Genomic DNA, 72,089 nt, shown 5'->3' on the forward strand with positions numbered 1-72,089 from the left:
TACAGAGCCACTGCTAGAAAAAGTTAGTCCTAACAATGTAATATAAATAAACTATTCATATTACAAACAGTGTAGACTTGATATGTCTATATTTTCAAAAAACATTTGACAAGGTGTCACATAAAAGACTTGTAAAGAAACTTATCTCTATTGGTGTGAGAGATAAGTTAACTATTTGGATAGAAGAGTGGCTTGATGGAAGAAAACAGAGGGTTATTATAAATGGAGTTTAGTCGAATTAGATTAATGTTACAAATGGTTCAGTCTTAGGGCCTTTGAACTTTTTTATTTACATCAGTGACATATGGAAGGAATGGTCAATAAATTATTTAAATATACTGATGATATTAAGATGTTGGTGACTGTGAACAGGATGTTACTGATTTATAAAATGATTTAGATCATTTAGTTAATTGGATAAATAAATGGTTTTAATTATAATAAATGTAACATAATGTATGTAGGTTATCATAATTTGAATTATAGGTATAATATAGATGTGAATAACCTTAACAGTGTTATGAAGGAAAGAGATCTTGGTGTAATGGTTGATCAGTCTCTAAAGTCATCCAATCAGTGTTGTTGTTGGTAGTAGTAGGACAAATAGGTTTTTAGGTTGTATTTACAGAAATGTTGAATACAAGTCTAAAGAGGTTATAGTTTTACTATACAGGTCACTGGTTAGCCACATGTGGAATGTTATGTTCAATCTTGGGTTCCTTACCTTAGGATAAACATTGAACTGTTTGAAAGTGTTCAGAGAAGGGTTACTAGAATGGTACCCAGGATGAAAGGGTTGTTATATGAGGAGAGGCTAAAATCTCTCAAACTGTTTACTCTTGAAAAAGTAGAGTAAGGAGCAATCTGACAGAAGTGTTTCAGATTGTAAAGGGAAGTGATAGTGTTGATGTATCATCTTTTGTTATATTCAACAGTGAGAACAGTAGAATACTAGGACTAGGGGACACAAATATAAATTTTGGAAAGGTAGGAGTTGTACTCATCTGAGACAGTTTCATTTTTCTAACAGGATGGTTGGCCAGTGGAAGGGGCTGTTTTTGGACGCTGTAGATGCAATAAATGTGAGTTTAAGAAAAAGCCTGATAAATATAAATGATAATGGCTGGCTTTAAGTTTTTGTGTTTTTTTTTTATTTAGATTAGTTTAATTTAATTTAAAGGATGATACAGCTGACATGGACCAGAACATTATAAGTAATATCTTACACGTAGCTTGTTAACTCACTTTCTAATGAAACTTTGACTCAAAGTTACATATGGTAAGACCGTTAAGCCTATTTTATAAAACGCGCAACTATTTAAATGCAAGTTAGTGACTAATTTAGTTATCCACTTACAGTGTGTTAAATACAACACTCATTTAACTTAAATTCTCAATATACAAATACTTATAATTTAAAAGGTCTAGGTGAATCTGATATCTTCTCCACTTTCTTCATATTTTGTGCAAGCATTAATAAACTAAGGTTTTAAACTTTAGTAACATTATAAACCATTTATCTTTATATTGACAACACTTCCTATTTATAAACAACAGTTACTGTATTCGACCATCTTTATCCTCAGTTTTATTTGTCATTACTAGGGGGCAAGTTAAGCGGAGAAATTCTGAAAAACAATTATTTTAATTTAAAAACATTATATTCTTGTAATGTTTAGTAACTTGTTTTTTAAGTGCTATTATTTTCACTATTTTAATATAATGTAGAATTTATTATTTAAAATTTGATTCACGTCTTCTTTTTTCAAAATACATGTATTTTTACTATATACTATATTATTAGATTTTGTAATTCTTTATTACTTCCTATGTAATTTAGCCCTGCAAGGCCACGTGGGTTAAGGTGTTCGACTCGTTATCTGAGGGTCGTGGGCTCGAATCCCCATCGCACCAAACATGCTTGCTCTTTCAGCCATGGGGACGTTATAATCTGACAGTCAATCCCATTGTAACGCCAAGAGTTGGCAGCGGTGGTGATGACTAGCTGCCTACCTTCTAGCCCTACATTGCTAAATTAGGGACGGCTATCGCAGATAGCCCTCGAGTAGCTTTGCGCGAAATAGAAAAACAAACAAACAAAACATCCTATGTAATTGTGTTTACAGTAAACACTTTTACCACTTCTCCGAATTAAAGTATACAGGAATAATGGATCTTAAAATTCGTATTCATATTCATATAGAAAATGCCAGGTGAGGAAGAATAACACATGGGGATTTCTACAGAAGAAAATAATACAAGGCATAGTGAAGCTTACTTTCAAAAGAAAGGGTTGCTCATCTTGTGTCTGGATAAATAGATAACCCTAAGTATTTCAGGCAGTACTTAATTTAGCTTCATGTTACCTTAGTCGAGAGTACATAAAACTACTTTAGAAATATTTACTAAAATCTACCGTGACATAAATGGGGGATTTAAAATTTTTCAAACTGTGAAACTTTTTTCTAAAACATAAAATGTCAGAGCATGACATTTTGTATTTAGAAAGTTAATATTAACTAAAGTGTGCCCCCATATAAAGTCTATTGCCTGTTTGTTTTGTGATATTTTGGGAAGCCATATAAAATGCTAGATCGTGATTCTGTTGGATAAAACGCATGTGCTTCAGTGGTCAAGACACTGCTCATCTTATTTTCAGATCTCCTCACAACTTCACGTGTGTGTGTTTCTTATAGCAAAGCCACATCGGGCTATCTGCTGAGCCCACCGAGAAGAATCTCTCTCTTGATTTTAGCGTTTTAAATCCGTAGACGTACCGCTGTACTAGCGGGGGGCCACAACTTCGCCTGATATCTTAATAGCTAGAATAATATAAAAAGCATTTTCACTCACAACAGTCTAATATTCTCAAAGTTAGTCACCACTTAGTTATAAATCACGCACTGGGTTAAAGAAAAATATAAGTTTCTGACCGCTCCTGGTTATATTTTAACCTAAATTTCCGCCATATTTTAGACAGAATGCTGAAAACAACGTATTTTAAACACTCTATAATGTTATCTTTTTCGTTTTATACCTCTCAGAGTTTTCTGTGTTACTTCTTCATGCTAGATCGTGAAAGATAATGGATCTATGTTCAATATTTTAAATATTTTATCGTCATCTGGAATATCACTAGTTTTTTTAGATTGTTAGTTTTGTTTTGAAAACAACGTATTTTAAACACTCTATAATGTTATCTTTTTCGTTTTATACCTCTCAGAGTTTTCTGTGTTACTTCTTCATGCTAGATCGTGAAAGATAATGGATCTATGTTCAATATTTTAAATATTTCATCGTCATCTGGAATATCACTAGTTTTTTTTAGATTGTTAGTTTTGTTTCGAATAACAACAGACTAGCCTTTTCTTTCCAACAGCATATTCTATAAACTAATAGATGGCGCGGCGACAACTGAATTATTATTCTGTCACTACGAGCACAGATAAGAGTTCCTACTTTTCATTCAATTTGTTTTATACAGAACATACTAATGTTCTAACATAACATACCGAAGATGATAATTCCTTCTTCAGTATTTCAGTTGAATGTGGTTAAAAGATAAAAACTGAGATGAATTCACGTGGTTAGTTTCAATGGAGGGAAATTAGTTCTTTCTTTGTATTAGAGCACAACGCTTATGTCCAAATTTTGTAAGCTGTGAGACAACAGGGAAGAATAAAGTGGACAAAGCGATAATTAGATTTGTTTTCAATTGAAAACAAAAAGTTTTATTTTTAAACTGCTGGATAAATAATCTAACTATCGATTCTCAAAGATGCCACTACATTGAGTATCTTTTTTCTTTTTTGAATTTAATTATTTCTGTAATCCAATAAGGAACATCTATTTTTAATTTCAAAGGACATGACTGCTTATCAAGTTACTCAACTCGCTGTAAGTGACCTTCTGAAGGATAAGTTCAATGTCTTAATGAATTTAGTTGTAATTTACTTATTACATTGAACCTACACATACAGAAAGGCACGACACGGTCAAGTGGGTTGAGGCTTTCGACTCGTAATCTGAGGGTCGCAGGTTCGAATCCTAGTCGCACCAAACATATTCGCCTTTTCAGCCGTGGGAATGTTCTAATGTGACGGTAAAAGAATAGCCCCAAAAGTGGGTGGTGATGACTAGCTGCCTTCCCTCTAGTCTTACAATGCTAAATTAGGGACGGCTAGTGCAGATATCCCTCGTGTAGCTTTGTGCGAAATTACAAAAAAACTTATACAGAATATGTATAATTCACATTTTAATTTTAGACCTAACATGGCCTAATGGTTAAGACGTTCAGTCTGCGCTCTGAAACAATCCTGCTATTTGTTCATAAAAGAGCAGCCCGAGAGTTGGCATTGGGTGGTGATGACTAGCTGCCTTGCCTCTAGTCTTTCCTTGTTGAATTATGGATGGCTAACGCAGACAGTCCTCACGTAGTTTTGCGCGACATTCAAAAACACAAAATCACTGTTTACATTTATATCTGTAACTTATATGTTAGTTACGGGTCCTGTAACCAAAATTTCATGTACCGGCAAACACTGTGAAGCATAAACTGTTTTAATTTTTTAATCGGATGTGACGTAACCAATTATTGATTACTTCCGTTCTTCTATTAGCTCAGCAATAAGTCTTTGGGCTTATAATTGTAAAACCACAGATAGCTCACTGTGTAGCTAAAACAACAACAATAAAAAATATATATCGGTAATTTTAGGACTAAAAATGGTTTGCAACTGTCTCAATTTCATTTGAAAATACATCTAGAACATTCAGCTTTGAGGCTATGCAGTAAGTTTGCATCTAAAACTTTCCTTTTAATAACTGAAAGTAATTATACTTTTAAAAATAGTTTTGTTTTCGTAGAGATAAAATTAAAGATTCTCGGCGCAATCTCTTTTTTTAGTAATTAATGATGTTATATGTCACTGGGAGATGAACTTTTTCAAATAAAATGTTTGTAAGTGTTAAAATTTTAGAATTCTTCTAGAAAGTAGGAAGCATTTCTCTGTTTCAGTTTAGCCTCCTAGTGGCTCAACGGTATGTCAGCGGACTTACAAAGCTAAAAACCGCGTTTCGATACCCGTGGTGGACAGAGCACAGATAGCCCATTGTGTAACTTTGTGCTTAATTCAAAACAACAACAGCAGTTTCAGTTTAATGACACTGTTTAATTAAACTTTCTTATAAGTCGCTTATTGCATTTGCTTATCTTAGATTATTCTTAAACAAGCTATAAAAAGGTTCCAAATATAACCATTCTTACCAACGAGTCTTGAATTATTTAATAATAGGTTATATTTTCCCAAACTGATCTGGCGATTACGAAAGTAGGTTACTAAGTTACTTTATATTTTACCCAAATACGTCCACGTATAAGAAGGCTGTGCTAAAAACTTTATAGATTATAATGTGTTGCAGTCATACAAGATACAGAACTGAGAATGTGAGGTTTACAGATATTCTAAAGATATACATTATGTGTTATCTTCTCCGTCTCATGTATTAGTTGGGTAAGAATTAATGTCACTATAATGTACAACATAAATACACAATAAACACTGCAGTATGTTTAAAGACCGCCCCCGCTAATACAGCGGTAATGTTACGCATTTTACAACGCTAAGATTAAGGGTTCGATTCCCCTCGTTGAGCTCAGCAATAGCCTGGTGTGGCTTTGTTATAAGAAAAACAAACACACATTTATTAAAGTTTTTGTACTTTTATTTACAAGAGAGCTGTATACAGTTTAAAATACTTAATAATAAAATATAACATATAACACGTTTGTCAAAACACAAATATTATTCTTTTTTTCGTATATAAAGAATGATAAGTCACTTATATAGGACTTAACTTTAAAAATATCGTAATACAATATCCTAAGACTGATTTACCGTACAATTTAAATACATGTATAATGTTTTAAGCCTAAAATACACAGCAGAAACTTAGGCACAAAGATTCCCTGCGGAAAGAAAAATTAAAGTTTCTCCATAATTCGTAACACAATCGTAAGTTCATTAAGGTTTACTTGTTGACTTGGTATGGTCAATAAAGTTTGGTTGCTGACTTATTATGGTCAGTAGATTTCAATTAACGACTGGATATGAGCAGTGTAGTTACGTTGCTGATTGTATGCGGTCAGTAGGGCTTCACTACCAAGTGGATATGGCCCGTTTGATGACTGGATGTTATCTGTGTGACCCAAATGCTGACTGGACGTTGTCATTGAGGTTTAATTACTGAGAAGTTGTGGTCAGTAGGGCTGAGTTGTTTACTGAATGTCTTAAGTTGAATGTTTTTATTGTAATATTTTAAACGTCGAATCTTCTTTCTGATGCACAATATAGAGAAATAATTATTCATTTTCTTGTCATTCATAAATGGGTCAGTTTATATTTTAGCCTTTTAGCAAGAGCTATATATTTTTCATATTATTTTTTAAAATACGGTGCTCAGTGTATGTGAAACTCGCGACGCCTATAAAACTGAGACAGGAATAAAAGTGCGAAACTTATCTATGTATGTGTACATTTTAATACGTACATAGTTTTTGTTTTGTTTCGAAATCAATACTATGCAGCTACTGGAGTTTGATTTGTTTTGAATTTCGCACAAAGCTACTCGAGGGCTGTTTGCGCTAGCCGTCCGTAATTTAGCATTGTAAAACTAGAGGGAAGGCAGCTAGTCATCACTACCCACAGCCAACTCTTGGGCTACTCTTTTACCAACGAATAGTTGGATTGACGTAATATTATAACGCCCCCACGGCTGAAAGAGCGAGCATGTTTTGTGTAACGGAGATTCGAACCCGCGACCCTCAGATTACGAGTCGAGTGCCTTAACCATCTGGCCATGCCGGGTCCTGAAGTGTCATACAGGGGAATGCAAGTAATTTGGTTTTGTTCCTTCTGGCATGAAAAAAAAAAGCATATTTTAATCATGATGAAACTTTATAGAATGGATGGCAACTCCCTGTTGTGGAGGAACAAGTGTAGAGGACGACGTTTCAAAAGTCTTCCACCTTTCGTCTTCAAATAATACTGTTCCAGGTTTCCTTCATGGGTGAATAAAACCAGAAATCACCGGTTTCTTGTTTGTTTGTTGTTTTTTGTGTGTGTTTTTTTTGCCTACTTATGTAGTTAAATGTGACTTTGATAAATGACACCAGAATATGAAACTCACGTATTCTGATTTTATGAGAGATGCTAGAGGAAAATATTTTTAAGCATATACCGAAAACTGAAATTTGCTTTTAACTGAATGTCGTGTTAAAACCTTACTTTACTGAGTGGTCGTCAAATGAACGCAAACAATAAACATTAAAAAACATATCTATCATTTTCCTTTGCTCAATACATTAAATTGTGGAGTAACAACACAGTATTGTTCACTATAGGTTACTACTTATCAATTTTATTTTTTTAGCCTTCTCTCCTTGCTGCGAAATCTAACAATATTTAAATTTCCTTGTGGTGATTCATTTAGTGATCTCATAAATTAAACGACATTGTTGAATCGCTTCTTCCATAAGCAAGTTGCATCTCGTTGAATACGTTATTGCTATAGTTACAGTTAGTTAAATTCACATCTATACATTCAGATGTAATCTGTCGATAATCTAAAGGTATGTCGTACGAGAGTGACGAAGCTGCGACTTTTTGCATGCAAGTCTCTTGAGATGACGGAGAAGTTCGACTGTTGAAAGAAAACGGCCACGTCTGCTGGAATAAAAGAAAAGGAACATAACGTGAAGATTTGTACCATCATTATAACCTTCAACACTAATTCGTTGTTGTACCTGTCTCACCATCATTATTACAATTGTATCATTAACACGTAAATTTCGTTGTCAAAATAACTTTATAGTAATAACTAAAACACCAACTTCTAAAGTACTATTATCTCAACAATTCTTCCAATCATTTGATACAAACACCTTCACGTCAACATTAACCCTAACAAGCATACTACCATCAGTCATTCTCCTTAACGTCACCAGATCCATCTTTTCTATCTGAGATGAAACAACAGGTATAATAAAATAATACAATGCTCTACCTAAACAACTTATCAAAGCATACAAAGTAAATTTAATGATACTTTTACCACCGCCAAAATGTGTTATTAGAGATATTATAAGAATTCTTTATTCGTTTTTTTACTAATTCATCCTCTACGAAACAAATAGGCCTAGCGTTATTAGCGCTTTTTTTTTAATGCGGCACGTGACCTGTTCGTGTATGGAGTCAAATGATTCGTTCGCGTGGCATCCGACAGGTGTAGTTTAGTAGTTGCATCTTGGAGACTTGACTGGCTCCAGCTGCTACAGCGGAAAGCCTGCCATGGAAAGTGGTGTGATACAGCTGTTTTGGAGTATGTTACAGATGAAATCATAAGTCTTGGCTAAGGCAAACAAACATTAATTGAAAAGTAAGACACCATGATATACTCTCAAAAGAAAAAAAAGATAAACAGTACTTATTTAAGAAAAAAAAAACCTCACGCTCACATTTGTTTATAAACTCTCGAGTCTTGAAGTTTGGAATATCCACACCATACAACAAACATGCTTTCAGTTTTATTAATAATAACTACAGCAATTTCTCTTGTTAATATTAATTTACCAAGGAAAAGCACGAAAAATCGAGTCTGGCATAAATTAATAAGAAAACACAATCTTGACTACCTAAATAAGGATTTTTTTCTGTTGGGTTTCTTTTTTGTTTTTTGAATTTCGCGCAAAGCTACTCGAGGGCTATCTGCGCTAGCCGTCCTTAATTTAGCAGTGCAAGACTAGAGGGAAGGCAACAAGTCATCACCACCCACCGCCAACTCGTGGGCTACTCTTTTATCAACGAATAGTGGGATTGACCGTAATATTATAACGCCCCCACGGCTGAAAGAGCGAGCATGTTTGGTACGACGGGGATTCGAACCCACGACCCTCAGATTACGAGTCGAGTGTCTTAACCCAGCTTGCCATACCGGGCCTTTCTGTTGGAAAAAGATCAAACATTCGCGAATTTTTTAATTACGTTCATCGACGTATTGAAATAACAGCCATCGCTACTGTATATTATTATATAATGAAGGTGTTTCCTATAATTACTCGTTGGGTAAGGAAGGTTTTTCTCTAAACTGACTTATATAAGAAAAGTTTAATTACACTGACTCAGAAATGTTTCGATGCTAAAAGAGAGAAATTATTTGTCTCAAACTGATTTTTTTAATTCTCTGTTTTTGGAAATTAAACAGATATTAACAGATGAGTTTATTACTGTATTATTAAGATGGCTTTAAAGACGACTCGTGTCCACAGAAAGAAACGTTACAGTATTAATACTTCTAAAGAATCCTTTTCAGTGTACACGATATTACATGTGCTACATAAACATTTCTGCGTGATAGTTGTAATTAATATGTTCATAGGTATGCAGCTATACCCTCGTTATTAAAGGGCACTAGCGGGGAAAGCAGTCTACTGTTTTGTTATTACACAGCGTCTTAATATAGAGTACGTGTCAGTTGTTAGTTTTCAAGAAATACAAAGTAATGAAGAATAATATAACAATTTATGTGTAAAAACGGCTGGTTTGAGTTGAGAAAATTTTATGTGAAAAAGCGAACAACGTTTCGATCTTCTTCGGTCATCGTCAGGTTCACAAAAAAAGAAAGAGGTAACTGACCGATAGCTGACCACATGTTTGAAGGGGGTTGTGTAATTGAGTGTAGGAATGTAGAGGGCGTGCTTAGATATTTGATTATATTTATTAATATAAGTATCAAGTTGTTCCTTTGTATTGGTTTATTTTGGGTTTGAGTTGTTGTATAAGTAAGGCTTCTTTAATTTTATGTTTGTTTATGGTTGTTTCTTTATTAAGTATTTGGGTGTTTTCTATGGTTATGTTATGTTTATTTGATTTGTAGTATTCGAAAACGTGTGAAGGTGACTTTTTGTGTTCTTTGAACACAAAATTAAAGAAGCCTTACTTATACAACAACTCAAGCCCAAAATAAACCAATACAAAGAAACACCTTTATACCTATGTTAATCAATATAATCAAACATCTAAACACGCCTTCTACATTCCTACATATATATTTTTCTCTACCAGTGGGTTTTCTCGTCATCATTGAATATAACAATTTACAATTACAGACAAGAATAACAAGATGAAATAAACTTGTTTCAAACTTTTGGTTTGATGATTTTCACTTGGACAGATAATGCTTTTTTGAACCAAATTTCTGTTTTCTTTGTTCTGTAAATATTCATTAGAACCCTTGGGGCTCCCCGCTAGTACAGCGGTATGTCTTCGGACTTACAACGCAAAATCAGGGGTTCGATTCCCCTCGGTGGGCTCAGCAGATAGCCCGACGTGGCTTTGCTATACGAAAACACACAGAACCCTTGGGACTAAGGTGGCGCTTTGAGGAACAAAGACGTCAAAGGTGAAATAGTAAAAACACTGTTTTAGCTCTGGGTTAACTAAATGAGTACACTTAACCTTTATTATAGTTACGTATTTGTACCAGGTCATCCCTTAAGTAATGTCCGATTTCAGGTTCAGAGAAAGAATTTCAAACGTTTTTAATGTTATTTAATCAATAATGTGTGTTTTATTATTATTAATTACTTCCTGTCAACGATTCACAAGTTTCTGAATGTCACTTCTGTAAAATTCTTGGGGTTTGGAGAAAAAGATTATAGAGAGGGTAGTTTTGAAATCTTCAAGTCTTCCAAGTTCTTTTCCCTCAAGATAGTTCTGTAAACTTCTGAATAGATTATAATCAGATGGAACAAGATCTGGAGAATAAGGTGGATGTGGAAGGTTCACCAAGTCTAGCTCTTCAATCTTTACAGATGTAATCCTTGCTGTATGGGACCGTGCATTATCCTGGTGTAACACAACACCTTTACGATTGATCAAAGCAGGCCTCTGTTCCTTCAGTGCAACATTCAAACGCTCTAACTGTTGACAATAGAAGTCTGATGTCATCGTTACATTGAGTGGCAGCAACTCAAAGTAGATCACATCAACAATATCCCACTAGACACTTAACAAGACTTTCCTAGGGTGGAGGTTCATCTGGGGCCGTGCTTTAACTAGTTTGTCTGTGGCGCTAAACATTTTTATAATATATCCATTTTTCATCTCCAGATACTAACCTGTCCAAAAAAACAAAGCAAGTTATGTTCATGGAGAGAATTGCAAATGTCCACTTTTGCTCTTAGGTTGGCTACTGTCAAATCTTGGGGAACCTATTTTCCAAGTTTTGACATCTTTCCAAGATGTTGCAGATGATGGTGAACTATCAAATGGTTTGAATTAAACTTCTGTTCTAGTTCTTCAACTGTTACAGACAATCTTCATCAGTTGCTGCCAGCAGTAAGTCATCATTAAACTCAACAGGATGACTTGAACGTGGAGCATCACTTAATTCACCTGATCTGATCTTCTAAAACCACCTTCGACATTTTCTTTCATTGGGAGACTCCACACCATAAACACCTTGAACGTTTCGAGTAGTTTCTGCTACACTATTTCCTTTTTTAAACTCATAAAACATTATATGCCTAATGTGCTCCTCAGACACATCCATCTTCATAAGGATTTATTTGATTAATGATCTGAAAAAGTGGAGTTGAGTTAGTTTCTTTTATTTGTCTGAACATTTTTATACACGTCCTACTGCATATTTTAGTCACTAAAGCATTTTACAAAGACAGAAATGATGATGCACTTTCTGCATTAAATTTTCGGACATTGCTTATGAGATGACCTGATACAAATGGGAAAGGTGCTGAAGTTTTCTGATATATATGGAAAAGGTGCTGAGGTTTTCTGATATATATGGAAAAGGTGCTGAGGTTTTCTGATATATATGGAAAAAGTGCTGAGGTTTTCTGATATATATGGAAAAGGTACTGAGGTTTTCTGATATATATGGAAAAAGTGCTGAGGTTTTCTGCTGCAGTCTCTGTTTTGAACGGCTAACCAGAAGAAAAAAACCAGTAATAGGTATCACCACCTATTATTCATGTAAAGGTACTGAGTGTCACTCTTATAAAGCATTCACAATTCAAAGTGAAATTATATATTGTGTATCTGAGCCTGCCCGATAGTTCCAGAGCTATTTCTCAGGACCAACCGCCCCTGAAGAGTGCATTACAACTTAACACACGTCTGCTTTGGAATGTTCGGATGCTCAAAAAAAAAAAAGTGTTATCTACGCCCATTCGTTTCAACCTCACGTCCTAGTTGGGCGTGAAGTCACATCTCAATGAAACGTGTTGGTTTATGTATTTCAATATTATCATCACGGTTCAATTGAGGAAAAAATTAGTTGGTTTTAACTAATCAAACTTCACGTGATGTACATCGCACCAGTTGGTTTTAAGTTATCAAATTTCACGTGATGTACATCACACCAGTTGATTTTAAGTTATCAAACTTCACACTTCCAGTCATGTACATCACACCAGTTGGTTTTAAGTTATCAAACTTCACGTCATGTACATCACACCAGTTGGTTTTAAGTTATCAAACTTCACGTGATGTACATCACACCAGTTGGTTTTAAGTTATCAAACTTCACGTGATGTACATCACACCAGTTGGTTTTAAGTTATCACATTTCCAGTCATGTACATCACACCAGTTGGTTTTAAGTTATCAAACTTCACGTCATGTACATCACACCAGTTGGTTTTCAGTTATCAAACTACACGTCATGTACATCACACCAGTTGGTTTTAAGTTATCAAACTACACGTCATGTACATCGCACCAGTTGGTTTTAAGTTATCAAACTACACGTCATGCACATCACATCAGTTGGTTTTAAGTTATCAAACTACACGTCATGTACATCACACCAGTTGGTTTTAAGTTATCAAACTTCACGTCATGTACATCACACCAGTTGGTTTTAAGTTATCAAACTACACGTCATGTACATCGCACCAGTTGGTTTTAAGTTGTCAAACTTCACGTGATGTACATCACACCAGTTGGTTTTAAGTTATCAAACTACACGTCATGCACATCACACCAGTTGGTTTTAAGTTGTCAAACTTCACGTGATGTACATCACACCAGTTGGTTTTAAGTTATCAAACTACACGTCATGTACATCACACCAGTTGGTTTTAAGTTATCAAACTTCCAGTCATGTACATCACACCAGTTGGTTTTAAGTTATCAAACTTCCAGTCATGTACATCACATCAGTTGGTTTTCAGTTATCAAACTACACGTCATGTACATCGCACCAGTTGGTTTTAAGTTGTCACATTTCCAGTCATGTACATCACACCAGTTGGTTTTAAGTTATCAAACTACACGTCATGCACATCACACCAGTTGGTTTTAAGTTATCAAACTACACGTCATGTACATCACACCAGTTGGTTTTAAGTTATCAAACTTCACGTCATGCACATCACACCAGTTGGTTTTAAGTTATCAAACTTCACGTCATGTACATCACACCAGTTGGTTTTAAGTTATCAAACTACACGTCATGCACATCACACCAGTTGGTTTTAAGTTATCAAACTACACGTCATGTACATCACACCAGTTGGTTTTAAGTTATCAAACTACACGTCATGCACATCACACCAGTTGGTTTTAAGTTATCAAACTTCCAGTCATGTACATCACACCAGTTGGTTTTAAGTTATCAAACTACACGTCATGTACATCACACCAGTTGGTTTTAAGTTATCAAACTACACGTCATGTACATCGCACCAGTTGGTTTTAAGTTATCACACTTCCAGTCATGTACATCACACCACTTTGTTTTAAGTTATCAAACTACACGTCATGTACATCACACCAGTTGGTTTTAAGTTATCAAACTACACGTCATGTACATCACACCAGTTGGTTTTCAGTTATCAAACTACACGTCATGCACATCACACCAGTTGGTTTTAAGTTATCAAACTACACGTCATGTACATCACACCAGTTGGTTTTAAGTTATCAAACTACACGTCATGTACATCGCACCAGTTGGTTTTAAGTTATCACACTTCCAGTCATGTACATCACACCAGTTGGTTTTAAGTTATCAAACTTCACGTGATGTACATCACACCAGTTGGTTTTAAGTTGTCAAACTTCATGTGATGTACATCACACCAGTTGGTTTTAAGTTATCAAACTACACGTCATGTACATCGCACCAGTTGGTTTTAAGTTATCAAACTACACGTCATGTACATCACACCAGTTGGTTTTCAGTTATCAAACTACACGTCATGTACATCGCACCAGTTGGTTTTAAGTTATCACATTTCCAGTCATGTACATCACACCAGTTGGTTTTAAGTTATCAAACTACACGTCATGTACATCACACCAGTTGGTTTTAAGTTATCAAACTTTACGTCATGCACATCGCACCAGTTGGTTTAAGTTATCAAACTACACGTCATGTACATCACATCAGTTGGTTTTAAGTTATCAAACTTCACGTCATGCACATCGCACCAGTTGGTTTAAGTTATCAAACTACACGTCATGTACATCGCACCAGTTGGTTTTAAGTTGTCACATTTCCAGTCATGTACATCACACCAGTTGGTTTTAAGTTATCAAACTACACGTCATGTACATCACACCAGTTGGTTTTAAGTTATCAAACTACACGTCATGCACATCACACCAGTTGGTTTTAAGTTATCAAACTTCCAGTCATGTACATCACATCAGTTGGTTTTCAGTTATCAAACTACACGTCATGTACATCGCACCAGTTGGTTTTAAGTTGTCACATTTCCAGTCATGTACATCACACCACTTTGTTTTAAGTTATCAAACTTCACGTCATGCACATCACACCAGTTGGTTTTAAGTTATCAAACTTCCAGTCATGTACATCACATCAGTTGGTTTTCAGTTATCAAACTACACGTCATGTACATCGCACCAGTTGGTTTTAAGTTGTCACATTTCCAGTCATGTACATCACACCAGTTGGTTTTAAGTTATCAAACTACACGTCATGCACATCACACCAGTTGGTTTTCAGTTATCAAACTACACGTCATGTACATCACACCAGTTGGTTTTAAGTTATCAAACTTCCAGTCATGTCATGTTGGTTTTCACATCACACCAGTTTTAAGTTATCAAACTACAGTTATCATCACACTTGGTTTTCAGTTATCAAACTACACGTCATGTACATCACACCAGTTGGTTTTAAGTTATCAAACTTCCAGTCATGTACATCACATCAGTTGGTTTTCAGTTATCAAACTACACGTCATGTACATCGCACCAGTTGGTTTTAAGTTGTCACATTTCCAGTCATGTACATCACACCAGTTGGTTTTCAGTTATCAAACTACACGTCATGCACATCACACCAGTTGGTTTTAAGTTATCAAACTACACGTCATGTACATCACACCACTTTGTTTTAAGTTATCAAACTTCACGTCATGCACATCACACCAGTTGGTTTTAAGTTATCAAACTACACGTCATGTACATCACACAGCTTTGTTTTAAGTTATCAAACTTCCAGTCATGTACATCACACCAGTTGGTTTTAAGTTATCAAACTTCCAGTCATGTACATCACATCAGTTGGTTTTCAGTTATCAAACTACACGTCATGTACATCGCACCAGTTGGTTTTAAGTTGTCAAACTTCACGTGATGTACATCACACCAGTTGGTTTTAAGTTATCAAACTACACGTCATGCACATCACACCAGTTGGTTTTAAGTTATCAAACTACACGTCATGTACATCACACCAGTTGGTTTTAAGTTATCAAACTACACGTCATGTACATCACACCAGTTGGTTTTAAGTTATCACACTTCCAGTCATGTACATCACACCTGGTGTAGTTGGTTTTAAGTTATCAAACTACACGTCATGTACATCACACCAGTTGGTTTTAAGTTATCAAACTACACGTCATGCACATCACACCAGTTGGTTTTAAGTTATCAAACTACACGTGATGTACATCACACCAGTTGTCTTTCAGTTTTCTCATCTCATCCATAACTTTATAGCAAGAGTATGAACTTTTATTTCTTCTACGTTTACATTTTTATGAATTTCAATCCTTTCAACAATGGCGGAGCGTGATTTCAAACAAAATCGTGAGATTATTTGTTGTATTACATTAAAAAATTATTTTTTCGGTAACTAAAATCCTCACAAAACTGATAGAAAATAAACTTAACCAATGTAACTTATTTAGTACCACAGCAGTTGTTGTTCTTGTAATTTCGAAAGTTTCTAGCGTCAGAAACACCACTCTGCCTTTTGTGACCTGGCCAACCTGGTGAGATCAAGTTTTAGTCGAAAGGCCTTATCGCCACTTGATAGAACAGATATAGAGTGTATAACGATTGTTAAACTTAACTTGTATTCTTTGAATCTGTAAATATTCAATTGGATATCGCTGTTAACAGAATAATTGCAAATAATAATTCAATACTGATCTGTTTGCATATTTCAAAACCTAATATCTCAATGCCATTTATCTAGTGAGGTCTGGATATATTAGCTTAAGGATAAAATGCATTTAGTGAGGACATACTTACCAAAGTAATTGGGTGGACGACAGCATGAGGTCCTGTGTCTTCCGTCAGGATCTGCCTAAGATGGGCAATGTAGCTGGATGCCAAACGAAGCGTATCTAGTTTGGAAAGTTTGGTGTCTTCTGGAACCCAAGGAAGAGATGTTTTCAACTTAGAAAAGGCCTTGCTAAGAACTCTCATTCGCGCCCTTTCGCGAGCATTGGCAGCATTTCTTTGAATAGGTTTATTCCTTTTAGATATTCCCATGTTTCCAACGGAGCCTTTACGGTCCCTAGCCATCCTAGGGTTATCTGTGCGAAGCCCTAGTTTGGAAAAATACGTATTAATAAGTTTATTATATATATATTAATGTTTCGAGAAATGCGTAAACTTCATTTAATTTTGTTTGTTTATAATCAAGCCCAACTGGGTTATCTGCTGTGTTCACCGTAGGAATCGTGTCCCGGATTTTAGCGTTACAGTTCCGTAGACTTAACGTTGTTCCAGTGAGGGACATATAGACTTAATCACTTGTTTCTATTCCGTAGAGAGCTAATCCTTCAGCAAGGTAATTATGATGGAACCATTGCAGTCAAATGTTTAATATGAGGTACAGCAAATACAGTGACAAACATAACTTAGTGTTTAACCTGTACAGTGACAAACTTAATTGTGCGTCCTATTTCTATTTGGGCTTCTTTTTGGACAAGCAGTTTGAAACAATTCCTTAAGAACGTATTCGGTAATGAAAGGTTTAATTTTATCTTAATGATCGAATATTTTTTCTTCAGAGTAAACACTTCGTCTGATTCTCGGGTGCTAAATCTGCTAGTGAGTGTCTAACTTAAACATTATCCACAGGCAGAACTATTATGGAATACGGTTCACTTTCTGCACTCTAAGGGTCAGTATTAAAGATCCATGTTATGTAGACTGACCGCCTCCGATCTTTAAACTATAGACAAAATAAAAAAAAAAAAACAGTTAGTCAACAGAACGCAGACAATATTAAAATTCCTTTAAACTTAGACTAACCGTCTCTAATCTTAAACTACAGACTAGATAAGAAACACATAGTCAATAGAACCAATTACCTGAACTGTCACTCTTATTACACATCCACAAAAACAAGACCCTCAGCCTGACACGCTAATCGTAAGATAAGTTAGTAAACAAAGTCTAAGCATGGACTACACTTTATGATCCACGCTTCCATTAGTTCCAAAAGAACCCTTTCGATATTTTGTATCGAAAAGTTCTTGTTCACTGGATTTCATCACAAGTTCACGAGCATGTCACAGGTCGTCCTCTTCTAAAGTTGTTTCTAATGTGTTTTATCTCGGCTGGGTCCTACCGGTTTTGTCTCCTTGCTTGTCTTCATATTTTCTTGATGAGTGACATTTTTTTTCTTCTTCTCAATATGTGGTTTTTTCTTCATAAAAATGTTTTGTTCATATTGACCTTTGACCTCAGTTGGGGGGGTTAATCCTACTTATTCTTTTAGTTTGTGTACACTACAAATCGGTGTAATTCTACACCTAGTAACCTACGGGCGTTTCGGGCCGTTGAACCTCATGGTCATACAAACACGTGCAAGATCTCGTGCTCTCGACACGTGGAGGAAGATTATGCCGTCAATGTTTGGATGACACTTCGCATGAGTTTAAAAAAAACAACAACCTTATAACACTTTGTCTGTTATATTTGTATAATACCCGTGGAAACAAAGATCTTTAACAAGACCTCACTGCTGGAAAGCACGAACTTTATTTATAAAATTAAATAATAAAAAATATCTATCTCTCTATTCGTAGAAGATGCATTCTCTCTTTCTCTTCTTAAAGAAACACGTAGAGAGAAACAAAATGGTTTATCACACACCAAGGTCTCGTGCTTGTGGATGATCTTTCATCAGGATCATCAAATAAAGGCCCTGTTACCATGGAGAGTCGTTGGTGCATTATAAGTGTGACAGTGAGGGTCATTGGCTAGTTGTCTTCTTTCTTGTCTATCATTTCATAATTAGGAGCGACTAACCCTTAAATAAACTTATGATAGTATAAGAAAAATTGTCTTAGACTTACGTTCTCGAAGGTATCTTTCTTGTGTCTCTCCGTATCTGATCTTGACCAGAACTTTGTATGGAAGCGACCACTATATCTTTCCTTTCCTCTTTGTGTCGGTTAACTTGACCAGAACCCCGTTTGGAAAGAACCGGTTGAACACTAGTATTGGTTATGATCGGCAACAATTTACCAAAGCAGCGACTTAGTCTTCTAAATTGTCACATTTCGAAGGAAAACAAAGCTGATGATAACCAAAGTGTCGTGTTTACAGGAGAGAGTTTGTCTCTAGCTGATGCTAACCAAAGTGTCGTGTTTACAGGAGAGAATTTGTCTCTGTTTGTCATCCATTACGTTCCGTTTATGTTCACTACAAAACTCAAAATTTTAAACAAATGCGAAACTTTAACTAAACAAGCAAAAGAAAAGTACGAGTTCTGTTGGTGACAAGAATTTTGTATAATTTAAAATAGTTTACAAGTCTTAGAATCCACGCCTACTGCAGTTGTTAGCCAATCACAAAAGGCAGACTATTAAAAGTGAAACAAGTAGACCAATAGAGAAAGAGAAGAAGGGTGTTGAAAACTAAATGTCCAATATTGTTTTTATCGTGTTTATAGGATTCACAGGTAAACCCAATAACATTGAAACTAAATAGTTTTCCAGAAATGTCAGTTTGAACATACAGTTACTTATATGTTGTGTAATCTGTCTAAAAATACTGGTGCAACAGCTTGGGTAAAACTATAATTATTATGTAAGATTTTTTATTACAGTGCTCACCTTTACTGAAAGAAGTTCATAAGCCATGCGACTCTATACATAAATCATTATCGAGCTGTTAAGCATTACAACTGTATTATTAACGTTCGTTCCGTTGTTGACTTTCGTTCTATTATTAATTTTCTCGTCTCCTAGTGGCAGAATGTGGACTTACAACGCTAGAAACAAGATTCTGATACCTGTGATGGGCAGAACACAGATAATATACTGTGTAGCTTTCTTTGTGTTTAGCTGTAAACAAACAAACAATTGATGTTGGTTCCTGATGTCTTCTTAGTTTGAAAAACTATAGTCTAAGAACGAGTCGAATCCTTTCACATTCACGTGCTATCTTATCCAACAATATAAATAAAACATTGAAAATTTAAAAACCTGAAGATAGGGACAGTAAAAAAAAAACAAAGCTGTGTGTGTGTTTCTGAATTTCGCGCAAAGCTACACGAGGGCTATCTGCGCTATCCGTCCCCAATTTAACAGTGTAAGACTAGAGGGAAGGCAGCTAGTCATCACCACCCACCGCCAACGCTTGGGCTACTCTTTTACCAACGAATAGTGGGATTGGACATAACATTATAACGTCCCCACGCCTGAAAGGGCGAGCATGTTTGGTGTGACGGGGATTCGAACCCGCGACCCTCAGATTACGAGTCGAACGCCTTAACCCACCTGACCATGTCGGGGCCCGAACAAGGATGTAGATACTTTCGATGTTATTTATTCAAACTACAAACTTTTATTTCCGTTCCATCCTGTTACCTAGAATTACATTTGATAGAGTCAAAACAGAAATCTGTAGTTTGAATAAATAATGTCTACAGTATCTACAACCTTGTTTGTTTTTTACTATCTCCATTTGCAGGTTTTTAAATTCCAGCTTTTTATTTATCTGGTTAGCTGGCTTTTTAATGTCAACTGTGGGCAAAGGATTGCTTGATATGGTAGTTACCATTATACATTGTAATGATAATAAACGTAGCTGATACAGTTCGTAATGATTTACTGTAGCTATTGACTAATTGTTCGCATTACTTTAAAGTGTAAAATTTTAGGTTGCAGCTGGGAATTGTCGTGGATACATGTTTGAGAATATGATGATCATTCATAGTTTCTATGTAGCTAAATTCTATACATGTATATAAAATACATAAAAATGGGGCAATACATGTTTGATGTACATAAAATACATAATAATGGGACAATACATGTTTAGACCAAAACACTTACCACACTGAGAGAAAACTATCAGTAGAAAATCGAAATTGATAATTATAACTGACAATAATATAATTATATGGAAATTCATAATTTACAATAATATAATTATATTGGATTAATAACTCATAATTATGTCATATTATTGGAGTTGATAACTAACCATAATGTATTTGTACTGGAGTTGTTAACTAACCATAATGTAGTTGTATTGAAGTTGATAACTAATAATAATGTAATACTATTGGAATTGATAACTAACCATAATGTAGTTGTATTGGAGTTGTTAACTAACCATAATGTAGTTGTATTGGAGTTGATTAATAATAATGTAATACTATTGGAATTGATAACTAACCATAGTGTAGTTGTATTGGAGTTGATTAATAATAATGTAATACTATTGGAATTGATAACTAACCATAGTGTAGTTGTATTGGAGTTGATAGCTAACCATAATGCAGTTATATTGGAGTTGATTAATAATAATTTCATACTATTGGAGTTGATAACTAACCATAATGTAGTTGTATTGGAGTTGATAACTAATAATAATGTAATACTATTGGAGTTGATAACTAATAATAATGTAATACTATTGGAGTTGATAACTAACCATAATGTAGTTGTATTGGAGTTGATAGCTAACCATAATGTAATACTATTGGAGTTGATAACTGATAATAATGTAGTGGTATTGGAGTTGATAACTAATAACAATGTAATACTATTGGAGTTGTTAACTAACAATAATATAATTATATTGGAGTTGTTAACTAACCATAATGTAGTTGTATTGGAGTTGATGACTAATAATAATGTAATACTATTGGAGTTGATAACTAAAAATAATGTAATTATATTGGAGTTGATAACTAACAATAATATAATACTATTGGAGTTGATAACTAACAATAATATAATACTATTGGAGTTGATAACTAACAATAATATAATACTATTGGAGTTGATAACTAACAATAATATAATACTATTGGAGTTGATAACTAACAATAATATAATACTATTGGAGTTGATAACTAACAATAATATAATACTATTGGAGTTGATAACTAACAATAATATAATACAATTGGAGTTGATAACTAACAATAATATAATTATATTGGAGTTGATAACTAATAATAATTTAATATTGCTGTTTATGCTCTTTTTCAGGTTTAATGTATCTAAACTGTTTTTTAAATTAACCAAAATCATCCATGATTTGATATATTTAAGTTAACCAAAATCATCCATAATCTAATATATTTTCCTTGATCACATAATGTTTTATATTTACAACTATAACTTTTGTGTGTTATGTAAACAAGATTTAACCAACTTCTCCATTCTGATCTTGTGTTGACATTTACATTTTGTTGAAATGCATTAAAATGTCACAAGTTTTTATAATAATTAATCAGGTTACTGATTTCAGTATATATTTTTAATTATTAATACTTATATCACCAAGATATGCTAAATATTTACAGTTTATCAAATCATTGTAATTTTTCCAAATTTGAAACATAAAGATTAGAACTGTAATTTGGATGTCTAAAAATTGAAATTATCAACATTTTATAATTTGAACAGTAAATTATAATATTTCTGTATCTTCCAAACTTACTTTCACCAATTCTATAGATGAATGTTTGAACAAAAATTAAAATTCCTCCTGCTTTGTTATTACTTGTATATTTATCGATTCTTCTAAACCTTCTAGTTATAATTTTGGATTTCATATTCTGTTAGAGATATCTCTGTGATAAGTAATATATCTAACAATATCAAATCTTCACCTGCAATTACACAAAAATAGTCCCACTTACAATGAATATTATTAATTTTAATACGTAACAAATTTAAAACATCATCTTTAAATACTTCTAATTTGTAAATAACATCATCTATAGTTTTTACATTTTTACAATTTATAATAGTATATTCACTATTTCTCAGACTAACATTCACAAATTACAACAAATTAAATTACAATTCAGCTGTAATTTTACTACATTCTTAGTTTCTGATTTCCTTACAAACATTGCCATTGTTATCCAAATAAATTTATATTGTTTTTCTGTTTTTAATATTCCTGCTTTCCAAAACAGTTTCTTATTAACAGCTGTTTGAGTTTCATTTATATAAACTCTACACTTTGCCACGTTCTTCTTTCTTCATCTTCAGCTAGTTCTCAATTACTAAAACACTTTTGAATTTAACCATTAAACTAATGTTGGAGTTATACTTCTACTGTTATTGGACAGACATTCGAGGAGCTGTTTGTAGTTTGCATTTTAATAATCTAGTTTATTAAACTCTTTGGCCATCCTGACCAATAATAAGAAAATAATATAGAAGTTTATGACTAATAAAATGTTAATAATATCAAAGTTGATAACTAATAATAAGATAATAATATCAAAGTTGATAACTAACAACAATATAATAATATCAAAGTTGATAACTAATAATAAGATAATAATATCAAAGTTGATAACTAATAACAAGATAATAATATCAAAGTTGATAACTAACAACAATATAATAATATCAAAGTTGATAACTAAAAATAAGATAATAATATCAAAGTTGATAACTAATAATAAGATAATAATATCAGAGTTAATAACTAATAATAAGATAATAATATCAAAGTTGATAACTAACAACAATATAATAATATCAAAGTTGATAACTAATAATAAGATAATAATATCAAAGTTGATAACTAATAATAAGATAATAATATCAAAGTTGATAACTAATAATAAGATAATAATATCAAAGTTGATAACTAACAACAATATAATAATATCAAAGTTGATAACTAATAATAAGATAATAATATCAAAGTTGATAACTAACAACAATATAATAATATCAAAATTGATAACTAATAATAAGATAATAATATCAAAGTTGATAACTAATAATAAGATAATAATATCAAAGTTGATAACTAACAACAATATAATAATATCAAAGTTGATAACTAATAATAAGATAATAATATCAAAGTTGATAACTAACAACAATATAATAATATCAAAGTTGATAACTAACAACAATATAATAATATCAAAGTTGATAACTAATAATAAGATAATAATATCAAAGTTGATAACTAATAATAAAATAATAATATCAAAGTTGATAACTAACAACAATATAATAATACCAAAGTTGATAACTAATAATAAGATAATAATATCAAAGTTGATAACTAATAATAAAATAATAATATCAAAGTTGATAACTAACAACAATATAATAATACCAAAGTTGATAACTAATAATAAGATAATAATATCAAAGTTGATAACTAATAATAAGATAGTAATATCAAAGTTGATAACTAATAATAAAATAATAATATCAAAGTTGATAACTAACAACAATATAATAATACCAAAGTTGATAACTAATAATAAGATAATAATATCAAAGTTGATAACTAACAACAATATAATAATATCAAAGTTGATAACTAATAATAAGATAATAATATCAAAGTTGATAACTAATAATAAGATAATAATATCAAAGTTGATAACTAACAACAATATAATAATATCAAAGTTGATAACTAACAACAATATAATAATATCAAAGTTGATAACTAATAATAAGATATTAATATCAAAGTTGATAACTTACAACAATATAATAATATCAAAGTTGATAACTAACAACAATATAATAATATCAAAGTTGATAACTAATAATAAGATATTAATATCAAAGTTGATAACTTACAACAATATAATAATATCAAAGTTGATAACTAACAAAGAGATAATAATATAAAAGTTGATAACTGACAACAATATAATGGTATTGTTTTGATCTTAACCAAAGCTAGTGTGGTGAATGCTACAATGACGTTTTCTGGTTCTCACACCGTTTCGTTTGGGGGAACGTGTTTTTCTGTCTCGTAGAAACGCGAACGAAGGGTTTGTGTGCGCTACTGCCACTTAATGCGGTGATAATTGGTTACGTCGTCACAGAAATGAGCGTTGTCACATACTCCCCCCACATGAGGTCAGTTCAGTGACAGGGTGTGTCTCTGTGTGTTGTGGAGATGACAGGTCGTTTTCGGGGGCAGCTGCTGCGAGCAGTTGTAGTGTTAAATGCCCGCCTGTCTTGCCTTCGTACACAGATGATTTTATATAGACACGCAACAGAAGGCAGAGATATCCGGAACTTGAGAATTATAATACCGTTTTGAAACTCCTAGATACAAACCATCTCTTTCTAATCAGATACAATGAAGTGCTATATTACGAGAGATAAATTAAAAGAACGTTTTTTTAGCACAATGAAAGATAAAATGTTTATTATATGTTTCAACCAACTAGTCTGTTGATCATTGATGCTGTGGACGGTAACAAAACGTAGTTGGTTTAAATATATAATAAACATGTTATCTTTCATTGTGCTAGAGAAACGTCATTTTAATTTATCTCTTTTGATAAGCTTTAAATTACAAAAACAAAAGATATTAACATCACCAAACCAGAGAAGTATTGTAGCTGAATAAAACGTCAGTAATGTAAGACACTTCCACATCTTTCTACAATACCTGTTGTCACTGAGAGTTTGAATCTTTCAACAGTCACGTGACCAGATTACATGAATCTCTCCAAAACACAAAACCTTATGGTTTTTTTTTTTTGTTTTCGTCATTTGTTTTGATAAAATGTTTTTAAAACTCATTTGTGCAAGCTTCATAAACATCTTTTAACTAGGCTGCTTACGTAATGTGACCTGACTGTGAAACCTTTGTCAATTATCCGGGGCTGTGCGGGCACTGTTAGGGTGATTGTAAATTCCAACAACTTGGTTAGTCATAAGTAGTCCTGGACTTGATGGTGGGTGCTGTTGAAAACTTGCCATTTCTCAAGTTTTCAATACGCTTAGCCATAAGTAGTCCTGGACGTGATGGTGGGTGCTGTTCAACACTTGCCATTTCTCAAGTCTTCAATACGCTTAGTCATAAGTAGTCCTGGACTTGATGGTAGGTGCTGTTGAACACTTGCCATTTATCAAGTCTTCAATACGCCGGTGAGACAACAATAAATTACGGACTTACGACAATAAAATTTAGAGTTCGATTCTCCGTGGTGGATATAGCAGATAGCTCAATGTGGCTTTGTTCTAAGCTCAAAATTAAGAATGGATCTCTGTAACTAACCCATGTGTAGTTTTGCGAAAATATTCTAAAACAAAGAAATTTACAGAATGAACATAAATCTCTGATTCCTCAAGACAGAAATGGTTAAGTATTGCTTTATTTTACTGCTAACAAATATTTAATTTATATAATCGCAAGACAACATTTCTGTCAGAGGTCAGAAGAGGTTCAAACTTTTTGTATCAGGATGAAGACTGTGTGAAACCAGACAGTAAAGTTTACACGTATTGAGTAACGACTTTACCATAAATTAGTTGATATAAAAATACAAACATAAAGTACACCTTTGTTTTCTTTCTGTCTCTCTCTTTCTTTTTGTTCGGAGTACCATTAAAAAACAAGTTGCAGTACCGCAATAGGAAACACGAGTACCTTAACACATCCATAATGTGAGAAAGGGAAGCTATGCAGTCCATATTTGAAACGAATGTCTTTCACCGCAATTTCTCGGTCACTAAACCAGTGACACACGTCCAGAGTTGACCATGTGGTAAAACCATCAGTATTGAGCTAAGCCTAACGTGCTAGTGGTTTATCCACGTCAGATTAGTTGGATAAGCAAGTGTGGAAGAAGATTTCTGTAAACACATATATTTAGAGGTCAACATATGGTTAAGTGATTTCTAAAAGTTGGTAGAGTAGAGAAGACCAGATTGTCTATGTATATCCTTAAACTAACTGAACCAGTTTTAAACGTTAAACTTCTGGGTATAGCCACGCGAGCTCACCAGTCGAAAAGCGAATCAATTTTTTAAATTTTTACAGATCCAAAGTGCCTAATGTTGAATGATGTGCTAGGTTTCCATGACAACACAGCCTTATTAATTTTACTAAAATTAAGTTTGTTTGGAGATATTTTTTATTTTGAAGAACTTGGATGATTTTATATGGAGAAAGAAACATTTAAACCTTATTCTGAAATGTTTATGTGTATTAGGGATTGTCTTTGAGAAATCGAGGTTAAAATTTTCTATTAAAGGTGGTTTTGAATGATACCCAACCTCTGTTTTCAGGAAATGTTACCGTATTTCAAAAGAATATTTCACATGCCACGAAAAAAACATGTGGTGACGCAGACATAAACAACTATAACATTTTGTGTAACCAAAAGTTGGCTAATTATGTTACATGTACATATTAACTGTTTGCACGTTAAAAGTAGTTATTGTACATACTGACTCATACCCAGTTACTGGGTACAACTCATTACTTACACTTATTACTTCTAACATGTAGACAGTTGTACCCAGTTTAACTGTCTCACATATATGAATTAGCTAGTTCAGAAATGGACTTTATTTACTATGTTTATTTAATTTTCATTTCATTAAAACTGGGGAGAACAGAATATAGATCTTACACATATGGTTCTTAAATCTATTCTGTTCTCCCCAGTTTTAATGAAATGAAAATTAAATAAACATAGTAAATAAAGTCCATTTCTGAAGATAGTTTGTTGGAATTCAGCATATGTGAGAGCACTAAACGTTGTAGAATAAATAGTATACTGTACACATTGGAAATACTGTGGAACTCACCATATGTGAGGGCACTAAACGTTATAGAATAGTAACTTTGATTGAGTTGTCCCTAATTGAGTATCTCTTTGTAACGTAATAGTGTTCGTGTTAAAATAACAGAAATGATTTTAAATTTTGTATCGGTGGTCATTGCAACGTAGTTTTCTTAATGGTTCTACTAGTAGAAATGTGTTAAGATGATAATGTAAATTCATGCTCCAAATACTAAAAATGAAGTAAATTTTAACAAGTAGCATTATTTGTCAGATTTTATGAAAGAATACATCCAAGTATCCTCTTCTTTCTTTTTTCTACAGAATTATTATCCGAATCTCTAGAGCCATGTAAAGTAAATAACTGTCATTTTTGCTTCTTCAATTTGAATCTTTTATTAAAACTGAAAATCGGGTAATCGAAATATATGAATTTTGAATATTCACATTAGCTATAAGAACACGGTTTGCGGTTTTATCCACTAAATTGTAAGCATACGGTTACCGGTTTTAACCACTAATTTGTAAGCACAATGTTACCGGTTTTAACCACTAATCTGTAAGCACAAGGTTACCGGTTTTAACCACTAATCTGTAAGCACAAGGTTACCGGTTTTAACCACTAAATGCCCTTATCCATCACTATTTCCGATTTCTGAATCTGATTCATTTGGTTATGTTATATATCATAAATGATCCTGAGGGAGAAAGAATTCTTCAGGTGATATCTGTTCACGCACAAAACAAGAACAACATCCGTAACACAGTTTCACAGGTTGTAACAGTAAAATCGATCCTTGTGATGGGCACAGCGTAGATAGTCCTTAATGCAGTTTTTGTAGTGAAACAAACCAAGTAGTAATAATTCCCTGAAGATGTTATTCTGCTCAGATAAGTTTTTAGTTATTCTTAACAACAGCTGATAAATAAGTTCACTAACATAAAATAATATAACGCAAGAGCAAAGAAGTATATATATATATATATATATTACAAATATAGTGAGTATAAATTTCCTGCATTCTCTATGTATCCCTAACCGAAGAGTCTGAACGTCACCATTTTCAATCAGTTTTGTGGAAATTAGCTATTCAAAAGCAGGTCAAATGTATCTTTAGTTCACTCAAATAATCATTACACTACCAAGTATTAAAACATGTGTTTTCCCTTTCATAGAACGCCATATGCTTTTGTTGTTACCAAAAAATAAAAAACAAAACAAAATTATCACGTTTTATGAGTAGCATGTTGCAATAAAACTTATACACAATGGTCCCTATCATTTAGTACGTTTTAGATAGAGGGTTTGTTGATATTTGATCAGCCTAACTTATGTTTCTCTTATTTCACGCCCTTGACAATGAAATCATTATGTTTTTCTTCTTGATAACGCAGGCGTAGCGAACAGAATTGTAATTTTGTTTTTTTGAAGAGGATTTAAACAGTCCAAATAAGTTCCCACTTCTTACTTGTTTATTCATAACGGTGAGGAGTAACTCGATCCTCGGGCTACACGGTGGGGTAGGCCTAGCATCGACAGGAAAGCATGTTTATTAGCTGACGATTGTACAGAGCTAACAACTTCACACCAGTGTTATAGTGGGTTCGACTCTTAATTCTTTACTTGAAGGTCCAACAACAATCGAACCGATATGAATTTATCATTTGTTATGTATTGATCATAGATCAGATGTTAAAGTTAGATGACGAAAATGCAGTATAACTGTTCTTGGAGTTGGAGGCTCGAATGGTAAACATTATCTAAGCACTTTCTGTTGAACTTATTTCTCCTTTTCTGCCTATTTATTATTAGAAATAGAAATATAAATATACGTAAAAATTGTATATAAACATATGCTCATACGCACAAAAATAAAAAATAATAAAAATCGCATAATGTATATTAATCGCGAATCCCAAAACATTTGCGGTAGTTCTTTGATAAATAGTTTTGGCAGTATTAAAGATGGACACACGTACGGAATAGACTGCAATTCTCTGTTGTAAAAAAACACAACTCAGTTTTATGCACGACAGTTAGCTGCACTTTTCAGCAGGCATTGAAGTGTTAGATCGATAAATCCTGGTGCATTTGAAAAACATTTACGCAGTGAGACAAACTCACGTATATGATACTTCATTGAATAAAACTACATTTAAAATCATAAAGTAATGGTACTTTATGTATAGAGTATGAAATGGTTATGAGCTTTCAGTGTGTAATACGATTTGAAACAATAAAACTCACAAAAACGAAAAATAAAACCCGTAGTAAAAGAAAAAAGAGTAGCTGAAAGGTGTTTATGGAAGAAGTCTGAAACGAATCGATGCCAGATTATTACAAATTAGTTAATATGTAAAGAAAGGAAACTAAACGGAATACGCACAAACTTCTAAATGAGTGTTCACAGAGTGATAAGCACAATATGATTTTGAACGAATAGTGCATACATGTTTTAGACTTAAATAAAAGCCAATATGCAGTCACGACTTCTGAAATAAAGGTCTCTCTAACTATAAGAATTTGATCAAAAAACTTCGTGAGGAGAGTTCCAGACGGACAAATTCAAGTTTATTATCAATACAAATGTGAAATAAGATAAATTAGGAATGATGATAAAAACACTGTATCCAAGCTTCTGGTTGAATCAACAGTGAAAAGGAAAAATAAAATTGTATTCACAATCTTGCAGGAAGAACCAACAAATGGTCGGGTGTATTCTAGTGGTTCATGTGACCGAATTGTAAGCCTGAGAATTATATTCAAGTCTCATTGCTGTCTCTTTAGGGCTGTGGGTACATTATAGGCGTACCAGTCAAAACCAGTTATTTGGTTACACAACAGTTAGTTGCTGTTGACCAGCTGTCTTTGCTATAATCGATCAGTTGAATATTAGGGTTAACTATGTATAAGTATCTCTTCTGTAATTTTATAAAAAATTAAATTCCCAGTGAATAAAAAAACGAAAAATTAAAGAAATATATAATTAAAAATTAAATATTTGAATATCAACTACGCACATCTGTAACTAAAAACTGATGTAGAAACATAAATTAAACAAGATATAAAAACATTCTAATGGAGATAACTACACAGAACAAAACGTTGACTCAGTGAAATGATATAAGATAACTACACAGAACAAAACGTTGACTCAGTGAAATGATATAAGATAACTACACAGAACAAAACGTTGACTCAGTGAAATGATATAAGATAACTACACAGAACTAAACGTTGACTCAGTGAAATGATATAAGATAACAACACAGAACAAAACGTTGACTCAGTGAAATGATATAAGATAACTACACAGAACAAAACCTTGACTCAGTGAAATGATATAAGATAACTACACAGAACAAAACCTTGACTCAGTGAAATGATATAAGATAACTACACATAACAAAACGTTGACTCAGTGAAATGATATAAGATAACTACACAGAACAAAACGTTGACTCAGTGAAATGATATAAGATAACTACACAGAAGAAAACGTTGACTCAGTGAAATGATATAAGATAACTACACATAACAAAACGTTGACTCAGTGAAATGATATAAGATAACAACACAGAACAAAACGTTGACTCAGTGAAATGATATAAGATAACTACACAGAACAAAACGTTGACTCAGTGAAATGATATAAGATAACTACACAGAACAAAACGTTGACTCAGTGAAATGATATAAGATAACTACACAGAACAAAACGTTAACTCAGTGAAATGATATAAGATAACTACACATAACAAAACGTTGACTCAGTGAAATGATATAAGATAACTACACATAACAAAACGTTGACTCAGTGAAATAATATAAGATAACTACACAGAACTAAACGTTGACTCAGTGAAATGATATAAGATAACTACACAGAACAAAACGTTGACTCAGTGAAATGATATGATTTCGCTCCTTGAGTGTTTTTTGCTTCTCAATTATCAATATTTGTGTTGAATTTAGACGAAGTTCCTAGATTTGAAATTTGTATAATTTTAATTTCTGTAGTGTATATTGGTGTATAAAAGACATTAATAATGAAAATAAACGACCTTATAACACCAAAATGTTGTTTTTATTTAACAAAACACAAAATATATTGCTTATCAACCTCTTCAGGGGTATTCTGTGGATAGATTCCAATAAAATTTATTATTTAATCCAATTGAACATTTGTACTGTCACTTTCGGTTTGTGTTTTAGTTAAAGTTCTTGAACATTGAATGTTTGATTAGATATAAAAGTTAGTTTATTTCTAATATTAATATGTCATCTATAAACGTCTCTGATGACGTGAGATAATGTCCCTCCCAGAATCACAAAATCTACATACCAAGAAAGTAATTTATCAACTGGGCTAAGGATCTAACCCTTTACTTTAACCCCGGTAGCGCGTTAAGGCGTGCGCTTCGTAATCTGAGGGTCGCGGGTTCGCGTCCGAGTCGCACCAAACATGCTCGTCCTCCCAGTCGTGGGGGCGTTATAATGTGACGGTCAATCCCACTTTTCGTTGGTAAAAGAGTAGCCCAAGAGTTGGCGGTGGGTGGTGATGGCTAGCTGCCTTCCCTCTAGTCTTACACTGCTAAATTAGGGACGGCTAGCACAGATAGCCCTCGAGTAACTTTGTGCGAAATTCCAAAAACAAACAAACAATAACCCCGGTACTGAGATAAAACGATAACCCACTAGTACTGAGGTAAAGAAGGATTAACCGACTAGTATTAAGCTAAAGGTTTAACCCAGTAGTAACTGATTAAAGGGTTAAGACATTGTTATTAAGTTAAATGGTTGACCCTCTAGTAAACACAAATACTGAGTTATAAGATTAACCTACTAGTGAACTAATATTGAGTTAAAGAGTTAATCCACAAGTAAACACTAGTGTTAAGGTAAAAGTTAATGCTCTAAATTAGTCACTATTATTGATTTATACATTAACCCACAAGTAAACACTAATACTGTTTTAAAGAGTTAACCCACTAGTAAGTACTAGAACTGAGGTAAAAGATTAACTCACTAGTAATTACCAGTGCTGGGCTAGAGGGTTGACAATTCTTTTAAAAAATTGGGATGATGTGAAATGGGTTTTAAAGAACTACATGTTCTCATATTTTTCAGATCTGTGTGAAGCATGAAGTTATTTACACTTAACAGTACCCTTCATGCACTATTCAAGTAGAACTGGTAAGAAATAATAATAATACAAAAAGAACCCGGTGCCAGTTTTCATGAAAATAAAATAAAACCAGTTAGTTACATGTAATTCCAAAAAGAACCAACACTACGTTCTGGTCAGTAGCAGCAGAGTTATATTTCTGGCCATTTTTCATATCATCTCTCCAACTATTTGAAGTGTCCGGTTTATGACTTTAGAAATATGGTCGCCGCACGCTACTTTCAACCAATCAACAGAAGCACTGAGATCAGAGTCACTTAAAAAATAATTTATTCCATATCTTACTGTGCTACCAATGTCCAGATGTCTGCCATATTGTACTCTATTGGTCATTAGAAGCCGCAAGTTTAGTGTTTTATTCTTACCTTCTGTTCTGTTGAATTTGTTCATTTAATAACTTCAATTTATCAAAATAAAATAATGAAAACTAAAGATAAGAAAGAGTTAACCCTACCTCCTACAGCCGTACTCTTTCATTTTCTGTAAGTTGAATAAAAACAGGTTGTAACTATAAATAATGTATATTTTTATACGTGTACATAATGTGTTTATATTTAGGCACATATTACCAGAAATGTTAGCGAGCCAACCGTTACTTAGCTATCCGTTTTAATAATGAAAACACAAATAATATTTATAACATGCAACGGCGAGTCAGAAGCGCAGAATTTACTCATGTTAAGAACATGTTTGTTTTCTTTTAAAAGAATGTTGTTTTTCTCTTTGATTTCCCCATAAACAGACGGGGTGGATATTAGGACCGCTAAATTTTTTTTGTCCCTCTTGTGGAAACACGCCGTCACAATTGAAGAGCTCCACCTTGCATGGAAATCTGCTCTAGGCTAAGTGCCAAATATCTAAGTTAGGTTCTAAACTGTAATTCTGCGAGTTGACTAAGGACATAAAGGATTGTAAAGTGAGTTTGCCTTCGTATATATGCGCACATTTATTTAAAACTTTTTCTCACATTTCTTAAGAAGGTGTTAAGGACTATGAAAAGAATGTTGTAACGTTTCAAGTAGTCTTGATAATGGCTCATTGCGATTTCTTTGGAAGAGACAGGTTTTTTGGTGAAATAAGAAGGCCGGAAATGACGAACAGTTTTATGTGACGACAGCTGGAAAGTTTCGGATTGTTGATAACGCTGTGACACAACTGAGTTGATGTGGAAAACTTACCGGTAGGGGGTCGTCGTTAAACAAATACATTGGCCAAGATGAGATAAGTCAACGAAATTGATCTTGCTTCCAAGTTTAAAACGAACCAAAAGTGGGCAGGTGTTGAAATGATTTACACTGGAGAGAAAATAATTACCCTAAGTTGAAATTTAAAATTTCCATAAACTTCATAAATAAAATTTGATAATTTACGTGTTTGCAAAATTTGAGAGAGTGAATTAAAAATAAGCCACGTAAGAGGCTATTTGCATACTATCCACTGCGGGAAATCGAACCTCAGATTTTAATGTTAACTTATCGCTGAACCAGCGTGTAGTGAGTAAAAGATACATATTGTGTTGAACAAGAAATGATCTTTTTAAAAACAAAGGTTGATAGTGAAATGATTCACTGAAGGGAAAAATAAGATTTTTAATCCTATGTTGTATAATGATGAAGATTTTTAATCCTATATTGTATAATGATTAAGATTTTTAACCCTATGTTGTATAATGATTAAGATTTCTAACCCTATGTTGTACAATGATTAAGATTTTTAACTCTATGTTGTATAATGATTAAGATATTTAACCCTATGTTGTATAATGATTAAGATTTTTAACCTTATGTTGTATAATGATTAAGATTTCTAACCCTATGTTGTATAATGATTAAGATATTTAACCCTATGTTGTATAATGATTAAGATTTTTAACCCTATGTTGTATAATGATTATTACACGAAGACAAAGAATGGAACAACAACACAAAAGTGTAGTAAAGGTCCTTAAAAGAATAAAACTTGTATTTATTTATAATTCAGCACAAAGCTACACAATGGGCTATCTGTGCTCTGCCTACTGTGGGCATATCGAAACCCAGTATCCAGTGCCTAAGTCCGCAGGCATGTTGCTGTGCTACTGGGAGGAGATAACAATTATTACTTACCTTAAATTATAACCAGTTATTTATTGAGGTAATTATAATAACTCAACACAAATTATACTGGGCGTAATGCATTAAATTATGTGTCTATCTGGTTTAAGTATACTTTATTAATATTTTAAGAAAAGTAAAACACGCTTAACAAAAGTTAGATTGAATATTAAGAACGACGTATAAAAACCTGCTATTGCACTTCGAAAGTTACTTTAATGGTTCTCGATTTTTCACATCATTTCTTTCAAGAAATGCTAAACATCTGTAAGAGTAGGGGTGTGTGTGATAGCAACCAATAATTTTAAAAAATGTTATAGTTAAAAAGATAAAAATAAGAGAACACTAAATTATATACATTACAGCACTACAAATTATCCTTAACTGATAATATTAAATGTATAATGTAGATTCAGAAAGATTGTGTGGTCGCAAGAGAGCAAAGTATATACCTTTTGTGATTGTTTACACATATAAACAGAGGTATCGTTAGGCACTGACATAAGGTGTCCGTGTCCCGATTTTATTTGACGATGCCCCAAGTCCACAGTTAGCGTCTTGAAAGAAATGAGAATAAAAAATCGTGATCCACATCACAAAGACCAAAACATCCCGCGCCCGAATTCTTCAAGCATCTAACGACGCCTCTGCGGACAGAACAAACACACACATTTTCATCTTTTAACCAATCTATTTAACACTTACATTATGAGCATCCGGGTGTTATCCCCTATTGGCCCATCTGATACACAACAAATCTGTAATAAAGAAATATTAAAGACCTGCGAATAGGGAAACATCTCAGCTTAGCCAAAATATTTAACACTTTTTCTTACTGTTCTGCTTCTTGTTGCTGTTTTAAAACAAACATGGTGATAGGAAAAACAAACGAAAAGTATATGAATACTTTTTTTACTCTGACTTTTTAATTTTTACCCAAAAATCACGTAACGTAATTAGATTAAAAATTAATACTTTAATCAGTTAAGGGAGAGAATGCCCCCCCCCAGTAGCTCAGCGGTAAGTCTGCGGACTTACAACGCTAAAAACCGGGTATCGATACCCGTGGTGGGCAGAGCACAGATAGCCCATTGTGTAGCTTTGTGCTTAATTCAAAACAACAACAAGGGGCGAGAATTTCTTGTTCATTTCTTTGTATTACATAAAACTACACAGTGGGCTTTTTGCGCTCTGTCAATAACGATGAGCCCAACCCTGAAGTTTATTGTTGTAAACCCATAAGCCTTTTATAGGAAAGTAACGACGGGAATCGAACTACTGATATTACCTTTCTGTAGACTTACCACTGTTCCACCGACAGACAAAAAATGGCGTGAATACAACGTTTGTCGCATAAGAATATCTACGTGTTCGATCTATCAAAAAGTTTCTTACATTAATAACTTCTTGCCATATAGAACTTAGTTTGTCCAAACCTAATTAGAAGATATAACATCATTTGAGACAAGACTGCATATCTTTTGTAATATTTTGATAAGTTATGTTAACTAAAGTGGATAAAAAATCAATGTTTGAAAATTTATAAAGACTAAATTAAATTACAATGTTATTTTAACAATAAATCATAGAAAACATTTTGTATATATGTTTTAAAACGATCTTACGAATTTTTTTAAAATTGCAATCAAATAATTTAAATAAACATATAGGATGTATGAACTTTTAGCCGCGGCTTAACGGCTTATAGAACGACTCTGATTTTGTTTTGTTTTTAAAGTACAAATTTGTAACTCATAGCTGCGTCATCTCTTGATCAGCTTGAGATCTAACTATATTTTTGGACTCAGGAGGTCAAACTCTTGATGTATTTGACTATTCCCAAGGTCTCATACATTAACTTACTCTAATCCTTCCCAAAAGAATTTCAAGTGCCGTGTGCCGTGGCTATTGAATATACCCTTTTGTTGTTAATGTTATGATACAAAATGTTGATTTGACGTAAAAAATGTAATTTGGTTTCAGTTTAAAAATAAATTTAAATATTTCTATTATAATTGCTAGATGATTCACATGTAATTCTTCTCCAGCTTTTGAAGAGATATCTTTATACCTTTAACTAACAGCTAGTTTCTCCTTCATTGTATATCTTCAAGTTTGTATCGTTGTCTTTCTTTATAAAACTTTGGAAAGTAAAAAAACGTTGTGACATTATGAATCTATAAGTGAAACACAACAAAAAATATCTTACTTTTGAAGATGTTGTTCCAATCATTCAGTAATAACTTAAATTATGAACCTTTGCATATTTTTACAACAGTCACATTGGACTGATGTTTTAAAGCGCAAAGGTACACAACAAAAGCTGTGTCCACTACGTGGAATCAAACCCTAGATCTTACCGTCATAAGACCCTGAGCTTACCACTGAGTCAATAGAAGACTATTTCATTGGAGATTGGTGCATTTTTAAAGGAAATAATCGAAATCACTATTTTGATCTTTCTACTTGTCATGACCAATATGTCCCAATTTATAACAGCCATATTAGGACATTTTATTGCACATGGAATATTGTCATAAAGAGAAAATACAATGAATTAATATTTACATATGTAACATATCATATATTTGTTGGCTCATATGATAAACAACAAACCTGCAATCAATAAATGTAAATTTATAAGTGAGTATCAATGTTATATATATATGTAACATAAAAAGACATTCCCCTGGAGGACTTTCTATAAGTGGTTGTGCAAATATCTGACTAATTTAACAGTTTTATTTATAACTATTTATTATCGTTCTTTTACTTAAGCAAAGTCATCTATTTAAAGATTAGTGCTCAGTCTATTGTCTTTAATACAGTAGTTGTGTACACTTTAAGTACATTTAGCGTTGGATAATAAATGGATAAGTCAGTGCTATAATTTCATAATAAATGGCGAAATCAGTGCTATAATTTCATAATAAATGAAGAAGTTAGTGCTATAATTTCATAATAAATGAAGAAGTTAGTGCTATAATTTCATAATAAATGAAGAAGTTAGTGCTATAATTTCATAATAAATGACGAAGTCAGTGCTATAATTTCAGAAGAATGAAACGGTTTATACTTAATTATCTGGTAAATTTATATGCAAAAACGGCTCGTTTGGGTTGAGAAAATATTTTACATTGTGAACCTGACGATGACCGAAGAAGGTCGAAACGTTGTTCGCTCTTCTATGTAAAGTGTTTTCTCAGCCCAAACGAGCCGTTTTTGCATATAAATTTCTCAACAAGTGGGTTTCTCGTCATCACTGATTAATTATCTGGTGTTTATGCTACTGAAAAACTGTTGAAAATATTTTTTCAAATTTTGAAAGCAGTTTCAACAAACATAAAATGAAGAATATGTACTTATGTAAGGTAATAAATATACGTTTAGTTTAAAAAATATTTCATAGAGGAAAACGCTGTACCGTATTAACTTTGACAAACTGCAACACAAAGTTGTGAAATATATACATATTTTTGTTTATAAGATTATTTTCTCGAGATGGCGCAATGGGAATTTGTAGTCGTATAATAAAGTGAGGGGTGTTTTTATTTTTTGGTTCTAAAGTGTTTGTTTTCTATTTAGTTTTTTATATAATAATAAGGTAGGGAAGATTATTAAGTGCCTTTCTTGTACAAGCGTTCTTTTTCTGTTCTTGTAATTTATGTATGAAATGTGCTTATAAGATAAAATGAAATAGCGTATACTTTTTAAAGTTTCATAGTTTACTAAATTATAATGTACAGTTATTAATATTATCAGTACTAGAGTAATTGGTAGTATATATAATTTGTATAATATTTTCTGACATTCTTAGTATTAAAAGCTAAAGCGAAATTATAATATAGGCTGATATTGGTAATATGTTTTGTAACATGAACTTTTCTCGCATTTTCACATCTATATAATCTGTTAATATTATGTGGTAACTAGGTTGCTTTTATTATAATAATTTATATTAGTACAATGTCGGATCCAAACCTGCACCTATTCCTTCCTGTATTCCCCTTTTCTGAATCCAACACTGTATTGATTTATTACTACTATTACTAGGCTAACTAGTGGATTTACTAGCTAGCTCAGTTTGGAGGATTGATGTGGTTTGGGAGAGGTCCTAGGTTCATGTCCACTTGTGGGTAATCCCACAGAAGAACAGATCTAATCATACCCATAATTCTGAGATTAGGGTATGTATATAACTGAGTTGTTTATATGGTGTGTGAAAGGTGTAACCAACTATCTTTTTCACTACCTGACAGTGTAACAAGTCTGAAATGAAAGTAACTTGTGAACGGTTTATGGGACCTATGGAAGGGTTGTAATCTGCCACACCTAAAGAAGTCATGAAGAAAGTTATTACCTGAGAGATATATCAGTCTTTCCCAGCATCTCTTGCATTTACATTGTGACTGTGATTATATCTTAAACATGATATTATAAAATAGTGTTTCATATTTTGTAGAACAAGTCCATCATTTATTTTGTTCCCAAACATATGTAAGCTGTTTCAATTTTATCATAGGAAAGTTGTTTTTATAAAGATTGGCGTTGTGTTTTATTGAAATTACAAAATAAGCTAATGATATATGTGTTTAAAATGACAGTTTAAAAAAGGAAATCTCCATTAGAATAAAAATAATAATTGTTGTAAACAATTAAAAAGTATTATAATTAAATTTTAAATTAAGTTTCATTGAGAAAGAAGAAATAAAGAAGTTGTTTATAAGGTTTTCATACTTTGTGATTGAACTAAGAGTGATACAGTGTGTAGTATACACATTAAAAATAAACATTAGTGATAAGTTAGTATGACGTCTCGGTGTAATAAGAACGTTAGTGATAAGTTAGTATGATGTCTCGGTGTAATATGAACATTAGTGATAAGTTAGTATGACGTCTCGGTGTAATATGAACATTAGTGATAAGTTAGTATGATGTCTCGGTGTAATACGAACGTTAGTGATAAGTTAGTATGACGTCTCGGTGTAATACGAACGTTAGTGATAAGTTAGTATGACGTCTCGGTGTAATACGAACGTTAGTGATAAGTTAGTATGACGTCTCGGTGTAATACGAACGTTAGTGATAAGTTAGTATGACATCTCGGTGTAATACAAATTGGTAGTATAAACATTTTAGTTAAGACTGCAACACATATATTAAAATATGGAGAACATTTTGTATCATTTTTTAGAAAGTATGTTAGAGATTTTATCAGTGTGTGTTGTTAAGTGTAAATAGAAGACTTTATTAATATACATAAACAGTAAATATTTTAATGATGTGTCGAGATCTCATTATTTTTCATGAAGATACCCATTTAAATTTTTCATTATTTGCATCATTTCTCTGTAAACTAGTGAGAACATATTTGTACTAGTTAAATTAGTTTATAATTTACTTTATCATATCAATAATCTAACTGTTTTTTTGGTCATACAAACAGAACATTTAATTTTATAACCTTTACAAAACAAAATAACTTGTTTAACTATAATACAAAGCTTAAAGTCAAACTATTATACTTATTTAGTCAGTTAACAGCATTGGTAAATATTGAATAATGGTTAACAAGCTAGTGTTAGTACAGATGACTGGTTGGTTGAACATCTGTAAGGAAGTGTTATAAGCTGTGAACTTGAGTTTATAGTTTGTTTTGAAATGAATGGTCAGAAGTTGATTTAAAAAGCATTGTATTAAGGTAATGAGCTACAGTTGTGGTTATTTTCAAATTGTCTTTCAATGAGTGAAAAGTTATTTCTTATTCAGCTACTTAAAAGTAACCATGGCCAAAGTATTTTCTGACGGAACCCAACACTCTTTTTCATATCAGGATGCTGGCAATGTTGAAGGTATGTGAGAAAAACTTCCTGAAAATATTTTTAGTTAAATAGTAAGGAAGATAAACTTATATCTTGTTTATTGATAACAAATTTGTGAAATTTTGTATATGAATTCCTAGATGTATTTTTGAAGTATCTTAGATTTGCTCTGGAGAACTGAAAACTTGTATCGGCCATTTTTTGTGAATTTGTTTTTAGTGGAATAATAATTTCATGTTAAAAACTGTTATGTCATGATGAATATATTAATTTCTGATGGTATTCTTTCATTATTGGCCATTATGAATAGGATTGACTAAGTTTTCAAATTTAATATCCACTCATGTTATGTTCTGTATAATATGAAAACTTCCTACTGAAAATTTTTGTGAAAATGTATTGCAGATCTAAATAATACTTGTATAATTAAAAAGTGTCAAAAGTTGACTGAAGCTGTACTAAAGTATCAGTGTTCATCTGTTCATTAGGTGGTCCAGATGAGTTCAACAGACTCTCTCAGGTTATTAGTAGCAATATTCAGAAGATAACTCAGAACAGTAAGTCACTGAAATAATAAGTTCACTCATTTGGATGAGTCAATAAATGTGTCTCTCTCTCTCTCTCTCTCTCTTTCTATATATATATAGACCATGGAATAATGATTTCATGTTAAAAACTGTTATGTCATGATGAATATATTAATTTCCATTTCAATTAAATTCTTTTTGTGAAGAAATCAATTATTAAACAAGTTTTGTTGACAAAGATTGTTTTCTTTAATCTCAGTGTTACATTTTGTGTCAAGCTACAAGCAGTTGATGCTTTGATGTATAGCATAAAAGAACTGTAACATCAACAGTCACTTTAATCTGTCAACCAGGTTTAGTGTTAGCTCATTCACTTTAGTCTGCATAACAGGTTTAGTGTTAGCTCATTCACTTTAGTCTGCATAACAGGTTTAGTGTTAGCTCATTCACTTTAGTCTGCATAACAGGTTTAGTGTTAGCTCATTCACTTTAGCCTGCATAACAGGTTTAGTGTTAGCTCATTCACTTTAGTCTGCATAACAGGTTTGGTGTAAAACATAATTTCTGAATTTTTTAAAAACAAACATTTTGTTCGTTATTCTAATTGTAACAGAAGTTTGAATATCATGATCTTTCCTACAATTAAGCTTAATTCAATTTTTAACTTTTTTTAAAATTATTTATATAACAGCTAACTCGGTTCAAAAGATGGTTAATCAAGTTGGAACTGCACAAGACTCAGGAAGTTTACGTTCTCAATTGTAAGTTAAGTTTTCTGTCACTTATTTCATTTGGTAATGACAGTTGTGGATAATTTGTTAAATGGAACTTTTAATTTCTTTTAGGAAGCAAAATGTGCTATTTGTTATTGATTTTGTAACCAAAGCAATACTTGTTTATGTATTAGAAGCTCCACTTTATTAAGTTCAACTTGTGCTAAACTTTGGTATATATGGATTTATCAAGTTTTAACTACATCTTTCAAAGTATCTAAACATGGTAATATTGTTCTGGACTAAAGTTACAGTAAGACAGGTTTATGAATGCTAGTTTTTGAATAGTCAAAGTTTGTGTTCTTGAAAGATATGCATGGTGTCTTATTTGTTAGTTAAACATTTGTATTTTAAAATGCATTTTTTCCCACTGTTGATTTTGTTCTCTGATATAATGTCTTTTTAAAGCCACCTGGTGTCCTAAAATGATTTAATTTTACATAGTTTTGCTAAACCTTTTAGTTTTCCTCATTTGATTTCTTTTCACAATTCACTTAGGAAATGATACACGGGTATCCTCTCATAGTTTCTTCAAGCTTTATTGTAACTGAAACTACATTCTGAGCTGTTAGTTCAAATACCCAGAAGGACATGTGATATTGCTCAAACAATGAATGACAACCCATCCTATCTTCCTGATTATACAATATCTGGACAATTAATGATGATTGTTTTTCAATATTTTATTAATGTTTAGTTTTGTGCCTTAGATGGAACATTATAGATTCTTTGTATCCATAAATTATATTTTCTGTTAAATTCTATGTTACTCATATACCTTTTTAAAAATTAAAAATTTTTAAGTAAAAAATTTAAGTAGTAACTTATATGAAGTGCATTCTGTTGTAGAATAAGTGGTAACTTATATGAAGTGCATTCTGTTGTAGAATAAGTGGTAACTTATATGAAGTGCATTCTGTTGTAGAATAAGTGGTAACTTATATGAAGTGCATTCTGTTGTAGAATAAGTGGTAACTTATATGAAGTGCATTCTGTTGTAGAACAAGTGGTAACTTATATGAAGTGCATTCTGTTGTAGAACAAGTAGTAACTTGTATGAAGTGCATTCTGTTGTAGAACAAGTAGTAACTTGTATGAAGTGCATTCTGTTGAAGAACAAGTGGTAACTTGTATGAAGTGCATTCTGTTGAAGAACAAGTGGTAACTCATAGGAAGTGCATTCTGTTGAAGAACAAGTGGTAACTCATAGGAAGTGCATTCTGTTGAAGAACAAGTGGTAACTCATAGGAAGTGCATTCTGTTGTATAACAAGTAGTAACTTGTATGAAGTGCATTCTGTTGAAGAACAAGTGGTAACTCATAGGAAGTGCATTCTGTTGTAGAACAAGTAGTAACTCATAGGAAGTGCATTCTGTTGTAGAACAAGTAGTTACTCATATGAAGTGCATTATGTTGTAGAATAAGTAGTAACTTGTATGAAGTGCATTCTGTTGTAGAACAAGTAGTAACTTGTATGAAGTGCATTCTGTTGTAGAACAAGTAGTAACTTGTATGAAGTGCATTCTGTCGTAGAACAAGTAGTAACTTGTATGAAGTGCATTCTGTCGTAGAACAAGTAGTAACTTGTATGAAGTGCATTCTGTCGTAGAGCAAGTAGTAACTTGTATGAAGTGCATTCTGTCGTAGAGCAAGTAGTAACTTGTATGAAGTGCATTCTGTCGTAGAGCAAGTAGTAACTTGTATGAAGTGCATTCTGTCGTAGAGCAAGTAGTAACTTGTATGAAGTGCATTCTGTAGTAACTTGTATGAAGTGAGAGCAAGTAGTAACTTGTATGAAGTGCATTCTGTCGTAGAGCAAGTAGTAACTTGTATGAAGTGCATTCTGTCGTAGAGCAAGTAGTAACTTGTATGAAGTGCATTCTCTGTCTTGTATGAAGTGCAGAGCAAGTAGTAACTTGTATGAAGTGCATTCTGTCGAAGTGCAGAGAGCAAGTAGTAACTTGTATGAAGTGCATTCTGTCGTGAGAGCAAGTAGTAACTTGTATGAAGTGCATTCTGTCGTGCAGAGAGCAAGTAGTAACTTGTATGAAGTGCATTCTGTCGTAGAGCAAGTAGTAACTTGTATGAAGTGCATTCTGTCGTAGAGCAAGTAGTAACTCGTATGAAGTGCATTCTGTCGTAGAGCAAGTAGTAACTTGTATGAAGTGCATTCTGTCGTAGAGCAAGTAGTAACTCGTATGAAGTGCATTCTGTCGTAGAGCAAGTAGTAACTCGTATGAAGTGCATTCTGTCGTAGAGCAAGTAGTAACTTGTATGAAGTGCATTCTGTCGTAGAGCAAGTAGTAACTCGTATGAAGTGCATTCTGTTGTAGAATAATTTATAAATCATTTCAACTTAAATGTTACAATTCTGAATTCCAGTTTTATCTTCCAGGCATCATGTTCAAACCTACACCAATCAATTGGCTAAAGACACCCATAGACATCTAAGAGAACTAACATCCTTGGCTGAATCTTCTAGCCATTCTTATCAGGTGAGTTGATCATCAAAACACATAAAGGGCTCTGAAGTTTTAAAGACATATTTTTTATACCATATAATTATCCATGTGTCACTCTGTACTCTTGGTATTTGTTGAAAAGGTATTTATTTATCAGAAGATTCACTTAATTCACTGTCAAACATATAAGATGACAGCTACATCAACTGGTGTTAACATTTTAGGCCTATTTATGTATATCTATTTCACAATAGAATGTTTCCCTATTTGATTATGAGTTAGCATTACTAATAAGAATGGTATTTCTGTTTCTTTTGTTAGAGGCAAAACAAATTCCTGAAAGAAAAGCTCACAAATAATTTCACAGATGTTTTAAAGAACTTCCAAACTGTCCAGAGACTGGCAGCACAGAAGGAAAAGGAAAGTGTAATGCGTGCCAGAGCTCATTCTGGTCTTTATAGTGTAAGTAAAACCAACTATCCACGTATCGTATAACACAGGGTGTGGTTGTGCTATTAGTTTTTTTAACTACCGTATAGATTTATATCAATGGAACCATCTCTACTTTTGTTTCTACTCGTAAAATTAAACGTGTTTTCTAGTGTAGGAGTCTTTAACATTATTTGTGTTGATTTGTTTTATTACACAAACATATTTAGTAACATGAATAATCAGTAGTACAGTATGATGTGGGGTGAATTATGTTTTGTGTTAACAGATTTTGATTTTTATTTCAGGATCCTTTTATGGAAAGCAAGTCTGGAACTAGTACTGCTTTAGTGGATTTTGCCAAGTGACGTATTACTTGTGATAAAACCATAGAAGATATTGTTATTATTTTTTATTAATTTTATTGAATAAGAAAGAGTGTAATTACCTGGTCAGTCTTAAACTACTAATTTGTGGGATGTTATACTTAGATGTTTACATTTATGGTTTATACTATGGATCTTTTGTCTAAATATTTTTTTTGTGAGAAGTTAATAACAAAATACTTTTGAAATATTAGAAATGTTAAGTTTTTTTTATAAATTTTAAAAGCCAAGAAAGTCTAGGATAAAGTAGTGAAGTGTTGAGTCCTTGTTATCCAGCTTGGGTATGTGTGTTTAAGTTGAGTAGAGAACAACAGAGGATCGTCTCTGAGTGGAAATAGAACACTTAGTAAATGTTTCCTAACAACAATTTGTTTTCTGACAGTCCTACACAACCCCAGACGACTATACAGATGGAAGAGGAAGTTGACATCACACTACTGGAGGAAAGGGAACAAGCTGTCAAAAAACTCGAAGTATGTATCATGATCAAATGTTCAGTGGGATTTTTAATCTTGTTTTCAAGAGACCAACAGATCACTAAGATTATTAACATTACAAGCCTTAAGCTCAATACGTTACTTATCAACAGTTCAATAAGATTATTAACATTACAAGCCTTAAGTTCAACACGTTACTTATCAACAGTTCACTAAGATTATTAACATTACAAGCCTTAAGTTCAACACGTTACTTATCAACAGTTCAATAAGATTATTAACATTACAAGCCTTAAGCTCAACACGTTACTTATCAACAGTTCAATAAGATTATTAACATTACAAGCCTTAAGTTCAATACGTTACTTATCAACAGTTCAGTAAGATTATTAACATTACAAGCCTTAAGCTCAATATGTTACTTACCAACAGTTCAATAAGATTATTAACATTACAAGCCTTAAGCTCAACACGCTTATCAACAGTTCAATAAGATTATTAACATTACAAGCCTTAAGCTCAACACGTTACTTATCAACAGTTCAATAAGATTATTAACATTACAAGCCTTAAGTTCAATACGTTACTTATCAACAGTTCAGTAAGATTATTAACATTACAAGCCTTAAGCTCAATATGTTACTTACCAACAGTTCAATAAGATTATTAACATTACAAGCCTTAAGCTCAACACGTTACTTATCAACAGTTCAATAAGATTATTAGCATTACAAGCCTTAAGCTCAACACGTTACTTATCAACAGTTCAATAAGATTATTAACATTACAAGCCTTAAGCTCAACACGTTACTTATCAACAGTTCAATAAGATTATTAACATTACAAGCCTTAAGCTCAATACGTTACTTATCAACAGTTCAATAAGATTATTAACATTACAAGCCTTAAGCTCAATACGTTACTTATCAACAGTTCAATAAGATTATTAACATTACAAGCCTTAAGCTCAATACGTTACTTATCAACAGTTTACTAAGATTATTAACATTACAAGCCTTAAGCTCAACACGTTACTTATCAACAGTTCAATAAGATTATTAACATTACAAGCCTTAAGCTCAATACATTATTTATCTTTTCTCACAAGATTATCTATTCTTGTTCGATGCTGTCCTTCATGTGTACATTTATGCATGTTATTCCCCATGCACTCCTCTACTGAACCACCTTGTTTGTCTTCGGATGTCTTCCTTTGGTGCTTCCAGTGTGACAGACAGTTTTTTTCTCAAGAAGTAGATCCTTCATTTCTTGTATACCAAATCATTCTTATTGTTATATGTCTGCTCTTAACAACTTGTGAACATCTTTCTGGAGTTATGAATTTCAAAGTTTACATTACCACTTCTAGGGGTCATAAAAATAACCAGTATTTTTGTTTTCTCAGGCTTCAACTATGGGTGACTCAATGGTGGATCTCTATGCTTTTGTATGTCAAGATAATAACTGCTGTATGGATCATCCTTTGTCCCTTGACATCTCCCATGCTCCTTCTTAGTGGCTGGAATTATTCAGAATAATAAGGATTTTGACTGTTATGTTTTTTTCCCTGCTTAAAGTTTGTTGTTTCTTTGCAGTTAGAGCCTGATGAATCATCTAGGCCTAATTCAGACTTCACTTTTTGTGTCTCAGGTTTTTATCCCTTTTCTGTATTCCTTACTTGCTCCATCCTTCCTTGTTACGTGAACCATCTTCTTAACCATTTTTGGTTGAACAATCTCCTTACTGAATAACATGGCCTCCTGACACCAGTTACATAACCAGTGGAGTCGAAGTGTCACCTTCATATATGACGTAGCCTCCTGCTGACATTTACTCAACCACAGGAGCCGAGTTGTTACCTTAAAGAATGATATGGCTTCCTGATTTCTTTTGCACAAACACTGGAGTTGAGCCATTACAGCAGTAGTACATGGGATGCTATCCTTGACTATCCCAACTTTTCTTCATATGGGGATGTTATTGCTTTAGATAGTGCTGGCCTGTGTCATAGTTGGGGGATCCTTTGATACTGTATGTCAATTCCTGGATTGACAGATTGGTAATGTTTCTCATGACATACCCAGAAACTGATGTGGGCCTTAAGTCCCAGTTCTTTGGGTTTCAGGTGTAAACCGCGATTCTCATTTTACCTTTTTTCTTATTGTTGGATCTGTATTTCTCATTACGAGGGTTATCTTTAGGGTTCTTTTGAGGGTACTTCTTTTGTTTCCTTGACCCCTTGGTGTGGATTCCTGTACGTGGTGAGGGGGACCTCCCAGGGAAAGTTCTGTTCTTTCAGTTTACCTCCTCTGGGATCTAACCATCTACCCACGTGTTTTCCATGCATGGTGACCTCTGAAGGGGAGGAGAGGATCCTGGTGGTTGAGGGGTTCAATCCTAACACATCACTTTGGCCTTGAATTCCTGTAGATGGGCAGGCTTGGGGTGACCACCCTTGGGTCAATCATCTGGTTCACTTGGTCTAGGGTCAACCAAGTGCCAGTGTTGGATGTTCTCAACAGGTGTTGTGGACATTGTATCTGGTGCTGGCATTTGGGTATGGTGCTCACAAAATTCTGGCATTGCTACAGTGTCCTTGTTTGGCATTGTAGTACATCCCCTCATAGGGCTCCATGGTGGGTGGGGTCAGTGGGCAAGGAAATATTCCTTTTTTTATTATGGATCCTCAAAAAAAAACACTTTAAATAGTAAAAAAAAACAGTCCACAGGTAAATGACCACGTCTTGAAGATTCTGAGCAGCAATCTTCAATATCTGTAACACCTTTTGTACCTCATTTTCTTATACTACATTCTCTTTCAGACAAACCTTTAGGACAAATGTCTTCTTTTTCATTCAGAAGAGACTAGAGGGACTTGCTGGCTCTCCAAAGTCAGTAAAGAAGCTTTGATCTGGTGACATATTGATGTAAACATCCACATCTCAACACAGTGAACTCCTCTTGCATTCAAAGGTGATTGGGGATATACCTGTTGAGGTTACACCTCATGCTACTTTGAATTCATCATGAGGAGTTATTGTTGAGAGGGATTTGAAGAACATCTCAGAGTCGGAGATTCTCGCTGATTTCTCCATCCAAGGAGATGCAGTGAGGCATATCTCCACTCGCAAAGATGAAATTACAATGTTGACCAATGTCCTCATTCTGACATTTGCATTACCACGTCCACCTGCCACCATCAAGGCAGGTTATCGTAATTGCAGGGTACAGCCATACATTCCAAACCCTCTCGGGTATTTTCAATGCGAGCGGTTCAGTCACTTAAAGATGTCATGTCATGGTTCCTTGATGTGTGCTCGTTGCTGTGGCAAGGACCATAATGCCTGTGAGTGTGAAATGGAACCTCATTGCATCAATTGCAATTGCTCTTGCCCATTCTACTTTTGTTCTTGCCCTAAATGGTCGCCTTTTGGCAGCTTTCTTTGTACAGAAATGACAGACTGTGTGATGGACAATTGCATGGAGGGGTGGCACTGTTGGTTGATTAACATGTGCCTATCTTATCCTTGCCACTCAACACACCCTTGGAGGCCTTAGCCATCTGTGTTTCCTTAGGTCATACCATCACTGTTTGCTCTTTATCTGTCTCCTGAAGAGACCTGTGGTCAGTCAGACCTTGATGCTGTTGTTGAACAGTTGCCATCTACCTTTTTAATCCAAGGGGACTTTAATGGACATCATCTCCTCTGTGGAAATGCTGATATTGATAAGAGGGATCGCTTCATAGAACTATGCTTTCTGATCACAACCTTTCTATTTTCATTACTGGTTATTGTACTTATTTTCATGCATCTAGTCAGTCCTTTACTGCTACTGATCTCTTAATTTGTTCCCATTCACTATTCTCCCATTTTTCATGGAGGTTTGACAATAATCCATGAGGCAGTGATCATTTTTCTGTAATTTTGAGAGAGACTGGCCATGGTTGATGCCCCAGTGGAAGCTGGATCAAACAAACTGGTCCTCTTTCACTGCTTTTGCAGAACTTTATCCTGACATCATCTGTAAGCCATCAATAGACAACTGTGTGGCAGCAGTAACTGTACATATTATTCAAGCAGCTGCTCAATCCATGATGAGGAAAAAAACATACTTGCAGAGAAAATTATATATTTAAAAACTGCTGGGATGGAGAGAGAAAGCACTAATAGAAGAGCAAACAACATTTTGAACTTCTTTGGTCATTGTCAAGTTCATAAAGAAAGAACCATAGAAAATGGCCATAACATCAAATAACAATAAGACAGCCATAAAATACTAAATCAACCAACCAACCAATCATTCCCTTGAACTGTTTCCTTGTGGGGCTCTATCTAATCTTGTGAGTGGAGAGTAGTACCATACCAGTTGTAATTTTCCAATGTTGAAAGTGTATTTCTCATGAGTAATTACCTCTTCTCACATTTCCCACCATTCCTCCAGTGAAACTCTGAAGTGAAGATTTGGTAGAGGGAGCCACACTAACATATCGTCCTCCAGTTGGTCAAGAGATGATGCATGATGATTTACATGAAAGAAATGTTTCACTGTAGTAATTCAGACAGGGGGAGAGTGCAAGGTTTGTGGCATGCATGAAGAAAAAGTTGACAAATAAAGGGCAGCACTATATTAAAATAGCTAACTTTGTGAGAGGACTACCTATTAGAAATACAATTTTTGTATAGGAAGATTTATAACTCCTGGATGTCAGTGTCTTTTTAAAGGGTTTGCGTAGTATACAGTGAATAGTCCCAACTTGTATAAAATCGTTTTTTAACTTTAACAGTGATTTTCTTATAAGGAATTAAACATGGTTGTCATGAATGATAGTAAAGGTTGGAAATCTTGAGCCATGGTCCATCTCTTGTTACTTTTGTTGAAGATGAGTCAAGGTTCATAATTGTTATGATCTCTGAATGAAGCTATTATCACTGTCTGTTTTAAGTTCAGGACTCATTGATAACTTAGTAGTAGAGTACTTATCTTGTTAGCTACAGGTTCTGGGCACTTTCTTGGAGTGTCTCTTTCTGTTAAATACAGTGTTGCTATATTTTACTGGAACCTGAAAGACAATGTAAATTGATACATTCTTAAGTATTTATTATTTGTTTTTGTGAAGTTGTTGAATGAATCCAACTTTTACCATTGCAATATTGAAATTAAATCTAGAATGTTTAATAAACACAACAGGTTATATTAACAACCTAAACCAATCAGTATATCTGTTTCAGTAACTGTTGACAGTAAAAACTCATTTTGTTGTTGTAGGTGTTCATGTTCAGATACTGAAAATCTTCTTGTAAAGTCTGTATACATTCTTTAGTTTTGTTATAGTTAATGTTTACCAGTATTAAAAACTATATTGTATCATCTACTTGTTTTATGTCTTCTTTTTTCTTGTTTAGTCTGATATTGTAGACGTAAATCAGATATTTAAAGACCTAGCTTCAATGGTTCATGAACAAGGTGATATGATTGGTAAGTGCTTTTTCTCTTGTTTTAATGTTGTCAATGTAAATCAGATATTCAATGGTTCATGAACAAGGTGATATAATTGGTAAGTGCTTTTTCTCTTGTTTTAATGTTGTCAATGTAAATCAGATATTCAATGGTTCATGAACAAGGTGATATGATTGGTAAGTGCTTTTTCTCTTGTTTTAATGTTGTCAATGTAAATCAGATATTCAATATGCTTCGTGAACAAGGTGAAGTGATTGGTAAGTGCTTTTTCTCTTGTTTTAATGTTGTCCACGTAAATCGGATATTCAATGGTTCATGAACAAGGTAAGTGCTTTTTCATTTTAAATATATTTAGTAGGTTTTACAGATTATGTAAATAAAATTTGATAGTTTTGAAATGAAGAAAAATGTTTTTAATCTTAACAAGGAAATCACTTTACACTTGGACTAGCTTGTAAAAAATACTTTAAATAATTAAGGACAAGTTCCTTTTTTTATCATTTAAATATTGAATTTTTGTAAGACAGGGAAGAAACAAAAAGAGAGAGAGAGAGACAGGAAAGTGTGTTTACTAAAAATCTGCCAAATTTTGTGAAGATACACAAAGTGTATTAAAAGTTAGTGTGGTAACTAATGACTACAAATTGGTTTTGAGGTTGACTGAGAGAAGTTTTCTGTTTAAAGTAAAGTTATAGCTAGTCTAAAGAACCTTGAATCACAGATATATACTATGTATCATTGATTTATTTATATAAACTTTAGTGTGGTAACTAATGACTACAAATTGGTTTTGAGGTTGACTGAGAGAAGTTTTCTGTTTAAAGTAAAGTTATAGCTAGTCTAAAGAACCTTGAATCACAGATATATATATATGTATCATTGATTTATTTATATAAACTAGTCTAGTCACAGATTAAAACAAATTGGTATGCCTGTAAGCTAATGAACCACTGAGTTGCACATGTTGGAATCAGCAGATATGTTTGAGTTAATCATTTTAGTTGTACAAATTAACTGTTGTGAAAGGTCATGCTGATTAATTCTAGTGACATATCCAGATTTTATCACCAGTATTTTGTTTTGTGAAATAACTGTCATGGGAACAAGATGGAACATCAGAGTAGATTTGTTAGGAACTGGAAACATTTACATGTTCTAAACAATGAACAAACTAAAGCTTCTTTTGTTGTTAAACTACTTTTATAGACAGCATTGAAGCTAATGTTGAGAGTACCAGTATAAAGGTTGAAGAAGGAACACAGCATCTGGTTAAGGCACGTCAGCATCAGGTAAGTTGACTGTTGTAGACAACCTTCACTGGGAAATGGAGAATTGTTTGTTTATTTTCATGTTCAACAATAAGTTAATTATGTTAATTCTTACACTTTTATTAAAACTGGTGTTATCAAACTTTTATCATTTTTAATCTTTTTTTATTTATCTACCAGTCTGTCCTTGATGATATTTTGTTAATGAGTATAACTTTGTATGAAGTAGTAACATATCTTCTAGTCTGCTTCAACAGGTCACCTGTAAAAAGCAGTTTATTGCATTTACAATCTGTATTAATTTTCAAACAATCTGATAAGTTAAGAGCAGACATTGTATATTAAAGACTTTTATAGCACTGAATTTGTGTGTTAGAACATGTGTTTAATTTTCTACAGTTGTTCCTGTTAAAAAACAAAAAGGGGTTGATTTTAAAATGAAATGAATTATAAAAATGAATCTACCGGGATTTGAACACCTTAAGTTAGGATAAACATTACAGAACACATGAACATTTATGTTTACATTTTGAACATCATGTTCTATTCTTCAAAGGTTTCTGTGTTTCCACCTATTTTATGAAATATTTTAGGCAGTAAACTATCTTTTGGGTCTCTGTACAGGCTCAGTAAAACTGTAACTGTCGTTTGGGTCTCTGTACAGGCTCAGTAAAACTGTAACTGTCGTTCGGGTCTCTGTACAGGCTCAGTGAAACTGTAACTGTCGTTCGGGTCTCTGTACCGGCACAGTGAAACTGTAACTGTCGTTCGAGTCTCTGTACCGGCACAGTGAAACTGTAACTGTCGTTCGGGTCTCTGTACCGGCACAGTGAAACTGTAACTGTCGTTCGGTCTCTGTACCGCACAGTGAAACTGTAACTGTCGCTCGGTCTCTGTACCGGCACAGTGAAACTGTAACTGTCGTTCGGGTCTCTGTACAGGCACAGTGAAACTGTAACTGTCGTTCGGGTCTCTGTACCGGCACAGTGAAACTGTAACTGTCGTTCGGGTCTCTGTACAGGCACAGTGACACTGCAACTGTCGTTCGGGTCTCTGTACAGGCACAGTGACACTGCAACTGTCGTTCGGGTCTCTGTACCGGCACAGTGAAACTGTAACTGTCGTTTGGGTCTCTGTACCGGCACAGTGAAACTGTAACTGTCGTTTGGGTCTCTGTACCGGCACAGTGAAACTGTAACTGTCGTTCGGGTCTCTGTACCGGCACAGTGAAACTGTAACTGTCGTTGGGGTCTCTGTACCGGCACAGTGAAACTGTAACTGTCGTTGGGGTCTCTGTACCGGCACAGTGAAACTGTAACTGTCGTTGGGGTCTCTGTACCGGCACAGTGAAACTGTAACTGTCGTTGGGGTCTCTGTACCGGCACAGTGAAACTGTAACTGTCGTTGGGGTCTCTGTACCGGCACAGTGAAACTGTAACTGTCGTTGGGGTCTCTGTACCGGCACAGTGAAACTGTAACTGTCGTTCGGGTCTCTGTACCGCACAGTGAAACTGTAACTGTCGTTGGGGTCTCTGTACCGCACAGTGAAACTGTAACTGTCGTTGGGAAACTGTCTCTGTACCGCACAGTGAAACTGTAACTGTCGTTGGTCTCTGTACCGCACAGTGAAACTGTAACTGTCGTTGGGGTCTCTGTACCGCACAGTGAAACTGTAACTGTCGTTGGTCTCTGTACCGCACAGTGAAACTGTAACTGTCGTTGGGGTCTCTGTACCGGCACAGTGAAACTGTAACTGTCGTTCGGGTCTCTGTACCGGCACAGTGAAACTGTAACTGTCGTTGGGGTCTCTGTACCGGCACAGTGAAACTGTAACTGTCGTTGGTCTCTGTACCGGCACAGTGACACTGCAACTGTCGTTGGGGTCTCTGTACCGGCACAGTGACACTGCAACTGTCGTTCGGGTCTCTGTACCGGCACAGTGACACTGCAACTGTCGTTCGGGTCTCTGTACCGGCACAGTAAAACTATCCAGTGATTTTTAAATGGTAAATTTTTGTTTTGTTTATTTGACTCTAAACATGTGTTTTCTGTTTAGGCTAAAGCTCGTAAGAAAAAGTGTTGTCTACTCGTTTTTGGCTTAATTGTCATATCAGCAGTTGTGTTGGTCATAATATTTACAGTGAAGAAAGATTCATGAATAATCAACAGAGTAAGTTGGACAATATTATAGTAGTAGGTCTAACTTAAGATTTTGAAAGTCAAACTACGAAGAAATTAAAATCTCAGTACTTAAAAGTTTGAACAGTTCACCTTTTGTTAAAGTGTAACACTCGGTGTTTGGATGGTTCACCTTTTGCTAGTTTTATATTTCAAAACCAAATTCTTTTAAATTTTTATGTGTAACATTTGAGTGTTTTACCATTTCTAATTATTTTATATTAATATCTTCTTATGAGATAATTTATTCAAGAGTTCTATTTGTTTCAACTGTATTTTGTGTCTTTGTAATAAAATAATCTTTACAGAAAATCACATATAAAAAGTTTCATATATTATAAGTGTACATAAATTGTGAAATTTACTTTTTAAAGTTTGTCTTTATAAAAGTTTATACACTTTAGCATTATGAAAAATCATAAGATTGAAGAGACATGCTGAAGAAACTTTCATATGTTATTTACAAATAGTGTGTACGTATCCTAGGCTAACTGGTTTATTAGAAGAGATATAAATTTCAAAGAAGTCACTAAGCGGAAATAAGTTAAGTGAAATGAAAATAAGTAATGTAGAGAAGGATAGTTCTAGGTATTTTAAAACCTCTAGCTGCATGCTCTTACAATAAAAAATTATGTGAAGTAAACGGCATGTTACGGTAAGATAAAAATTATTAGGTTTAAAAAGAGCTCATTTGAAATAAATTGACCTATAAAAGATTTAGATATGAGATTTTCAAAGTTTGGTATAAACTGTGAATTATGTTGGTTAATTGTACAGTTTTTGTTTCTTTTCCAGACAACGGTCTTGAATGTTTGTTTTCCATCTGTTTCCAGTGAGTTGATATTGTGCTTGGAGCTGGCTCGAGAATAGTTTTTTGATTTTGTTAAAACCACATAATTTCTGTGTTAAGTAATTTATTACACAAGTTTCATATAATTATACTTTTATTTTTGTTCAATGAAGTAAAAAATAGTTAATTATTAAAAAAATGAAGTGTACATTCCATTATTAATCCAGTAATGTTAATCCATTATTAATTCAGCATTTTTTAATTTATTATTTAAAAAAAACAAACTCTATTTGTGCCAAAGATTTCTTTGGGTTAAAATACATTTTGTTAAAAAAGACTTGAATCACATCTTAATTTTGTGAAGTGAAATATTAGCAATATTAATAGTGTGAACCTAAACTGCATGTATAGTAACAAAGAATGAAATACACATGTAGCAGAGGAAACTCCACTACATTTATACAAGTGTTATATATTACACATGTAGCAGAGGAAACTCCACTACATTTATACAAGTGATGAGTGTTATATATTGTATTACTTTGATAATAAGTTCATACAAAGTGTTATAAAGATTACCAGTTTCTGTTGTCGTTACTGCTAGTTGTGTGTTATAAAGATTACCAGTTTCTGTTGTCGTTACTGCTAGTTGTCTTTGTTACAATACTCTGGAGTTCACTGTACTGTCACTTACAAATGTTCATATTTAGAAAGAAAATTATTTATATATACTGTAAATTTTAAAGAATTATTTCTTTGTGATATGAGAATAATATAATATCTTCTAGAGAATAAATCTATAATTAATTAACATTTCATAGTTTAAATGAAACTGTTGTTTAAGTTGGACTGACTTTAAACGCTCGCTTTTGTTTCTTCTGTGGTATCTGAGCAAGATGTCTAGAAGATTTATTATTAGTTATTTAGAAACGAATATTTGATGTCATTAAGCTGATAGAACATACGTTTTTCAGGTATTTAGTCCTGACACAATGTTAATTAACGTTTCAGAGTTAAACTGATTTTGTGGTACCTTTAAACAGTAACTTAAGTTCCATATTTCTAGAATTTTATCACAGTCGTCAATTTTATTATAATAAATGAATTAACTTTTATTAAAACACTATCCTCATTTATGGATGACTGAGGGTGCAAGGTTATGAAACAAGTTGAGGTTTCTCAACTTACTATGTGTCACATAGCAGGAAACCTCAGATACTAAATGTGTTTATAGTGTTTGATATAACATTGATAAATATCTGTACAATTTTACTTGGGTGTACATTTGGTTGAACAATGAGCTATAAAGTTTTAATGTGCAAGATTTGTTGATTTCTTCAAATTTTCTAGATTTAATATAATAAAAGTTGTTTATAGTTTGGAAACCTGTTTATTATTATGGTATTTCTTTGGCAAATCAACAATCTAACAGTTGGTAAACTTTACAATATGACCAAAGTTACATTATTGTAACAGTTGGTAAACTTTACAATATGACCAAAGTTACATTATTGTAACAGTTGGTAAACTTTACAATATGACCAAAGTTACATTATTGTAACAGTTGGTAAACTTTACAATATGACCAAAGTTACATTATTGTAACAGTTGGTAAACTTTACAATATGACCAAAGTTACATTATTGTAACAGTTGGTAAACTTTACAATATGACCAAAGTTACATTATTGTAACAGTTGGTAAACTTTACAATATGACCAAAGTTACATTATTGTAACAGTTGGTAAACTTTACAATATGACCAAAGTTACATTATTGTAACAGTTGGTAAACTTTACAATATGACCAAAGTTACATTATTGTAACAGTTGGTAAACTTTACAATATGACCAAAGTTACATTATTGTAACAGTTGGTAAACTTTACAATATGACCAAAGTTACATTATTGTAACAGTTGGTAAACTTTACAATATGACCAAAGTTACATTATTGTAACAGTTGGTAAACTTTACAATATGACCAAAGTTACATTATTGTAACAGTTGGTAAACTTTACAATATGACCAAAGTTACATTATTGTAACAGTTGGTAAACTTTACAATATGACCAAAGTTACATTATTGTAACAGTTGGTAAACTTTACAATATGACCAAAGTTACATTATTGTAACAGTTGGTTAACTTTACAATATGACCAAAGTTACATTATTGTAGCAGTTGGTTAACTTTACAATATGACCAAAGCTACATTATTGTATGTACTATGGTAAATGTCTAGTAACGTTAATGGGTCAAACAAAGTAACTAATTTTATTATGTTTTGCATGTAACTTTAGAGTTGTGGAATATTTGTCTAACCTAATCCAGGTATTCTGAGGAAATCTACTTGAATGTTTTGCCCTGTTTTACTTGTAATCAAATCTTCTTAGCTGTTCCAAAATTTTAAATTGTTTTGTTCGTATCCAGCTGAGGCTTGGCACAGAGTTATGGTTGGAGTCCCCCACTTGCACTTTGCAGATACAAACCATCGTCACCAAGTGTGCTCACCCTTTTAGCTGTGAGACCATAATAAATTCATAAAATTTTAAAGAGATGAAAAGAACTTGTTATCCCATCAAAGATACCCCTTCCAGCTCCCAACTATAATCACCCCTTAATACGGATGTATTTGTACAATCTTTTCTTAAACTGTAAAATTGTTTTCCCCAACAACCCTGTTTGAAAAGTAATACTATCTAAGCTGCAGAATGCTTGTACACTGCCAAAATTTGAAACTATGACCCCTTGTTCTATTGTTTTCACTGCTAAACACAAAAAGATATGAATTTATTATATCAATATCCTTAAACACTCAGATCTTTACTGACCTTCTATCCAGAGAAGACAAGTTTAGAGATTTTATTCTCTCCTCAGAGGACAGTTCCATCATCCTAGTGGCTTTTCCATGAAGCTTCTCCAACAACTCAATGTTCTTCTTGAAGAAGAGAGACCAAAACTGTACACAGTACTTTAAATGAGGCCTTACAAGTGAACAATACATTGAAACAATAATATCTCTTGTCTTGTGTTCAGTGTTTCTATAGATGCTACACAAAATCCTGTTGCAAGCTACAATACAATGTTTAGATGACATAAGTGATTTTTTTATCATAAGGTCAAGATTTGTTTTTCAACCACAGTATTTAGTGTATTCCTGTTTAAATTCTAGCACTAATTTGAATTGTGAAAACCTACGTTACATCTTGGATAGTTAAACATCATTTGTCATATACTGCTCCTCGGTGTGGATTCCTGTGGATTCCTGTACGTGGTGAGGGGACCTCCCAGGGAAGGTTCTGTTCTTTCAGTTTACCTCCTGTGGGATCTAAACATCCACCCCCGTGTTTGCCATGCATGGCAACCTGTGAAGGGGAGGAGAGGATCCTGGTGGTTGAGGGTCCAACCCTAACACACCACTTTGGCCTTGAGTTCCTGTAGACGGGCGGCCTTAGGGTGGCCACCCTTGGGTCAGTCACCTGGTTTACTTGGGCTAGGGTCAACCAAGTACCAGTGTTGGATGTTCTCAACAGGTGTTGTGTACATTATATCTGATGCTGGTGTTTGGGTATAGTGATCACAAAACCCTGGCATTGCTGCATTGTCCTTGCTTGACTTTGTAGTGCGTCCTCTTGTAGGGCTCCATGGTGGGTATGGGTTAGTGGGTACCGAATTTTTCCTTTTTCCTATGGATCCTCCAAAAAATTTAAATAAAATTGTGAAAAAACAGTCAATAGGTAAGCGACCACATCTTGAAGACTCTGAACAGCAATCTTCAACATCTGTAACACACGTACCTCATTTTCTTATCTTACATTCTCTTTCGGAAAAACCTTTAGGGCAATTGTCCCCCTCTTTTTTATTCAGAAGGGACTAGAGGGACTTGCTGGCTCTCCAAAGTCAGTAAAGAAGCTTCGATCTGTAGATGTATTGGTTGAAACATCCACATCCCAACACAGTGAACTCCTCTTGAATTCAAAGGCAATTGGGGATATACCTATTGAGGTTACCCCTCATGCTACTTTGAATTCATCACGAGGAGTTATTGTTGAAAGGGACTTGAAGAACGTCCCCAAGTCAGAGATTTTCGCTGGTTTCTCCACTCAAGGAGTTTCTGCAGTGAGGCGCATCTCCACTCACAAAGATGGAGTTACACTGCCAACAAATACCCTCGTTTTGACATTTACTTCATCACGTGCACCTGCCACCATCAAGGCAGGTTATCTCATTTGCAGGGTTCGGCCATACATTCCAAACCCTCTCCGATGTTTCCAATGTCAGAGATTCGGCCACTCAAAGACATCATGTCGTGGTTCCCTGACGTGTGCTCGTTGTGGGGGCAAGGACCACGATGCATATGAATGTGACTTGGACCCACATTGCATCAATTGCAATGGTTCTCACCCCTCTTACTTTCGTTCTTGCCAAAAATGGTTGGAGGAAAAAGAGGTGCAGCATTTGAAAACGATACATAACATTAGTTATCCTGAGGCTTGGAAATTGCTGCCCACCACTCCATCTCGGACATATGCTGCTGCACTTCATTCCAGAACTACAGTGGGAGTGCAGACAGATCTCTCTGTGCCTCCAAGAGAATCGTTTTCAAAACAAATGAAAAGCCTTTTGACCTCTGTGGTTAAAAAAGGTTGATGAATCGACTTCCACACCCATCTCTGTTCCTCCCATACGTTCCAATAAACCTCAAGATCCACGTACTTCAATTTCAAATACAGGCATTTCTTCTGATACATCTTTTTCTCCCACCCCACGAGGCAAAACAATCATTCGTTCACGTCCTCAGTCACTGGAATCCCCTTCCAATAACAAAGACCTGCCCACTCGACCCAGGGCAGGATCCATGGAGATTGATAGACCTCCTCCGACTAAGGACAGTAAGGAAAAAAGACGTGGTCGTAAACAGAAGGGTTCTCCAGCCACTTCACCTACCCATTCTTAAAAATGGCCACCTTGATACAATGGAACTGTCGAGGTTTACGTTCTAATCTGGATGATATCAAAACACTGATTGCTTCCTACCATCCTGTTTGTCTTTCCCTACAAGAAACATTTCTCAAACCTGCTGATACAGTCTCCATTCGGCAGTTTTCTATGTACAGAAATGACAGGCTGTGTAATGGATGAGTACATGGAGGGGTGGCACTATTGGTTGATCAGCATGTGCCCACCCTGTCTTTGTCACTCAACACACCCTTGGAGGCCGTAGCCATCCGTGTGTCCTTGGGTCATACCATCACTGTTTGTTCTCTCTACCTGTCCCCTGGAGAGACATATGAGCATTCAGACCTTGATGCTCTCGTTGAACAGTTGCCGTCTCCATTTCTAATCCTGGGGGATTTTAATGGACATCATCCCCTCTGGGGAAGTGTTGTTATTGATGGGAGGGGTCGACCTGTAGAGCGTATGCTCTCTGATTACAATCTTTCTCTTTTCAATACTGGTTCTTCCACTTATTTTCATGCACCTAGTCAGTCCTTTACCGCTATTGATCTCTCGGTTTGCTCCCCTTCATTATTCTCCCATTTTTCATGGAGGGTTGACAGTAATCCACTAGGCAGTGATCATTTTCCTATCCTTTTGAGAGAGACTGGCCGTGGTTAATGCCACCCTACCCGCGTGCCTCGGTGAAAGCTGGATCAGGCAGACTGGTCCACTTTCACTGCTCTCGCAGAACTTGATCCTTCCATCATAAATCAGCCATCAATAGACGACTGTGTGGCAGCGGTAACTGGCTGTATTATACAAGCAGCTGTTTAGTGTATTCCTAAAACCTCGACACGTTTTTCACGATATCGTCGTCCGTGGTGGAATCCTGCTTGCCACTTAGCACGGAAGGCTCAAAAACGGGCCTGGGATACTTTTCGTAGATATCCCACACTTTCAAACCGTGTCGCTTTCCAATGGGCCCGTGCACATGCTAGGTGGGTAAGACGTCAAAGCCAGAAGGAATCTTGAATTAAGTTCACAACTAGCATATCTTCTACCACCAGTTCCAAGATCATATGGGACAGGATTCGAAAGGTTAATGGGCACTACAATTCTGTCCCTTTCTTGATCTTGCCACCTGATGACCAAGAAGTAACTTATACCCAGAGCATCGCTGATACTCTTGGTGAAAGCTTTTGCCGGGTATCTAGCACTTCTGCTTGTTCCTCCGCCTTCTTGGCCATCAAGACTCGTGCAGAGTGTTCACCTCTTTCCTTTCGAACTGACTGTTTCTTTGACTATAATTGTCCCTTTACGCTGGTGGAACTGAAAATGGCCCTTCATCGGTCTGCCAGTACATCTGTTGGACCAGATGATGTTCATTATGACATGCTGCACCATCTATCTCCTGCTTCTCTTGATGTCCTTCTGATTGTCTTTAACCAGATCTGGCAGGAGAATGTTTTTCCTGATGTCTGGCGCCAGGCTATTATTTTACCTTTCTCTAAGCCAGGGAAAGATCCCAAGATTCCTTCAAACTACCGTCCAATTGCTTTGACGAGCTGTCTCTGTAAGACCTTAGAAAGGATGGTTAATGCTCATCTTGTTTGGTTCCTTGAATCAAACAACCTCCTCTCGCCCACCCAGTGTGGGTTCCGACGACAGCACTCCACCACAGACCACCTAATTCGTCTTGAAACATCTATCAGAGAAGCCTTTCTCAAACGCCAACATCTTGTATCAATATTCTTTGACATTGAGAAGGATTACGACACAACATGGAGGTATGGCGTTTTGCGAGACCTCCATAAATATGGGTTACGTGACCATTTACCCATGTTTATTAAAAAATTTTAATGGACAGGAAATTCCAAGTTCGTGTGGGTTCGACACTTTCCCGTTCTTTTGTACAGGAACTTGGAGTCCCTCAAGGCTGTGTTTTGAGTGTCACACTTTTCAGTATAAAGATAAATGCCATCACTGAACAACTCCCTCTCACTATTGCGAATGGGCTGTATGTCGACGACTTCCACATATCATGTCATTCGTTGAACATGAGATATATTGAGCGGCAACTACAAACTGCCCTCAATCGTGTACTGAAGTGGACTATGGCGAACGGCTTTAATTTCTCTCTCTCTAAAACCGTATGCATGCACTTTTGCCGTCAACGGGGTATCCACCCTGATCCTGAACTTCATATCGGTGAAGTTTTGCTGCCAGTGGTCCCGGAGACTAAGTTCTTGGGGCTTATCTTTGATCGTAAGCTGACCTTTATACCACACTTAAAGCAGCTTCAGGTCAAATGCACAAGAGCACTGAACATTCTCCATGTCCCCTCTTCTACCAGTTGGGGAGCAGATTGATGTTCAGTGTTAAAGGTATATCGTGCTCTTATTCGATCAAAACTCGACTATGGATCAATGGTCTATGGCTCTGCCAGACCCTTGGCCTTAAAGATGCTGGACCCCATTCATCACCAAGGACTTCGACTCAACACCGGGGCTTTCCGTACCTTTCCAGTTCAAAGCTTATACGTTGAATCTCATGAACCTTCTCTGCACCTTCGCCGTTTGCAACTATCGTTACAGTATACTTCGTAACTTCGTTCCTTAACAAAGCATCCCACTTGGGGAAATGTTTTCCTTCCTCGGTACTTTTTCAGAACAGACGATCTGTCATTGCTCTGTTTGGCCTTCGCATCCAGGCACAATTGGATGAATTGGGTCTGTCCTTGGATAACATTTCAGATTCCACAGGTCAACCCATCCCACCATGGCTTATTACAACCCCCAAATGTGATCTTTCTTTCAGTCATCTAAAAAAGGCAGATACTCCAGATTGGAAGTACCGTCTTTTATTTAACGAACATCTTTCGAACACTCATTCAGTTCCCATTTATACAGATGGTTCCAAATCAGCTATTTCAGTGGGCTCTGCTATGGTTTGCTGTGGTTCAGTAGTTGTGCGCAGAATCCCCTCTACAGCTTCTGTGTTCACTGCTGAACTGTATGTCATATCTCTTGCCCTGGATCATATTGCAGCTGAGCAGTACTCCAACTGCACTATTTATACTGATTCGCTTAGTTCTATACTTGCCTTGGAATCTCTACACGTTGGCTCACATCCTATTCTTGCTGATATTCAAAACCGACTGGCACATTTTTCATTAACAGCTACTTCTATCCAGTTTTTCTGAATACCAGGCCATGTTGGTATTCGCGGGAACGAGCTTGGAGACACGGCAGCTGAATCTATCTGCTCTGGCACTATCACCCCTGTGCCTATTTCATACATGGACTATGGTCTTGTCTTCAAGGCTCGGCTCAGTGCCAGCTGGCAGTCCACTTGGAGTGAGCAATGCGATAACAAGCTTTTTCAAATCAAACCCTATATTAGACTTTGGCCATCTAGCTTCCGTAGAGTTCGGAAGGAGGAAGTTGTTCTAACTAGACTACGCATTGGTTACAGTTTTTTAACTCATCGTTTTCTTTTATCTGGAACTGATGCACCAATGTGTAGTTTGTGTGACACTCAACTCACTATCAGCCACGTTTTACTTTCTTGCCATCGTTACAAATCTCAACGACGGCAATATTTTAAACATTTTTTCCCAGGGTCTATCTGTAACATTGGACAGTGTTATTGGTGATAGTGACACTGTCTACCTTGATACTGTTTTTAATTTTTTAATGGCCATTAATCTTTTTAATCTCATTTAAGTGTTGCATATTTATTCATTACACCTTTTTAATTGTGGTTCCTTTTTTACAGTTTTATTCTCTCTCGTTCAATTTGACATTGGAAAATGACCAGAACATTAAATAACTCGACACCAGGACTGGAAAGGCCAACTTCAGGTGACTAACGCTACTGGTTGAACTATACGTTTGAACTACTCGTTAGTCATCCTGGCGAGTTGTTATTACACTTTTGCTGCATGTCATTTCACACTTTTACTACTTTACCTTTTAGTACTGGCCATAATGACACATAACCCGGAACCAGGACTGGAAAGATCAACTTCAGGTGACTGACGGTGATTCTTATACTTACCTGTTAGTCTTCCTGGCAGGTTATGATCATTACCATTCTGCTACAGGTAGCCCTTTACAACTTTGTAGACTGGATGTCAACATTGGTTTTTACGCCATTTTCTGTTTTAATTGCTGTTTTGTTTTTACCTTCGTTTACTTTTACAAATTTTACTACATTTACTTTACTTTTACCTTTTTACTGAACATTTGGCAACTCATTATTACGATTTTGCTATATGTCTTTTAAAACTTCTATTTTTTTACATTTTGATAATGGCTGCTATGACACATAACACGGAACCAGGACTGGAAAGGCCAACTTCAGGTGACTGGCGGTGGTTCTTGAACTTACCTGTTAGTTTTCCTGGCGGGTTATGTTCATTACCATTTTGCTAGAGTAAGTACTTTACAACGTTGAAGACTAGGTGTCAACATTGGTTTTATACTTTTTTGTTTTATTTTCATTTCCTTTTATGTATTTTACTACATTTACTTTATGTTTACCTTTTTACCGGAGATTTGGCGCAGATAGCCTAGCTGCTTTGTGCCATAAAACACTAAATCAATCAATCAAGTTGCTACAGTGTCCTTGTTTGACAATGTAGTGTGTCCCCTCGTAGGGCTCCATGGTGGGTGGGGTCAGTGGGCACCAAAATTTCCCTCTCTTTATTATGGATACGCCAATTAAAATCTTAATAAAATAGTGAAAAAAAATAGTCCATAGGTAAACGACCATGTCTTGAAGATTCTGAGCAGCAATCCTCACCATCTGTACCACCTGTTGTACCTCATTTTTTTATATTGCACTCACTTTCAGACAAACCATTAGGGCAAATGTCTCCTTTCGCATTCAGAAGGGACCAGAGGGATTTGCTGGCTTTCCAAAGTCAGTAAAGAAGCTTTGATCTGAGGTTACACCTCATGCTACTTTGAATTCATCATGAGGAGTTATTATTGAGAGGGATTTGAAGAACATCCTCGAGTTAGATATTCTCACTGATTTCTCTACCCAAGGTGTTTCTGCAGTGAGGCATATTTCCACTCGCATTTATGTCACCACGTCCGCCTGCCACCATCAAGGCAGGTTATATTAATTGCAGGGTACGGCCGTACATTCCAAACCCTCTCTGATGTTTCCAGTGCCAGAGGTTCGGTGACTCAAAGACGTCATGTCATGGTTCCTTGATGTGTGCTCATTGCGGTGGCAAGGACCATGATGCCTACAAGTGTGAAACAGACCCTTATTGCATCAATTGCAATAGCTCTCACCCATCCTACTTTTGTTCTTGCCCTAAATGGTTTGAAGAAAAAGAGGTACAATGTTTGAAAATGATTCATAATATTACTTATCCTGAGGCTCGAAAGTTACTGTCCACCACTTCATCTTGGACATATGCTGCTGCACATTTTACCACAACTACTGTGGGAGTGCAGACAGATCTCTCTGTGCCTCCGAAAGAATCATTCTCCAAACAAATGAAAAGTCTTTTCACCTCCATGGTTAAAAACGTTCATTAATCAACTTCAACATCTGTCTCTGTCCCTTATATACATTTCATCAAACCCCAAGATCCACATCCTTTGATTTCCAAGTACAGGCAAAGCAATCATTCGTTGACGTCCTCACTCTTTAGAATCCCTTTCCAACAGCAAAGACCTGCCCATTCGACCAAGGGCAGGATCCATGGAGGTCGATAGACCTCCCTCGAATGAGAACAGTAAGGAAAAAAGACGTGGTCGTAAACAGAAGGGTTCTCCACCCAATTCGCCTACATGTAAATAAAAAATGGCCACCCTGATACAATGGAACTGTCGAGGTTTACGTTCTAATCTGAATGACATCAAAACACTGATTGCTTCCTACCATCCTGTTTGTCTTTCCTTACAGGAAAAGTTTCTGAAACCTGCCAATACAATCACCTTTCGGCAGTTTTCTTTATACAGAAATGACAGGCTGTGTGATGAACGAGTGGATGGAAGGGTAGCACTTTTGGTTGATCAGCATGTGCCTACCCTGTCTTTGCCACTTGACACACCCTTGGAGCCCATAGCCATCCGTGTTTCCTTGGGTCACACCATCACTGTTTGTTCTCTCTACCTGTAACCTGGAGAGACATATGATCAATCAGACCTTGATGCTGTCATTGAACAGTTGCCGTCTCCCTTTGTCATTCTGGGGGATTTTAATGGACATCAACCCCTTTGGGGAAATGCTGATATTGATAAGAGGGGTCACTCCATTGACTGTATGCTCTCTGATTACAACCTTTCTCTTTTCATTACTGGTTCTTCTACTTATTACCATGCATCTAGTCAGTCCTTTACTGCTATTGATTTCAAGTTGCTCCCCTTTATTATTTTCTCTTTGGGAGCAGGTCGACGTTCTATGCCAAAGATATATTGTGCTCTTATTCAATCGAAACTTGACTATGGATCACTGGTCTATGACTCTGCCAGACCATTGGCCTAAAAGATGCTAGACCTTATACATCATCAAGGACTTTGGCTCTGCACTGGGGCTTTCCACACTTCCCCAGTTCACAGATTTTACAGTCTCATGAACCTTCTTTGTACCTCCTCTCTTTGTAACTGTCTTTAACATATGCTACTAAACTTCATTCCTTACCAAAGCATCCCACCTGGGATTGTGTTTTCCTTCCTCGATGGGCCATGCCTTTTCAGACCAGACAGTCTGCCATTGCTCCATATGGCCTTCATATCCAGGCGCAGTTAGATGAATTGGGTCTGTCCTTGGATAACACTGCCGTATCCACTGGTCAGCCCATCTCACCATGGCTTCTTACAGTCCCAGTTGTGACCTATCTTTAACTCATCTGAGAAAGGTAGACACTCCTGATTGGAAATACTGTCTGCTATTTGCTGAACATCTTTCTGACTGTCCTTCCATTCCTATTTATACAGATGGTTTGAAATCAGGTGACTGTGTGGGCTCTGTCATGGTTTGTTGCAGTTCGGTGGTTGCATGCAGAATCCCCTCTACAACTTCTGTGTTCACTGCTGAACTGTATGGCATTTCTCTTGTTCTGGGTCATATAGAAGCTAAGCATTACTCAAATTGCACTATTTATACTGACTCGCTTAGATCTCTACTGGCCTTGGAATCGCTTCACGTTGGTTCACACCCTGTTCTCGCCGATATTCAAAACGGACTGGCCCATTTCTCTTTAACATCTACTTCTATGCAGTTTTTCTGGATACCGAGCCACGTTGGTATTCGCAGAAACGAGCTTGCAGACACGGCAGCTAAATCTATCTGCTCTGGCAAATCACCGCTGTGCCTGTTCTATACATGAACTATGGTCTTGTATTCAAGGTTTGGCTCCGTGCCAGCTGACAATCGACTTGGAGTGAGCAATGCGAAATCAAGCTTTTCCAAATAAAACCATATATTGGACTTTAGCTGTTTTACTTTCATAAGGATCGGAAAGAGGAAGTTGTTCTAACTGGACTACACATTAGTCACAGTTTTTTTTTAACTCGTCGTTTTTTTTATCTGGAACTGATGCACCAGTGTGTAGTTTGTGTAACAGTCAGATCACAATAAGCCACATTTTACTTTCTCTCAACGACGGCACCATTTTGAACATGTTCTGTCCCAAGGTTTGTCCATAACGTTAGACAGTGTTGTTGGTGATGGTGACACTGTCCATTTTGGTTATGTTTTTAGTTTTAAAAGCCATTAATCTTTTTAATACCATTTAAGTTTTTAATTTTTCATTAAACCTTCTTTAATGTGGCTCCCTTTTAAAAATCACTGTTCATCTAGTTCAATTTGAAATTAGAAACTGGCGGTAACATTAAATAACTCGAAACCAGGACTGGAAAGGCGAACTTCAGGTGACTGACAGTGGTTTTTGTACTTACCTGTTAGTCTTCCTAGCGAGTTATGATAATTACAGTTACACTACAGAAAGTCCTTTACAACTTGAATTACTGTAGTTTTTATCTTGACGTCGTAGACTAGATGTAAACATTTGTTTTATGCTATTTATGTTTTTAACCTTTTTGTTTTATCTTAATTTCCTTTTATGAATTTTACTAAATTTATTTTTAACTTTTTACCGGATGTTTGGAGCAGATAGTCTAGCTGCTTTGTGCTGTAAATACTAAATCAACCAACCAACCATCCAACTGTCATTAATCTAAATATCGGTGTAAGTCTGTAGCATCTTTAATACAGTTGGTAACTCCAAAAATCTGCAAACTTTAATATTTTGTTGGTTATTCCAGAGTCAATATCATTAAACCACAAACACCAGAGGATCCAGTACACAGCCCTGAGACACACCACTTGTAACTGTGATCCAGTCAGATTTAACTCCATTTATTAGTTAACTATCTAGCAAATTTAATGACATCTCCACAACACTCAGATTTAATTTTTGTAATAAGAGTTGTTTGAGGCATCTTATTAAATGCTTTCTGGAAATCAAGGTAAACCAAATCTACAGTATTTCCTTCATCAACTCTTGGAGGATTGTCCTCAAAGAATGTCAGAAGATTTATTAAAGATGATTTTCCTTTAGTGAAACCATGCTGGCATAAAACTGTTTTTAGTCACTTTACATCATTAATCACACACTCCAAAACATTTCCAACAACTAGAATGCCCAGGTCAATCACCTGATATCAATCTGATTAAAACTTTAAAGCCTGACCTAAACAGATTAATGAAAAAATTGCAAGCCAAACACAGAAGATGAACCTCTAGAAGTACTCGAACAAGAAGGACAGTCAAACGGATTAAAAACGTTGTTAGTTTATTTTCTTTATTTACTAAATAAAGAAACAAACATAAACAAACGCAAAATTAAAGAAGCCTTACTTATACAACAACTTAAACCCAAAATAAACCAATATAAAGGAACGCCTTTATACCTATATTAATATAATAAAATAAATAACATTATATATTCAGACATCTAATACCGCCTTCTACATTTCTACACACAGTTACACAACCCCTTTCAAACATGTGGTCAGCTTCCGGTCAGTTACCTCTTTCTTTGTGAACCTGACGATGACCGAAGAAGGTCGAAACGTTGTTCGCTCTTCTATGTAAAATATTTTCTCAACCCAAACGAGCCGTTTTTGCATATAAATTTCTCAACAAGTGGGTTTCTCGACATCATTGATTAAAATAAACATAACATAACCATAGAAAACACCCACATACTAAATAAAGAAGCAAACGCAAAATTAAAGAAGTCTTATTTATACAACAACTCAAGCCCAGAATAAACTAATACAAAGGAACACCTTTATACCTATATAATCAAACATCTAAGCTCGCCCTCTACATTTTTTCACTCAGTTACACAATCCCCTTCAAACATGTGGTCAGCTATCGGTCAATTACTTATTTCTTCCTGTGTTAACCTGATAATGACCGTAGAAGGTCGAAGCGTTGTTAGCTCTTCTAGGTAAAAATTTTCTCAACCCAAACCAGCCGTTTTTACATACATATTTATGACGTATTATTTACTAACATTTTTACCTAGTCCTTGTCAGGCAGGGTTCACTACCAGTTTTTTGTATGTGATGAACTTTGTAGTTGTTTCAAAGTTTTCTGTTATATCTTAATAGATTGTTTGATTCTGTTTGGGAGAGGCGTTTTGTTTTCTTCTGTTTCAAAATTATTTCTTGGTATGTGTAACTAATTTAAAATAAATATCTTTTATGTTATAGGTCATTTTATTGGATGTTGTCAACATGTGGTTTAATTCTCAGCGTACCAGACTACAGGTCCGCAAGGCTATCGCTCGTGCACTTTACCGCGTAATAACAACAATAATAAATAACAACACCTTGCCCGCAAGATGCGTTATAGGGATAACAGTTACCTTTATTCTTCGATCAGACTTGAGTAGTTCAAGACTTCACAGTGATTACTGTGGCTAGTTCTCTTTCTTCTGATGTTTCAGTTCAAAATTAGGGAATTAGTCCTTGAATAGCTGAACTAGATTATCCGTAAAACAAATGAAAGATGTTGTTAAAATTGCAAGTTATTAATTTTTAACTACTTACAGGCTTTATAATTTTAAATGTTTTTCATTTAACATGTTAGCTGATTACAATTAATTGGAAACAATAACATTAAATAATGGGTGTATAAATTGTACGAATGTATTTGATACCGTTCTTTAAATTGCACATAATAGCAAAAGAACGCATGGTCCAGAGAAAAAGTTAAAATTGGAAAAGAAACCCAATAACCCAAGCGCTTTCCAAAAACACTGTGACACTTAAAAGTTTCGAAACCTGTTGTAAAAATCGGTACACACGCTTAATCCTTGTAAATTTGATTTTACCAAAGATTTCTTTTCAGCTACGATATAACTTAGATTCTAGACCGATAATTCAAACAACTTTTGAAATATTTTCTAAACCAGATCTTGACATTTGACTTACTCGAATGGATATAAACATTTGTACAGGTTTTAGAGCAGTAGCACAAATTTTGTAGAATTATGAAAAAAAAGAAATGTGAAAAAAAACAGTTGTTTTTAATATTTATCAAAAATATACATTTAACTAAACTTTGACTCTTTTTCCCTTTCATAAAACTGAAGGTCGTGACGAAGTTGTGTTCTTGAAACATTTTGAAGAAGGCGAGTGGCTGACGGGTTATTTGTTCGATTGACATATTTAGTTACCGGTAGGTTATTTTATGTGTGTGTCATTTATTTGAAAAGGGGGAGTTTATTACAGGCATTGTTATTTTAAAGTTTTTGTGATATTGATGTATTGAATTATAAGATTAACTGTTGATCAGCCAAATTCTAATAGTATAATGTATAACTGTAATTTAATTATACTCTTGAAACAGTTATTGTTATGACGATGATTCACTCTTTGACTGATATATATAGTAATATAGTTACGAAGTTACTCATTTTACAATGATAGTTATGCACGATGTAGGCCTAACAATACGAATCATTTAGATGGCGGAAATAACTTTAAAAGTTGTTGAATGCATATGAGAATAAACTAATTCCTGAGATATAAAGTGAAAAAATGGCGAGACCTATAACTTAAGGGTATATTTTAAAGTGAACTCAATGATCATTTGTGAATATTTACTCTCGTTTTAAAATTTGCTTTTAAACTCTAATAAAGATCCATATAGATTTAACTTCATTTCTAACAGTGATAAACCCACCATTCTTTTATGTTCAATTTTCACTATTTTAAGTCACCATATTAATTGATATTTCTTATTAGAGTATATTTATATACTCTAAATATACTCTAATATAATATACTCTAATAAAAAATGTCAATTAATATGGTGACTTAAAACAGTGAAAATTGAAAATAAAAGAATGGTGGGTTTATCACTGTTAGAAAAGGAAACGTGAAACCCCTGTGGTTGAATAGAGAGACTGCTAAACACCTGTGCTTGGAAAATTTTAAACTTAGGAAATCTAGTAGAAATCATAGATAATATAAAAAACAGAGAGATAGCTCAGTAAGAATTACAAGAAAAAATGAACAGCGTTTGTTGGTACTGAAGAACATAACCAAGTGTAGAATGTAAATTATGATAAGGCTGTACAGTGTTTGTTGATACTGAAGAACATAACCAAGTGTAGAATGTAAATTATGATAAGGCTGTACAGTGTTTGTTGATACTGAAGAACATAACCAAGTGTAGAATGTAAATTATGATAAGGCTGTACAGTGTTTGTTGGTACTGAAGAACATAACCAAGTGTAGAATGTAAATTATGATAAGGCTGTACAGTGTTTGTTGGTACTGAAGAACATAACCAAGTGTAGAATGTAAATTATGATAAGGCTGTACAGTGTTTGTTGGTACTGAAGAACATAGCCTAGTGTAGAATGTAAATCATGATAAGGCTGTACAGTGTTTGTTGGTACTGAAGAACATAACATAGTGTAGAATGTAAATTATGATAAGGCT

At 34.5% G+C, this 72,089-nt stretch overlaps 3 protein-coding genes across 10 annotated transcripts in view; 2 read left to right on the plus strand and 1 right to left on the minus strand.

Annotated features, from left to right (window-relative positions):
* Positions 1 to 5,753: 5,753 nt before the first annotated feature.
* LOC143241901 (transcription factor 21-like) lies at positions 5,754 to 19,164 on the minus strand. Of its 4 annotated transcripts, none has more exons than XM_076485208.1 (3): positions 18,656 to 19,164; positions 16,596 to 16,894; positions 5,754 to 7,727 (listed from the first exon to the last, which is right to left on the minus strand). In XM_076485208.1, exons 2-3 carry the CDS (start codon positions 16,869 to 16,871, stop codon positions 7,497 to 7,499), a joined length of 507 nt encoding a protein of 168 aa, XP_076341323.1. In that variant the 5' UTR covers positions 16,872 to 16,894; positions 18,656 to 19,164; the 3' UTR covers positions 5,754 to 7,496. The 4 variants fall into 4 exon arrangements, with proteins under 4 accessions (XP_076341323.1, XP_076341321.1, XP_076341320.1 ...); XM_076485206.1 differs by lacking the exon at positions 18,656 to 19,164 and adding an exon at positions 17,666 to 17,834 and having other exon boundaries at positions 5,754 to 7,724; XM_076485205.1 differs by lacking the exon at positions 18,656 to 19,164 and adding an exon at positions 17,666 to 17,834.
* An 18,937-nt stretch (positions 19,165 to 38,101) lies between these two features.
* Positions 38,102 to 56,544, plus strand: LOC143241966 (syntaxin-7-like). 3 transcript variants are annotated; one of them, XM_076485302.1, is made up of 13 exons: positions 38,234 to 38,293; positions 38,590 to 38,814; positions 40,397 to 40,479; positions 40,938 to 41,006; positions 41,668 to 41,737; positions 44,145 to 44,244; positions 44,533 to 44,673; positions 44,949 to 45,004; positions 45,409 to 45,499; positions 50,869 to 50,941; positions 52,130 to 52,212; positions 54,248 to 54,361; positions 55,165 to 56,544. In XM_076485302.1, the coding sequence occupies exons 3-12, from the start codon at positions 40,413 to 40,415 to the stop codon at positions 54,347 to 54,349; spliced, it is 852 nt and encodes a 283-aa protein (XP_076341417.1). In that variant the 5' UTR covers positions 38,234 to 38,293; positions 38,590 to 38,814; positions 40,397 to 40,412; the 3' UTR covers positions 54,350 to 54,361; positions 55,165 to 56,544. The 3 variants fall into 3 exon arrangements, with proteins under 3 accessions (XP_076341414.1, XP_076341415.1, XP_076341417.1); XM_076485299.1 differs by lacking the exons at positions 38,234 to 38,293; positions 38,590 to 38,814 and adding an exon at positions 38,102 to 38,162; XM_076485300.1 differs by lacking the exons at positions 38,234 to 38,293; positions 38,590 to 38,814 and adding an exon at positions 38,140 to 38,231.
* Positions 56,545 to 70,710: 14,166 nt separating this feature from the next.
* The window catches only part of LOC143241967 (ras-related protein Rab-23-like), a 24,990-nt gene continuing 23,611 nt past the window's right edge, over positions 70,711 to 72,089 (plus strand). For all 3 annotated transcript variants that reach the window (XR_013022369.1, XR_013022370.1, XM_076485303.1), the window contains exon 1: positions 70,711 to 70,818. The gene's annotated coding sequence lies outside the window, so the exon portion shown is untranslated. The remainder of the gene's footprint in view (positions 70,819 to 72,089) is intronic.

The sequence above is a fragment of the Tachypleus tridentatus genome, unplaced genomic scaffold (assembly GCF_004210375.1).
Source record: "Tachypleus tridentatus isolate NWPU-2018 unplaced genomic scaffold, ASM421037v1 Hic_cluster_1, whole genome shotgun sequence".
Lineage (NCBI taxonomy): Eukaryota > Metazoa > Arthropoda > Merostomata > Xiphosura > Limulidae > Tachypleus > Tachypleus tridentatus.

Coding starts and splice junctions, on each gene's coding strand:
- LOC143241901 (XM_076485205.1), bottom strand. CDS start 17,690: ATGTGTAATAAGAGTGACAGTTCAG. Junction 16,895..17,665: donor TAATAAGAGTGACAGTTCAG/GTAATTGGTTCT, acceptor TTTCCAAACTAG/GGCTTCGCACAGATAACCCT. Junction 7,728..16,595: donor TCGTCCACCCAATTACTTTG/GTAAGTATGTCC, acceptor CTTTTATTCCAG/CAGACGTGGCCGTTTTCTTT.
- LOC143241966 (XM_076485299.1), top strand. CDS start 38,137: ATGGGAATTTGTAGTCGTATAATAAA. Junction 41,738..44,144: donor GGAAGTTTACGTTCTCAATT/GTAAGTTAAGTT, acceptor TTTATCTTCCAG/GCATCATGTTCAAACCTACA. Junction 52,213..54,247: donor TTAAGGCACGTCAGCATCAG/GTAAGTTGACTG, acceptor TTTTCTGTTTAG/GCTAAAGCTCGTAAGAAAAA.